This window comes from Solanum verrucosum, unplaced genomic scaffold (genome assembly GCF_900185275.1).
Source record: "Solanum verrucosum unplaced genomic scaffold, falcon-dt-bn FXZP01000207.1, whole genome shotgun sequence".
NCBI lineage: Eukaryota > Viridiplantae > Streptophyta > Magnoliopsida > Solanales > Solanaceae > Solanum > Solanum verrucosum.
In genome coordinates, this window is record NW_026019996.1 from 4,153,163 (window position 1) to 4,225,251 (window position 72,089).

Below are 72,089 nucleotides of genomic sequence, written 5' to 3' on the forward strand. Positions count from 1 at the left end.
TAAAATCGAATGATTTCTCTCAAAATCTTTTGGATTCTTAGACCCAACATAATTACAATTAAATCCACTCTAAATTACTCAAGAAAAGTACTCAAACACAAGATCCTCATCGCAGGAACTCAGTGAAACCTCATATTTAAATAATGAAACACAAGCTTCAAGAAACTCATCAAGAACTCAATATACCCAATCCTATGGAAGAAATTCGTAAAAGAAACTCATGATTGGCGTGTGGGTGAACGAACCTATCACTATGAAAACTTACATGCCTCGTTAGGATCGAATCCTTGGCGAAATCCCTCGACGATTGCAAGAAAATCTTGAACGCTTGAATCTTCTCCTTTCTTTCTCCCCTTGAATTTTTCTCTAAAACCCTAAGTGTATTTTAGAATTTTGAAAGCTGATATAAAACAGTTTAGACCCCTAAAATATTATTAAAAATGAATTAGTCTAGTGGGATAAGTAAAAGACCAAAATACCCCTCCTTAATTCGGATGAATTTCCTTAATCAGACAGGATGAACTCAAACGGGCATATCTCCCTCATCCAAACTTGGAATTTATCAAACTCAGTGGTTTTGGAAAGAGGATTCATAGATATTTCATTTGATACCTTATAGGCCACCTGACTCATCCTTTGCCGAAAGTTATGGTCGCTTGAAGTTCACCCAGAACTCACAATTTAAGGCTAACTTGCAAAATTTTCTATTTTAGCTCTTTCCAAATTTGTTCTTTCTAAAATTATCTCTTTCTTAATACCAAGGTGTTACATCCTCTTCTTCCCCAAAACTTCAAGAAGCAAGATCTAAGGTTAGGTCTCAAGATCCCTTTCTTAAGGTTTCGTTAAAAGGTATGTTTGAACACTCCCTACCTCACTCTAGTCATACAAGATTCATATTATATTTTATTTTTTTTAATTTTATAAATTATGAATTGAGTTATGGTTTGAGAGATGATTTCATGAAAATGTATTACAAACGTTCCTCTCTTGTTAATTGTGTTCAAATTACTATATAATGATTTCAAAATTTGGATCTTTGGTTTTGAATAGGTGAATTTCCTCATAAGATTTTGAAAGGGGCTTTTCCTATAAATAATGGATTTTGGAATCTATGAGTCTTTCAAAAGTTTTGGTTTAAATGATGAACATAGGGTAATTTTTTGTCCCGGTTAAATGTTACTCCCTCCGTTTCAAAAAGAATGACCTCCTTTTCTTTTTAGTTTGTTTAAAAAGAATGACCTCTTTCCTTTTTTGATAACATTTTACTTTTAACTTTTCACGTGGCATGTTTAAGACCACAAGATTAAAGGGCATTTTTGTACATTTGACATAACTTTAATTTAGGATCACAAGATTCAAAAGTCTTCTTTATTTTCTTAAACTCCGTGCCAAGTCAAACTAGGCCACTCTTTTTGAAATGGAGAGAGTAATAATTTTGTCTTTTATATGTTGTCTTATAACTTGGAAAGACATGGATATTCGCATTGAGCATAATGTTTTAACATAAATGATTCTTTGATTTTCAAAGTACAGGTTAAGAGTTTTAAATGGCTAACTATGAAATTGATATGGTTACAATGGCTTGCAAGTCTTGGTATGACGATATCAATGGGAATATGTCTTATTCGGATAACTCTTAATAAATAGAAACTTGTAAAGGTTTTAATTGGGGCCTTAAAGAGAGTTTGGTAGTATCATCGAGAAGGTGTAATGTCATTGTGACTCATCACTCAAAACCGCATTTGCCGACTTGGGAGGTCCCTATCCTGAAATATGGATTATCACTGTAGGTTGTTAATCGGAAAAACCTCTACAGTCTTTTATTTGGGAGAGTTTCGTTTGCCAGATTCTTATATTTCTCAAAACATGCGGCATACATGGATTGGGTCCCTCGGTCAGGCGGAGGCCAGACCCATATAGTTCGTGGGTCGCATTATGTCGGTGAACACCCCTTACTCAAGATTAGTGATTTTTAAAAGTTCTTTGTCTAAATGTTTTGGGTCTTCACTTATGATTTTGTCTTTTCTTTATCGTTATGTTATAGATACATATATTGTTTATCATTCCCCCTGGGTTGCATGTCAGTACTCACGTACTGACCATCCTCAAATGATATATCATTTCATGATGTAGGATCGGAGACACGTGTTCATAGTTCTAGGAAGTAGTAAATCATTCAGGGATAACAATCAGCATTGTGGTGAGCTTTCCATCTTTTGGAAAGCAGACTTTCCTTTGATTTTCATGGTATGTTGGGGGACATGTCCTGACGTAGACATTGTTATTTTGTTAGTAAAGATTTCATAGACCTATCGTTAGTTGGATATAGTTTTCTGATTAAGGGTCAAATTTCCTCTTTTGAATTTTCTTGAATGTTGATTAGAATGGGCCTTACTTTCCGCATTGGTATTTGTATTGGATTATTCGGGTTAAGCAGGTTGGTTGGTACTATTGGGACTATGGAGGTTTTGAGTGCCATTTCATGTCCATGGTGCGGTCTCAGGGCATGCCAAACTTGGAACCAGAGCCTAAGGTTAAAGTGTCCTAGGGTGTCTATGAAACTGTGTTGAGTAAAGTCCTTTTTATGAGTGTGAAGCGCGTCACACTTATAACAATGAGTCTATGAGACATTTAGGAAATTTTTCTCATTCTTTCATACTCTAGATCGTGCTATCGAGTCTTCAATAATAAATTCTTCCAAATTTTGTTCTTGACTCTATTTTTTTGGCTATGTCTTGATTTTTAAGATGCCTGACGTGTTCAAAGCTTATATTCCTAATGGTGCGATCCTTTCATATTTAGTCACCAAAAAGGTATGAGTTTTCCCCAAGGACTTAAGAGGATTCCATTAGTGCATCAAACTTTATTGATTCAAGTGTATACCCTTATTTTCATGAAACTTGCTTTTGAGCTAAGGAAGGACGGGTGTCCAGGTGCTCTCATAATTTTGTTTAGATTCCAACTCAAGAGAAAATATATATATATATATATGTGTGTGTGTGTGTGTGTGTGTGAGTGTGTGTGTGTGTTTGTGTGTGTGTCTCTGAATATAGAGGTAGTATTTCCACCCAGTATAGAGTATAAATTATGGTGTTGTGACCCATGAGTAGTGAGATGAACCTAGAGCTTGAAGTGTGGAGTCATAAGTTTAGAAGTCTAAGAGTGGGAGTAGGAATTGATTGGAGAAAATAGCGAGAGTATTGTACCCACTAATTGAGTGATGAATGTGGTACATCTGCATGGTGTTGGTTCTGGTCTAGCAAGATTAGAAAATTTTATGATTGTCCATAGGAAAAAAAAGTGGTTTGTTAGAATGCTTTTTTTTTATTTTATTTGAAAAGAGGAAGGAGATTTTGAAGCACCGGTGTAGGTGGTGAATGGAAACATAGGGTGGTTAGGAATTTACAAGTGTAAGTTTCAATTGGTGGTTTTGTAGAGGAACTCCTTGATGCTTAGAACTATAAGCGTGATTTACATGTATATATGGGTAGATAGATGTCATGTGGAAAGAGAAGAATTTGCTAAGAGATTATAATTAGATAGAGTGTAAGTGAAGTTTTACTACTTTATTATGGGGATTAGTGGACTGGTTAACCTCAATTTGCTTTCTAGTAGTTGCAAACCGGTCTAACAAGTGAGGAGGTGTGTAGTAATTTTTAAGGTGTAGTAGTAATGTTGCAAATAAGATGTGCATGTAGGCCATAGCTATGTGGAATTAGAAATTTAGGTTGATTTCCATATCAAAAATTTGATGGACTAGTATAGTATGTGGAGGTTCTATCGATAGTCCACGATTTGTACTAGACACTACGTTTGAACTATAGATATTGATTGTGGTGAAAAAGAAGTTGACATCTTGAGGATGGTAGAACAATTTTTATTGGAAATGGATCTATTAGGCTAGATGTGGTGTGAGGAATAGTTTAAGTTGGTTGTTCTTGAGAATCTTTAATATGTGCGTATGATTTATGTGAGGACTAGTGTTAAAGCAGTGAATTGTGACTAAGTCATTAGATTAACAACAACCTTTAGTTTGTAAGAATATATTGTACCCAAGTTATAGTACTAATAGATGAGATTTTAAGTTTATAAATGTTATGTGTACCTAGTAATATGCTGGATTTGCTTCGTATAGAGGAGGCTTGGCGATTAATATATAGTTCTCAATAGAGTTGAATTGAGGGAATTATATTAGACGATGTGAGACATTTTGTATAGTATTAAATCCCTTTGAATTGGAAGGATATGAGACTAGAAGTTTGATTAGTAGACTAAGATGTGGGAAACAAATTATTAAGTATCAAAGAATAGGGAATGTGTATCCCCATGAGAGTTAATCTTTAGGATGATGACAAACTTGGTATAGGTAAGGGTAGTGTCTCGAAAAGGGGTGGCCTAGAAAGAAGTTTGTACCTTTCAAATATGGTATTCATGTGTATAGAATTCTCTGTCACATCAAGTATTGTGCTTATAGGCCTGTTAATACAATAGGTCTACAAACCTAGAATGGTGACCTTGGAGCTTTGGGGAGATTATAAGTATAGGACAATGGTAGGCCTTGAATTTCATAGAGGGGTCTATGATGAGTTCCATAAGGATCCCTTCTTATTCTAATGTATCCCTCGTACTCCTATTTAAGAAGACACTCTGCCTTTCTTTTATTAACCCTAGCCATGATTATGTCTAAGATCCAAATTATGTATGTTGTTCATATCTAACTCATTGACCGAAAGCAATAATGGTTCTCAATTGATACAAGTTCCCTTCTAGACTTTCAGATATTCAAGTACGATGATGCGATGCTTATGATCCTTAAGATTGTGTCTTATGTTATGCTCAACTCTAAACAACCTTACTCTATAGTAGGTTACCAATATGTATCATGTTATGCCTAATCCCAAGATGACATGTAAGTCATGTCTTACGCACTTATTACATGCCTATGTCTAAGGCCCAAGAACTTTATGCAAATTCTAACTCATTCTTCACTCCTCGATCAAGGAGGAAAATATCTCATATGGTAGTTCTAGTTTTACCCAAATATTCTATTGATCCAAAACATGTGGTACCCTGCGCATGATCTATGAACTTATGTTATCTGATGTGCTTATTTTTCTTAGAACTCTTACCATGTTATATGTATGTTACAATGATCATCTATCCATTCTCTATGTGTTTTATAGATTAGGTTTTGTGTCTATTGTACCATATCTTACTCCTCCCTTTAGTAGTGTGATAAATATGAGTCATTGAGTAGTATTACTCCTATCTCTCGAAGCTCGTACTCTTGTACCTCAGTGACGTCCCTTATGATATGATAGTAGATAGTGGTGTTTTAAAGAAAGGGAGCAATGATATAGATAAAAGAGTAGATGATTCATCATTGGGAAGGTTGTGGTGTGACAATTCAAGCTAATATTATAGGTGAAAGGGGATATATGGTGTAGATCCATACGAAAATGATTAAAGTTGATGATTTATGGTTAGGAGATCCATAAAGTGGGTGTAGTAACATTAGGCTTGAATATTGTGATTGATAGATTCATAGACCATGATATTATGAGTCTAGTACTTCGGGATTAGAGCTTGAGTTCATTTGATTATAGTGATAAGATGGTGTAGTACTCTTGGCCGGGGGGGGGGGGGGGGGGGGGGGGGGTGACGAATGTGGAGCTTTATATAGTAGGCTAGAACATTTTGACTCTGAGTTAAACTTTCATGGGAGCACTATGTAGTAGACTCGGACTCTTATAATTATATATTTGCGACAGAGTTCTAAGTTGGAAATGATGAAGGGAAGTAGACATAGTAGAAAGCATGGTTGAAAAGTGCTTCTTAACTTATGGGTGTGGGTCATTGATTTTTGGGAGGTTGGGCGGACCACTTACCCCTAATTAAGTTCGCATATAACTATAGCTACCACTCTAGTATTCAAATGGCCCCATTCGAAAGTTTATAAGGAGGGAGGTGTTGTTCCCCTATTGGGTCCCTATTGAAACTCTAGATTATCGAGTTTAGAAATTGAGGATTAAGGAAATAGCTTCGGTGAAAGTATTATGGAGGTATCATAAGATATAACAAGCTACTTGGGAATCGGTACAGGGCATGAAGAATAGACATCCCTTTTTGTTCACTCCTTGGGATGCAGTTAATGAAGGTACCAATCCTACTCTTATCTTTATCTCACTGTGTATTCATATCTTCATGCCTATCCTTAGATGCAGCTCTAAAATAGTAGGGTTCATGGGTTGTATGTTGGGTCAGTGGTGTTAAAAGAAATGGTTTTTTGGTGATTAAGGTCTTAACATGGGTTCCTTTGGTAGTGTACGTCCCTCACATCGTGCTAAACGTGTCTTAACTTCTCATTCGAGGATGAATGATTCCAAGGGGATATTGTAATGCCCTAAAACATCAAACTATGACCTGAACTGTTCTTTAAATACATATAGACTCCAAAACCAATGATTTCTAATATTGGATAGGTATTTAAAATAATTTCTTTCTTTGGGGAGATCTTTGGATGTGAATTAAGGTCATAAGGGATTCCTAGAATATTAAGATTTTGTGGCCTTATACTAAGAAAAAGAAAGGTTGTGAAACCCTTGTTCCAACGCCTTCGACCATTTGTCAATCAAAGTTATGTGCTAACAGTTATGCTCATTTTACTGAGCACTACGGATTTCTGTGTGATCCACCACGCGAAGTGGACATCAACTACGTGGTCGTGCAGTCTTGTCTGTGTTACTGTAAGGGTTCACGAACTAGGCTCCAGTTGCGCGAACGCGCATGTGCTCCGAAATTATTTAAGTCTTCTCATTCTTTCACATTTTAGGAGGGGTGTTTTAGTCCTTTCCTCATCCCATAACCCTAACCCATGACTATTAACTTTCCCCAAAATTCATATTCTAGAAGATTTGATAAGTTACGACAAACACTTCTCCTCTTCTTCTCCAACACTTCAAGAAGCAAGATCTAAGGTTAATTCTCAAGGTCCCTTTCTTATGTTTTCATCAGAAGGTATGTTTCCATTCTTAGAATGCCTTACTGGAAGCATTTCATATTATCCTAAGTAATATGTAGGCATTTAAAATATTGCAGAACCATCTAGTGGTTGACCTAAACTATTGAGTATTTGAGTTGTAGATAAGGCAATCTTGCAACAAAATTGAGGCCACCTTATTGGGGCTTTTCGGTTGACTTGTGAGTTAAAACTGATAATCTACGTCTGTAGCTTAACTTCACTTGAGCACATGTAGATGTTGAGGAGCGACTGACTATAATTTGAACAAGGATCAAAACAATCAATTGTCGATGGACAAAAGGCAGAGCAAGAAAGCCTTAAATCTTTGCTTATTTAATGACTTGGATGGGACCAATGTTTTATGGATATTAAGAGCTTGATATACTTGATGATACAAAAGGAACTGAACCTTCATCAAAATGACACTTCTGATTTTCCAAGTTGCTGTAAAAATGGTTGGAGCAATGTAATACAAGACTCTAGGGAACACCTCCACTGCAAAGCATCTTGCATCTCAAGGAAAGTTAGCTTTTAAATACAAAAGGGGAAATTTTATTAATATCCTGGGAGGTCATTGGCATGTTTTTAGAGCACATCTTGTATTTATTTAGTCATGAGAACAAGCATTCGCAGACAGTAGTAACCAGAAAAAGGAGGCAGTATCTCATAAGTCCTAAAATAAATTTTCACATATATGGAATATTTCCAGCCAGACTGTTTCCAAAAGCCAAAAGATGCACCTGAGACAATGCTCCAAGAATATAGCACTCTAGAAGCTATCGGCCTAACCGTGGAGCTTTAGCAGCAGGTTAACTTGCATTAAATATCATTTCACTATGTCAATCTCTTTTTAGCAGTTACATTATGTAGCACTTGATATAGCTTCAAGCTTGCTCTTCCTGGTACATCATTCCACAGTTTGAAGCTCTTCCGGAAGCTGTTTGGTTCAAACTGCAGCCAAAAAAGTCCAAACAAGACAGATTTACATATCTAGACTGAAATTCAACTACTATTCTTTTAGAAGCATATTGGCGGACTACTCGTCCCTAATCAATGTCAGCTTGACTAATATCTACCTTCAGGTTCATCATCCCGTCTCATGAAATGAAATCCCATTATATATCGGTATTCACCCGTCCCAAGGCAACGAGAACAGTATCCAAGCCCACTTCCACCACAACTCTTGCACCTAGAAGTATGCATTAGATTATGGGATCCCCAGCAGCTCAAGTAATAATATCTACAATGTGGAAGAAATTGAATAACTTGATACCTCACCATTTTGGCCATTCTCCTCTTGGAAGCATTTCTAGGTCCACAAAGTTAGTCCTCCCTGCATCAAGTGAATTGTATAGGAAGTCAATTTAAGAAAAATTAACCAGATCATGGAGCATATACATAAATATAAATATGCGTATTTGTGAAACTATTTGGAGGGAAAATAGTTGACTTCAGAGAATAGGTAACTAAGGAGTTACAGTAGACTAATTACCAAAATCCAAAATAATTAGGGAACTAAAAATACTTCAAGCCCTATTGCGTAAAATGCCCCTCAACTATTTGAATAGGTACAAATTTACCCTTTATCCACCTTTCCACCTTCAAATATCCCTGACATTAACCTTTTGGCTAAAAACACCCTCAATGTAAACCTTTGGCTCATATTTGCCCTTATTTTAACAACTCCTCTAAAGTAAAATTATTAAATGTTTATTTATTATGTTGCCTAATCTAATTGGTCTAAACTTAATTCCTTCTCAAATAAATAATAAAAACTACATACAATTCATATGTTGACAAGATAAGATTGAAAATAATATTCAAAAAAATATTTATTTCATGATACCTTCCTTTTGGCATATTTTAAATCAACCCCCAATGTATTATAATCCAATTCATAACTGGAGATCTAACTAAAATCGATACTCGCCCTGTCTGATTGTCAATCTAAAAAAAGATTATTAATTTAATATAAAATTTTCTATCAATTATCCAATTATCTTGCTCATTCCTTCTTTTTATTCTCTTATTCTTAATTAGGATATCAAGGATTCAAACTTGAAATGAACTTGCATGTTCATATTCTTTTAATTTGAATTATTTTTATGGTGGATGGGGATACCAAAAAAGGTTATTTTCATTATTTTATTTTGAATTTTGAGTACACACAAAAGAAAAACTACAGTATACCTACATAGTTGCTTAATTAAACCATCTTCTATTGAACTAATTATTCATAAATGATTGTTGTTATTTTTCTCCTTTTTTCTCCCTTGTTTAATTTGTCATTAGTTAAAAAAAATTTAAAATTTAAAATGGTGCACAAGATCCAAAAAAAAGAAAAGTGGGGAGAGGAAGTGATTGGGTGGGGGTGTAGATAGTAGAGGATTTTTTTTTAACTTACTATGGAACCCAAAATCAAGCCAAAGATATGAGTCTATATATTAAGTAATTTCAAATTATTTTGATGGAGAAGGACCTAAAATGTCCTTAAACTATGGATTTGGTATAAATAAGGATATTTTAGAGCCAAAAGGTTGATGTTAGGGGTATTTGGAAGCCTAAAGGTGGATGGAGGCTAGTTTTGTACCAATTCAAATAGTTGAGAGACATTTTATGCCCTTCCCCACTATTCTTATCTTATTTTAATTTTTTCCTTTTCCTCTGGCACTCTTAAGTTAAATCAAGTCAGTTCAAGCCTAACCAAGACCACAAGCACCCAATGATGACAACACCATAGCTCAAAGGCAGCACTAATGCATTTCGTGTTTTCAAGTGTTTTGAAAAAAAATCTATACCATCCTTGACTGTGAGATTAAATAGCATCAGATGTATGTCCCAATGCAAACATAAGTTCTTGTAAGTAACTCCGTCTTTTGTGTGTGTGTGTGTGTGTGTGTGTGTGTGTGAGAGAGAGAGAGAGAGAGAGAGGAACCTCTGCCATGGCAATGGTAGCACTCAACTCTGCCATTCCCTTTACAGACAACACAAGGAGGATCTGGCTGCTTTCTTCTTTCTTTGCGAACATTCGACTGCAACAAAGTTTACATTCAAATAAGGATAAAAAAAGGTAGCTTACATTCAATAATTGTACAACAGGAAAGTTCCAAATGCATGTGAAATAAGTATAGATGCCTAGCTCATACTGCAGGATTAGAAGTCGATTGTCCTAATCCATGATACATATGACTGTTCAACCTAAGCCTAATTATTGAAGTATTAAACATTGCTTACTTTAAAGTAAGTGTTATTAAGCTGTCAATGTGTTGATCAATTAGCCCAAACAGAGAACAAAACTCTTTTTCCCGACGAACCAAATCACTAACTCAATGATACATATACTACAAAACAAATCTAAAAATGCTCGGTCAATCTTCTGATACTAGAATGGGATTCAAACCAACTTAAAACTAGACGATATGCAATTCTTAATCCGGCATACTGGATTACCATCTCAAATTTTGCAATTTTTACTGTAACGCTTCGGAAAAGGGATGTGGTAACTAATTTACCATGTAGACACAATTCACTATATCTCTCTATTTTACTATCATACCAAATTAACTCATTGCATGAGAGCGTTCTAGGAGAATACATGAAGCAATGTTGTAACCACCTAGAAGTTGGACCAATCTCCGGTATTACCATCCATGAAAATGATTATTAAAAGTCAGAGCAGCTATTACGAAAGAATCTGTTAAGAAATATACCATTAGGAGTCATATCCATGGAAACTTTTTCCTTATTTCCAATAACAAAAATTTCAAAACCAGCATTTGGTTATATATAGGACTGATTATTTTGAATTATTTTTTTTGGCAGATGAGTTTCAAGTTAAATGCATGTACACAACTTTGATTTCCAAATACAGTTTTTCAACTTAACTTCAAATACTACTTTTATTCAAATATCACATTTTTTATGTCCAAACGCCTACTTAAACTTTAGAACTAAATGTCTAACTACTCCAAACAGCAATACCAAACAAGGTTCCGAGACATTTTCACATTTCAACTTTTATTAAGATTCTTTATGTAGAATACAGCTTCAAAATAAGTATTACAATACTAAGAGGTGTCACCCAATCAATTTTCTGATGCAAAGAAAATATACAAACAGGTTTATCACGTTATCGACATTGGATCTTTTGAAGGCCAATCAGTGGTTCAATAAACTTTGTTCTTCTTCATTGTCCATCCAACAGTCACCCCAAAACCATAAATGGGTCAATCCTCAATAGCATAACTAATTTTTTCTACCAAGTCCAAACTTCAAACATTATCATTCCCGTACCTTAGCACCCGGGGATGTTGGCTTAGAGGTCAATAGAGTGGGTGCAAATCTCAGGGACTAGAGGTCAAATCTCTAGATATAAGAGAAAACTCGGTGACTTCTTCGTATCTCCCTAATCCTTGGTGAGTAGAGTTACCTGATACTTATGCTAGTGGAAGTAGTAGATACCTAGTGTTATAGTGAGCAAGCTAGTCCAGGCACCACCATAAAAAACAAATAGCGTTGAGGTTACTTCATTCCTTAAATATGATAGTTAGACCTTGTAATAAGTTTGTGGATGTTGCCTAATGATTACTGGTATAAATTATAAAATATTCTTTTCTTGCCCACTAGCAACACCCTGAATACAAATAACTTAGCAAAGTAAAAAAAAACAAAGCTTTCCTGATAAACACTAATGCAATATCTTCTCTTTGACTTAAATAAGCAAGTGACTCTCTTCTAAGAGTTATCGTTCCAATCAAATTTTCCAATACTCTATGACACTACAGCAAAGGGATGCAGTCTCTGATTCAGTATCACCATATAAATTCTCCACTAAATGAATAGACAAATTTACACTATACTTTCTGGTTAAATTTGAATCCGTTGGTATTCTTCTCCTATGATATTGTAAGGATCTGAGTTTCAATCAATTGAGTTAATTTCAGTAATTTGTTGCATGAAACAACGATGAGAGTAAAAATTGTTTAACACAGATGCACAAAGTCATGTTGTATTGTCTATATTGTGAAGAACCATATTTTTTTATGAGTAGGTTCTGATAAACTATATATAATATGGACCAAGTCCATGTCAACTATCAAGTGAAAAATAAATCTTGAAACTAAGAGCAGTAAGCAAAATCTGTTTAAGAGTATCCGAACCAAGTTTCAATATATTTCCACAACATTAAGTTCTATTAAACTATCTTCAATACAAAAATAACAACTATTATGTCTCAATCCCAACTAGTTGGGATTGGCTATATGAATGCTCAATATTCGCTCTTGCTTCATTTGGAACCATTAAGATTCTAATGCTCAATGTAGCTTCAAAATAAACTTTATCACCATATGTGAGCAGGGGAAGATCTAGAGGGTGAACCCCCTAACCCCATAAGCAACAAATTACACAATATATATAAGGTATTTTTTTTAATGTATATATATAGATTTTGAATCCTTGACCAAAAAAATAGAGGAGTTGTTTAAGGATTCAAACTTCACTGGTTTCAAGTTTAAATCTCAAGCACTACATTTTTATCTTTGAATTGTGGATGCACCAGCCATTCAATTTCTTAAAGAAAAGCAAGTATTCAACTAGGGTGGCAAAATCAAACCTAACCCGTTCAACCCGCCTAACCAGTTTAAGTTTGGGTGGGTCAGGTCAACTCATTTCAACCCAACCCAAATTGGGTTCATAGGTAACCGGATGGAGTATGGACTCGATCTTGTCAAAATATTTTTAATTTTTTTTTTAATTTGATATTTGAATATAGTCATAATAAAGAAAAAAAAACTTTATTAGGTACTAAAATAATTTAAAAGAACAAATAAAACAAGTAAAAATTGGATTGGGTTGGTCTTGACTCTGCAGCATAATGTAACCCATTATCTAACTCATTTTGAACCAAGCAAATTTGGGTTGGATTTTAACCCGATTGTTATCTCAACCCGTTATCCGTCCAAATTTGATTCAATCCGCATAATTGTTATCCCAATATTCAACGGTTGAATAACTGTTCTTATCAATTGTCCAACCCAAAGAGAATAAATTCAACGACAGAAATAAACAAAAACAGAAAGGGTTTAGCTTGCCTCAGTTCTGACGACCCAAAATGGCTTTGAAACGGAAAGGAGAGGAGACAGCTTTGGTTTTGAAGGAAGGCCATTACTTAAATTTGGGGCTTCCCCTCGAATGGAGTTAACGAAACAAGTCAATGTTATCGCTCCCATATTATTTTGTAATGTTCCACACTCTCTGTTCTTGTCGTTTAAATAAATTCAACAAATTCGATTCGTCGCTCTGAATTAATTATATAACTGACAATTAAGCTCTCGCTTCATGTCACTCCCACGAGAAAACCTAAAAATATATCTTAGCAATTAATGTTTGAAGGTAGATTATGCTACTTTAAATATTATTCTTCTTTAAAAAAATTCTCTGTTTAATTTGTTTGTCTATTTTCATTTTCAGTTACTTTCAAAAGTTTATCTCTTTATTTGCATAAAAAATGGAAGTTCTTTTCTCATCTTTTTACAAATATTAGTTTCACTGTGTATTATATATATATAGCCTACGATGTTATAAAATAGAACTAATATTACTAAATTAAATATTTTTAGTAAATAATTATAATTTAAAGAACATAGGACAAGTGCTTTAAAATGATTAATACAGATTGTTATAGAGTAACTTGTATTTTGAGATCAAAATGACCAGATATTATTGAAACATTTCTAAATACATTCAAAGTTTAAATATGGGGAGAAAGTGACATTTCTTTAGTAGTATTATTATTTACTTAACTCAATTTTTTAAACAAATCTAACCAACAAAATTTTTAAAAAAAATATCAATACAAAAGATCACCAATAGTCTTTCATCTTGAGGTTATGAACATAAATGATGGACACCATTTAAGTATAATTTTTCTCTTAAATATTCATACTTCAAATTTAGTATGTGCATGACACTAATAAGAATTACCATAAATATTTCAATATTTTATCTTTATACGTAATATATCTTTTACCAATTAATATTTGAGTAAGACTATCATAGAGAGGTAATTCTACAAAAAAAAAAAAAGGTATTTTATTGTTATAACAAATGATGGGTAAATTGATGTTTGAGTGTATGTCAAATATTTAGCTTGACCAATTCTTTCTTTTAGATATACATATATATATATTTAAGTAGCATAATTTAATTTTAATATATGAACATCATCACCTTTGGTGAAAAATATTTCATTTCTTTAAATTTCTACCTTATATTTGTAGACCATAGTCTTTTCCTTTTTCATGTTGCATGCATACCATATAATTGTTGTCTAATAAAAGTATCTAGTATCTTATCGAAATTGTATCGTGATATAAAATATTAAACTTTTTCAATAATAAAAATTAATAGATGAATAAAATTTAAAGTATTGTTTATAGAATCTTTAATTTGAATTAAGATTATTTTATGATCCATCACTATTTTCTTATCTATTTTTATATAGCTAACAAGGAGTGTATCTTGTGACATAAAATATTCTCAAATTTAAATGAACACAAAATAATAGGAAAACAATATATGGAACGATACATAGCTAATGAAGAATCATGACGAAAATATATGTTCATGCTATATTCACAATAGAGTTTCAATTGATTAAAATCTCTTGTCACCAACACTTTACTTGCTTGTTCATTTTTACTTACATATCTATTAAAAAATGACTATTATCATGTCTATATTATCATATTATAAGTAATAGTGAAAATTTATTTTTGAAATAGTGGATTTAACATCAAAACTAATGATTCAATAAACTACGTTGATGCTCATTGTTTTAGCCAAATCAGAAAGAAACTATTTCATTTGAGAGTAAAAAAATAAAAAATAAAAAATAAAAAATAAAAATATAAAAAATGAAAGAATAAATATATCTTACCCAAATCATGTGACTTTATTCATATTTGTTTATTATTATTATCTTTCCCACAACATTTCATCATTGTTAATCATGGAAATCGTAAGAAAAAATACGAGTATGAATTTATGAATGATTTGCTACAATTTGTTCACCAACTCTTTCCGATGTGGTACCTCGAATTTCATTGAATTTTGAACTTAATCAACTGTTACAAATAACCCTGAGATCTTTTAAGAAGAAGAAGAGTAGAAAACTTTAAAAAATTGTAGTTTAAAGTGAGAGGAAACCCTCTATTTATAGCTAACAAATAGTAGTATTAATAGGTGCTAATTGTTCCTTATCAGAAAAGTTATAACCTTTCGTAAAAGTCACTGATCATCGGAAAAATCAAAACCTTTTGCAAAAGTCACAACTCATTAGAAAAGGCACAACCCTTCGGAAAAGTCACAGCCCTTTGAAAAAATCACAACCTTTCGGAAAAGTCACAACTCATCAAAAATGTCAAACATAAAATTTTCTCAAATAAAAATAAACACAGAATAATAGAAAAAAAAAGATATAGAATGATACATAGCCAATGAAAAAGGAAGACGAAAATATATGCTCATGCTATATTCACAGTAGAGTTCCATTTGATTAAATCTCTTGTCACCAACACTTTACTTTCTTCGTTCATTTTTATTTGTGTATCTATTAAAAAATAATTATTATCATGTCTATATTATCATATTATAAGTAAAAGTGAAAATATATTTTTGAAATTGTGGATCAAAACTAATTATTCAATGGACTACGTTGATGCTCCTTGTTTTAGCAAAATCAGAAAGAAATTGTTTCATTTGAGGGTAAAAAAATAAAAAATCAAAGAAGAAATATCTTACCCAAATCATGTGACTTTATTCATATTTGTTTATTATTATTGTCTTTCCCACAACATTTCGTCATTGTTAACTCATGTAAATCGTAAGAAAAAATACGGTTGTGAATTTATGAATGATTTGCTACAATTTGTTCACTGACTCTTTCTTATGTGGTATCTCAAATTTCATTAAATTTTTAACTTAATCAATTGTTACAAATAACCCTAAGATTTTTTAAAAAGAAGAAGAAGAGTAGAAAATTTTCAAATATCGTAGTTTAAAAGTGAGAGGAAACCCTCTATTTAAAGCTAACAAATAGTAGTATTAATAGGTGCCAATTGTTCCTTATCAGAAAAGTTTCAACATTTTGTAAAAGTCACTGCTCATCGGAAAAATCACAACCTTTTGCAAAAATAACAACTCATCGAAAAAGGCACAACCCTTCGGAAAAGTCACAACTCATCGAAAATGTCAAACATAAAATTTTCTCAAATTAAAATGAACACAAAATAAAAGAAAAAAATATATGGAACAATACATAGCCAATGAAGAAGGAAGACGAAAATATATGTTCATGCTATATTCACTATAGAGTTCCATTTGATTAAAATCTCTTGTCACCAACACTTTACTTTCTTCGTTCATTTTTAGTTACATATCTATTAAAATATATTTATTATCATGTCTATATTATCATATTATAAGTAAAAGTGAAAATCTATTTTTGAAATAGTCGATTTAACATCAAAACTAATGATTCAATGGACTACGTTGATGCTTGTTTTTTTAGCAAAATCAGAAAGAAACTGCTTCATTTGTGAGTAAAAAAATAAAAAATAAAATACCAAAGAAGAAATATCTTACCCATTTCATGTAACTTTATTCATATTTGTTTATTATTATTCTCTTTACCACAACATTTCGTCACTGTTAACTCATGGAAATCGTAAGAAAAAATACGAGTATGAATTTATGAATGATTTGCTACAATTTATTCACCAACTCTTTCTTATGTGGTACCTCGAATTTCGTTGAATTTTGAACTTAATCAATTGTTACAAACAACCCTGAGATTTTTTAAGAAGAAGAAGAAGAGTAGAAAACTTTAAAAAACCGTAGTTTAAAAGTGAGAGGAAACCCTTTATTTATAGCTAACAAATAGTAGTATTAATAGGTGCTATTTTTTCCTTATCAGAAAAGTTACAACCTTTTGTAAAAGTCACTGCTCATCAGAAAAATCACAACCTTTTGCAAAAGTCGCAACTCATCGGAAAAGGCACAACTCTTTGGAAAAGTCACAACCCTTTGAAAAAAATCACAACCTCTCGGAAAAGTCACAACTCATCGAAAATGTCAAAACCCGTCAAAAAAGTCGCAACCCTTTGGAAAAGTCACATCTCTTTGAGAAAATCATAACCCTTTAATATGAAAGCTTATCTACATTTAATATAATACAAATAAATAAATTAATAAATAAAACAAATTGAGTATTTTTAATTGGGGGTATTATAGTAATTCAACATTCATTTTAGGAGTTCATGCTTTTAAGGTAGTATAGATAGATTTTTGGCAAAAAAAATATAAATTCCCAAAAATTAGATGATAAAAATAAATTTTTGGGCCAAATTAGGGGTGGGCGTTCGGTTCGATTTTATCGAACTTCGATTCAATTCTTCAATCTTAGAAAAGTGTGCATCGTATATCAAATCAAACTAATTTGGTTTGGTGTTTCAAATCGATTATTAGGTGCGAATGAAAAAAAAATGAGGACAAAATCAAAGTATAAGATGCTTATAAATTTAAAAGTATGTTAAAGAATGATGTTTCTTGTCATGGAACAATTATTGTGCTAACAACAAGACTATATTTATCTTTGTGTCAAGATCATTGTGCTTCCAACTACTTCTCGAGAAAAACTAGGACGAAGACGGGTTCCTTTACATAATATATATTAATAAAAATATGTTTTGGTTCCTCTTGGAATTAATATTTGAAGTTAACTATTAAATTGTACATTTGTTGCTACTTTAATTTGTTCATGAATGATTTAATTGTTAGTTGATTTTTTATTTTAGTTAAGAGAATGCTCATATATATAATTGTTTAAATTTTTTATCTTTTTTAATAAAAGTTTGATTCATCGGTGCACGAAAGTTTTGAGATCCTTACACCGAACCAAAAAATCAAACTTTTGAAAAAATAACACCAACACCAAACAAAAAAACTGAAGAACCAAATTAGCTCAATTCAGTTTTGTTTTTCAATTTTTCAATATTTATGTCCATCCCTAGGCCAAATACTTTTTTTTTTGGGGGAGGGGGGGGGGATTTTTTTCATATCCCTTGATTTTCTTTACTTTTTAACGCATCATTGATCACTTTTCACACTTTCTAGTTAGTTCTGATCTTTATTAGTTGTTATTAAATAAAGGGAAAAGGGTCAAATATGCCCCTAAACTATTTGAAAAGGTCTAGATATACCCTCCGTTTAAAGTTTGGCACACTCGTGCCCTTGCCGTCCAACTTTTCGTCTAGATATGCCCTTATGGGCATTAAATGTCAAATGGAATTGCCATGTCATTTTTACATTACCACGTGACATTTATATTAAAGGGAAAATGGTCAAATATACCCCTAAACTATTCAAAAAGGTCTAGATATATCCCCCCCCCCCCCCTTTTAAATAAACTACCCGACCCGTTTTCAACAATTTTTTTAAATTTTTTTTTTTTTGGGTAAATCCCGAAAATGAGTAATTGACTAATAAAAAAATATATAAAATTAATGCCAAAAATTCGCAAATAAATGTAGTAACCTTAAATTCAACAATTTCAACAATTTTTTTAAATATTTATTTTTTTTGATAAATCACGAAAATGAGTAATTGATTAATAAAAAATACGAAAAATATGAAAATGACTTTATGCTGAATTTTTAGGTTATATTTTTTATTAATCAATTACTCATTTTCAGGATTTATCGAGAAAAAATAAAAATTTAAAAAAAATATTGAAATTGTTGAATTTAAGGTTACTGTATTTATTTGTGAATTTTTGGCGTTAATTTTATTTATTTTTTTCATATTTTTCCTATTTTTTATTAGTCAATTACTCATTTTCGGGATTTACAGAAAAAAATTTGTTGAAAACAGGTCGGGTAGTTTATTTAAAAGGGGGTATATCTAGACCTTTTCGAATAGTTTAGGAGTATATTTGACCCTTTTCCCTTTAATAGAAATGTCACGTGGTAATGTAAAAGTAACGTGGCAATTCCATTTGGCATTTAACGCTCATAAGGGCATATCTAGACGAAAAGTTGGACGGTGAGGGCACGAATGAGCCAAACTTTAAACGGGGGTATATCTAGTCCTTTTCGAATAGTTTAGGGGCATATTTGACCCTTTTCCCTTAAATAAAAGATAAGATATTAAAAATTGTTTAGCTTTAACTTAATTAGTTAAAATTTCTAACTAGCTTAATTGCACTAGATATTATTCCCTATGAAAATCAAACCTAATTTGGTTAACTATACTTAATTCATTAAAAAACCTAAAACACTCTCTTTTCTCTAGGCGACAGGAATGGCAACTTAAGGCCTTCCATGGCTTTGTCGTCCTCTCCCCAACCTATGGCTGAGGGAGAGGCAGTACCAAAACCTACATATGCTGCACAAATCATATCTAAAACGCCTACACAATCTGTGCCAAAAACACAATTGAAATCGATCAAATATGTACATGAAGAGCCAACCCTACAATTCACGTTTAAGGAGTTAGACGAGTTTGCTATTGAACAGGGACTTCACCAAGCCATTGTGATGAAGTTCTCGTATGGCGCACCAGAAATCCAAGAGTTGCGAAGCATTCTTCCAAAACAATTTGCTATCAAAGGTCAATGTTTAATTGGGTTGCTTGCTACAAGACATATTTTAATTCATTGCGACCAATATGATGATTTTATATCAATTTTATCGCATCAATCTGGTTATATTCAATTTAATGGTGAACACTATGGTTATAGAACTTTTCCATGGACTCTTTCTTTCAATCCGAAGGAAGAAACTTCAAGAGCGTTAGCTTGGTTATCCATGCCAGGTTTGCCTATCAGTTTGTTTGCTAGGAAATCCTTTTTATCAATTGCATCGGCAGTGGGGCGCCTAATTGCAATCGATTAAGCAACTCAAGTTCGATCAAGACCTAGCATAACAAGAGTAAAAGTTGAACTTGATATATTGGACAAGCACCCTAAACGAATTAAACTCCAGTATTTGGATGAGGAATCTAGTAAGATTTTGGAGCACTTTCAGGAGATTGTTTATGATAATCTCCCTCTGTATTGTGCTAATTGCAAGCATCAAGGTCATGCTAAAACAAATTGTCGTCTAATCTTGAAAAAGAACATTGTCCATGATCAAGAAGTAGGCGTAAGAGAAGAAGAAATTGCGCATGAAATCCAAAAATATAAGGGTGACGCAAGGAGAATTTTGAATGAGAAGAGGGGACTAGAAGAAGTTATTCAAAGAGACAATGATAAAAATCCAAGTACGTGCACCAAAAACAATGTATTGGCGATAACTGAATCATCAAAACTCGATGATGTAATGCACAATAATTCCAGTCCTATTTTGGTTCAAAAAAATCCTCAAGCTCAAGCAGGCTTGAATTATGATTTGTTGGCGGAAAAAACATCAGATAATGAGACACAAGGTGTTGTTGAGGTCCAAAATAATCTAGTTAATATCAAAACAACGGTTGGAAATCAAGTTGTTCTTACAGACAACGTTCCAATAGGTATTGCTACTGTTGAATTTGATCCTAATGTCAAGGAGAAATCTTCAGTTTCTATAGGCATTGAACACGAATCTGATAAGGCTTTGGGGGGCGCCGGGGGGCGCGTCGAAAAACAGGGGCATGCCTCAACTTTGAAAACTATTGAGACATCACAATCGGTTGGCATTGAGGATAATCAAAATGTGACAAAAATTGGTTCGTCGACATCTGCAACTACTATATTGAATGTACATCATGGTGTATCTCAAAGATTGGAGAACACAAATTCAAGAGTTGTGGTTGATGCATCACTAGTTGATTCTCGACAACAACTAGGTGATGTTAATGCACATGAATCAGATGAAAATCATAGGCAACATTTAGTTGTTAGACAGGGTAAACATGCTAAAGAGACTAAACATGAGGCAACACAACGAGTTGAAAAATCCAGTGGTGAGGTCTCTGCTCAACATGGCAGTAAAGGTTGGAATGTGGTGCCATCAAAAAAAGCAGTAGCTACTTCAACAAATATTAGATGGGCGAATATGGTAGAAGAAGAGGAAGAGCATGTCACACCTCATAGTAAATTGATCCCTGGAGCACCAGCCTTTGTGCCTAAGGGTAGTAGCATTGCCTATATTTCATCTCCATTACATCGGGGGTGACAATTGATTTTAGCAGGTTCTAATGTTCAAAAAGTTTCTATTAGTGACAAGGAGCTTATTGATGCATTGGGGGGGGGGGGGGGGGGGGGGGTTCTGATGTTGAAAGGTTGGTTTCTCTTACACCTATTAACACTAACAAACAACTACAAGTTGGTGGTAGTAGTACTTTCTCCCCAAATCAGTTTGCTAACCTACAAGACGAGGAAAGTGATGAAGAGGATTGGTTGGATCAATGTTTTGAGAATGCAGCTAGGGATGCAGATATTTCTCCTTGGCAACAACGCAATAACAAAAAGAAGCATGGAAGAAAGAATAGTTAGGATGGCAAGGTGATTGAGGAGGTTGTTCCAAGGTATCTACCGATGTGACTGGCAAAGCAGAATCATATGACAGTGTCAACATATTCAACAAGATCCAATAATTCCAAGAAGTGATGAAATATCAAGTGTTATTGGATAGATTTGAAGAATACAAGAACAAAATACTTCAGGTTACTTTAGATGGACAATCAATTCTTTTTCATTCATGCATCTTTAAAAGGAAAGTTGAGGTCGATAACTCAACCTTCTTCTTGGTTGTTATATTTTTGCACTATTTAAGCATCCTCATTTGTAATATCATCATAGAGTGTATTACAAACTCTGTGGTGATCACAAAATACCTAGTTCTTTCTAGCTAGTATTTTCTTCATGCTTGTTAGTTAGTAGAGGCTTGTTACCACATTAGGATTGATAAGGTAAGGCCTAACCCCCCTTGCTTGTACTTATCCCTATTGAGATTTTTATTTCTAATAAAAGACCGCTAGACATTGTCGTAAATTTGCCAAAATAAAATAAAATAAGAATAATTAAAAAAAATTAGGTTAACTATATTGTTATGTCTGTGTTTGAGAAGTAAATTTGGACGTCATCACATAGAATAGAATGCTAAGTAGATATTTATTGATCACTTCAATGTTACAATATGTCTAGAGTATTTCCTGCAAAACAGATGGCAAAATGGGGAAGTCTTTTTCCTTGCGATACATGGTGTGGATCCTGCACAGAGCAGAACCAGCTACTTTCCAAGCAAAACCACATTTCTCTATGCTGTATGTGATCCTCGCATTATCATATGTTACATGATATATTGCAAGGGCCTCGTCGAAAATGTCTTCAGTCTTTCTTACAGTTTGTTCAAACTCCACAGCACCATATAGCAACTGCATTGCAACAAATCAACTGAATATTTGTTAATGACAATCTGTGTGACTGAAAATTGACATGAAGGAAAAACTAACCTTCTTGTACTTGTTTATAACTTCATTGCAAGAGGTGATTCTAAGTTCACAACCTAAGTTCATGGCCCGTGTCATATCCTTTTTGTACTCTTCATATCTTCCTCTCCACAATTCCATGCATGTTTGAGGGATTTCAACTTCAAAGCAAGGCAGTTTAGAGATCTCTACACACAACAAAGAAGCAACACAATCATCACTCAACTGCTATAATCTTCAATTGAATCATCAAATCTTATGCATGCAATAGGAAAGCATAAGCTCAAACACTATGCAACAATGGGGCTTCTTAAACTATAAAAGACGGTTGGAAACACCAGCCCAAATCTTATGCATGCAATAGGGGAGCTTTAACCTGTTATACACAAATCTTCATCTGGATATGTGTCGACATAATCATAAATCTGACCCAGAATAGAAGTTGAATGATAGCTGAGGGAGTTCCCTTTTGCCATATAGTGGGGGAACTTGTTTGCCTTCAGATCATGAGGGATGCTAACCTGTCTTGCCAGAATAACATGCAATGTGTTAGAAACTCTGCATTCAAGCTGAAAGGAAGGTTGGTGGTTGGTAAAACTTTCTTGGTTCAAACATAAGCAGTTTGAGGTATCATAATAGAAAAGTTAGAGAAATAGATAAAATAAATACAGCCACCAGACCGAGGGCAGAATTTAAGTTAAATTAACCTTCTTCCCGCTTTTAGGTGCATCTAATGCATCATAGTAGATGTCAATCAAGTGAAGCATCTTGCCTTTCAAGCTATGCATCTCATCCACATTATCATCTCGCAGCATCAGAAGACGATCCATAAATGCCAGCCAGCTATCAGCTGCCACAGACATATTGGCACTAAAACAGCAGAAAGGGACTACATTAGAAACAAGAAGGAAGAAAGGCTATAAAAAAATTTGAACAATTAATAAATGAACGTGTTAGCTATGGTTAGAAGTATCACAAAAACAAGATTGTTCAAAATACTCAGATTCAATCATGAACTTTGAATTAAATGATGAGCAATTGACGATAAGCGTTGCATATTCAGCAGGCCATCTAGGAGGTAGTATTGTACTTCTCTCAATTCCCATTATCGACCACCTAGATAGTTTCTCCAACCAAGAAAATATAACTAGAAAACATGCCAGCTCGCTGGATATCAGAAACCATTTCTTTGCCTGTTAAATCCCTCCGAAGCGGAAGACAAGTCAAAATATCTCTGGATACAATGATGGTGTTCAGATTACTGAACTTCTTAAATTAAACATCAGAATAAAATAGTAAGCATACCCTTTAGACTTTGCTTCCAGAAATTGCCTAAAAAGCTCATATTCCAATCCATCAGCTGAAAATTCACTTGGCTTTTTGCTAACTGCCTTAGGAGTTGAATGCATGCGACTCCATGGTCTACTTGTTGTATAAGAATCTACTACCTGAAATAGTAAAACCAAATGATGTACAACTGTATTCCTCCAAGACAGGTAGTCAGAAATTCTAGTAAACAATCAATACCCAGCATGAAACAGATGCAAGTGATGAGAAATGGATCTTGAGCCTAACTCAACCCCAAAAGCTAGTTCATGAGGGGAGGATTGCCCAAGATTGTATAAAGAGACCCATTTTTAAATCTCCAACCGATATAATCTTACACCCTCCAGCATACCCAGAACTGGACATCTAGAGCATGGGCATATAACATGGGGACCCAACATTGGATAAACCAAGAAATTGAGTAAACATTGGTTCTCATACCATGATAAGAAAATGGACCTTGGGCCTAACTCAACACCAAAACTAGCTCATGTGATGAAGATTGCCTAAGACCATACAAAGAGACCAAATTGCACCTCCCACACCAATGTGGGACTCAACACACACCACACACCCACGCCAAAGATTAGACATCTAGAGTGTAGACAATACAATATGGGAGCCCAACATCGAGTAAACATCGATACAACTGGGATGGGCCTGATTTTGATATCATCATGAGAAATGGACATTGGACATAACCTAACTGAAAAGCTACCTCATGATCGCCCAAGACCATATAAGAAAATCCATTTTAAATTCCAACCAATGTGGGATCTAACAATAAGTATGCTCTCTTCCTTCCAAAGAGTAACTTGGAGAAAAACCATCTGAAAACCAACCTTACGGTTTATGGAAACCCAATACATATCACCATCAAAGTCACCATTTGCAATCTCAGTAACAGCTGACCTTGGACCTTTAGTTGAAAAAAATATACCATATTTGGCATCACCAACAACATCTGCAAGCTCTTCCACATATCGCGCTTTCATCACATGTACATCTCCAAAGTGAAGACCAGGATTTCTATAGACCAAAACACGCCCAGATATTTGGCCATTATCTCTGCATATGTGATGCACAATTGAAAAAGGGATCAGAAGCTGAGATATTCCCCATAAAATGAGATTATTAAAATAAGCATACTAGATCAGAATCTAAACTAATTATCATGTTTCAAAGCTTAAATTCTCTTTGGAAGAAAACCTTAGCTCAATATAATTTCAAATAATTGTAAATGTCATTTTCAGCATCTCTCATCAATTATCAATTATCATTGTTAAAACTTACAAAACAAAGAATTTAAGCTGCTACACATTGTGGCAGAAAAATAGTGTCTAAAAGATGGAGGAAGACAGAAAAAGTCATGGATGGAAGTAGCAAACAAAAATACATTGGTGAAATAGGAATTCATTTGCTTGTAACCATCATGATTTCCTTAGGTCACTATTTATTGTCAAGGAACAGTTAAGCCACACCGCTAGAATGCAAAAAGGTAATGCATCCTGTTGAAAATATAGATCCTCTGAATAGGAGGGGGGTCAGATAGCAGGGTCAAACTATAAACATCCTTACAGTTGCCATTGGCAGGTACATTTCCTTATCTCTCAAACACAGAATATAAAAAACATATAAAAGCTCCAAAAGCTTGTACAGATAATGATTTTTCAGTCTACTTACAAAATAACACAGACTTCATTGCTTTCCAGTACACCAGTGGGGTCAGCTGTTCCCATAAGATAAAAACTGTCACTTATAGGAAGTTTTCCTCCTCTAAGCTTAGTTCTTTCAATCTTTGCAAGCCTAGACAAGCGAGCACGGAGATGAGGTTCATTGAGAGGTATCCCAGACGATATCATCCTTGCTGTTAGACAATCATCATCCATTTCTCTATAGTTGATAGCAACTATTTGAAGAGTTGAAGAAATGACTCAGCAAATAAGTTCTGACAGGTTTCACAAATTAAATGAGAGATAGTGACAGAAATAATTGGACACTTATTCCTCCCTACCTTTCTATGACTGAGGAGTAAACATATTACGACAAAAGAACACTAAAGAATATAAGATTGCAGTATGGGTGATTCCACGGTTATGTTACAAGACTTAACAGCATAAGAAGATAAATGCAATAGGAGTATCTGATTCTGCTATTACCTTTTAGAGCTGCACGTTTCCTCAAATATACTTGTTTCGTCTCTTCCAGTGCACTTCCCAAAAGCTCCATAAAGTATTCTTTCTGGACTCCTCCATAGCTCAGCAGAGAGATTAAAATCTTGGACAGATATGCCTTATTTGGTCTATGACTTCAAGAGAAAAAGCCTAAGAATTAGGGAGTGAAATGCACGTAGAATGTCAAAGTTTAGCAATGAGTAAAATGCCAACTAAGTTTGGCACACATCTCTCTTCCTGAAGCATCAAATATGAACAGCAAGAGATTGTCATTTTCCAACTTTGTTCCCATGAAAGGAATTTACTAATAAGCCTTGTAGCCTCTTGAAGGTAACATTGCTCATAACTTTTCATAAGACCGTGAACCTCTGATACCACTTCATCACAACCTAAATTTCCTAAATTGCACAACCATCGGTAAGTCTGTAACTGCTTAACCTCTTATCAACAAGGTATGGTGAAGGTTCAAGATTAAGCTCTTGACCCCTTGATTCTCGAGAAAATCGGTGATCTCGAAGTTTTTCAAAGCCTGGTTAGAATATGATTGGTTAGAGCACTTAAGGGGACATGTGTTTTGTAGATCTGGAATCAACACTTACATCTAGGAGAAGAAACAACATTTATGGTTCGTGAACACCCCCAGACTCACCTTTCCATCCCAAAAAAGCAAAACTTTACCAGATGTTAAACATGCTTAAGGGCTTCTGTTTTCTAGTGATATAATAGAAATTGGAATGTCCGCCATGCAGGATAGCGGTGTCAAATGGGCGAGTTAAGGTGATTTGTGCTTGTCAAGATGGGTTGAACCAATAAATGGGCAAGTAACTCGGCCAAAGGTTACTTGGTATGCATCAAAGAATGGGCTAAACAATAGGTCATATCCCAACCCAACTAGCCCAACTCTTACCAAGTTTTTATTTCTTTGTTTTTTCTTATAATTTGTGTAATTACTTAATAAAATTTCCATTTATTATGGCCATACAAAACATATAAAAAATATTTTTAAAAAGTTTATGACGAGATTTCTTGTGGTTCAGTTCTTTTGGGAGATCTATTCGCGGTTCGAGGTACGGGTCACGCACCCTCCGGCTCTAGACTCACTGTGACATGCTCTTAGTAGTTTTAGCTATTATGTGTATTTGTCAGGCTTATGGGGGCCGTTCAAGTTTTTACTTAAACTTGCACATGAGTGTACCTTCTGGATTAATAAGGAACTAGTTAGATTTAGTTAGTTGTACTTATTTCATTTTTGTCCTTAGTACACTCACGTTCATTTCTTTTAACTTTCGGTCTCTTGACCTTTGTTTGTGCTTTATTCTCGTTTTTCATATTGCTTTACTTCTCTTGCTCAGTCGGCCTATGATGCTTATTGAGTACTTGTTTTAATACTCAAGCTACACTCTGCATTTGTTTAGTGATGCAAGTCCAAGCACCAGTTACCAGCATTGATATTCGATCCTGCTGCAGCTTCAGTTCAGAGACGAGAGTGAGCACATGGCGTCTTGTACTTACCTGTCTATATTTGTATTTTGTTGGCTAGTCTTTTGCTTTCTGAGAAAAGCCTTGTATTTTTGGGTCCACTTTTGGGACTTGTACTCTTTTTGTACTAGGAGCTCTGTACTTCTGACTTCCAGGTTCTAGAGGGATCTTATTGTATATATATTTTGGTTTGCTTCCACCTGTTCTCTATTTCACTTGTTAAATTGTCGCTTCCGCATTCTTTCTACCCTTATGCTCATTACTTGTTGTTCTGGGTTACGGATTGGCTTACCTACTGGTGGGTTATAGTAGGTGCCATCATGACTCGAGGAATTAGGTCGTGACAAAGTTGTTGAGAAATCCTATGTGACAAATCGTGGTTTTCTCCTCCCTTGAGCAATGAGGTTTCCATGTAAACTCCCTTGTTCATTACTTTAGGTTTTTGTTCTTTACTGTTCTTAATATTGTCAAGGGACCTAGTTCTTGACTTGTGGTGGATTCATAAAAGCTAAAAGGAGGTTCATTGCATTTCTATAACATCAATTAGAGTTTTTTTTTTTTTGAGAATTAGTATTGTTGTATTCTTCAGCATTAGGAAATGCTGGCCACCTCCGAAAAGTTACAAGGTAGTAAGGTTAAACTTTCAAACTTTACAGAGCACCTAAGAAATCTATCATCTCATCTACTTCCTCTATACCATTTCCTCTACACCAAGAAAAAAAAAACACCAAACAGTTCCATTTCACATCATGAATGGACTTGATCTTGCCTTCAAAACATCTTCAATTCCTTTCCTTCCATACTGTCCACCGTATGCATGAGGGTATTATCCTCCACCATTTTTTCTGACTCTTGCTACCCCCTCTTCTCATCAAGCAGCTCATCAAATCTGCAGTATGTTCAGGCATTATCCATTCCGTCTTTGTAAGACTGAGGAACAGGTTCCACAGTTGTGTTGTGAACTTGTCTAGTGAAGAACAGATTCAGGATTTGTTTTACAAAAGCTTCATCCAGCCTAGTGTTTCACCTTCAAATGCATCAACGTTATTTGTGAAGAAGAAAGATAGTTATATGTGCATGTACAATGAATATAGGCAGTTGAACAAGGTGCAATGAAGGACAAGTACCTTTTGTCTCGCATTGATGACTTGTTTGACCAGTTACAAGGTTTGTTTTTCTAAGATTGACTTGAGGTGGGAATATCACATCACCAAGAGAATCAAGGAGAACATCTCAAAGGCTACATTTCGTACTAGATATGTCACTGGGAGTTTCTGGTTTGTCTTTTGGGATTACAAATGCCCATAGTTTTTTAATGGACGGGTCGCGAGTCGTATCTTGATACATTGGTGATCAAGTTCATTGATGAGATCTTAGTCTATCCCTGTAGCGAGATGGAACACGAGGAGCACCTGAGGATTGTCCTACAGACACTTGGGAAACGAAAGCTTTACACCAAGTTCTCCAAGTGTGAGTTTTGGCTTGACATGGCATCATTTTTGGGTAGTGTGGTAACTAGAGATAGGTTGGGGTAGATCCAAAGAAGATTGAGGCAGTTCAAACTGGCTTTAGACATACTACTCGTCTACTCCAACAGATATCTCTAATTTCTTAGGCCTGGCAAGTTACTACAAACAGTTTGTGAGAGAGTTTTCAGTTTTGGCAACACCATTGACTAGATCGACTCAAAGGGAGTTCAGTTTCAACAGTCAGATGATTGTGAGGCAAGCTTCCAAAAGCTTATCTTGACCACAACTCCAATTTTGACACTTCCTACCGGACCAATAAGTTACATGGCATATAATGTGATGCTTAATGCATTGGCCTTGAATGTGTCCTGATAGGAAGGTGTTCTATGTTTCACGACTGTAAAAAATCATGAGGGAACTATCTGACTCTTGATTAGTTGGTTGTGGTTGCTGCTTTGATGATATGGTGGCACTACCTATATGGTGAATCATGTAAATTTTACACCGACCATAAGAGTTTGCTGTGCAGATTCAACTAAATGGACTAGAATTTCAAGCAGCGCAAGTGGCTTGAGTTATTAAAACTTTATGACATCACTATCTTGTATCATCAAGGTAAAGCTAATGTGGTAGTTAATGCCTTAAATCGCAAATCTATGGGGAGTTTGGCTATATTGCGAGTTGATAGAAAGCCTATGGCTATTGAGGTTTAGAATTTGCTAACCCAAGGGTTAGGATTGATGATTCAGTACCAGGCAGAGTACTTGTGTGCATTATGACATGGTGTTCCTTAGTCACACAGATTAGGGAGAGACAAACAGGATGAGGCTTCTCATTTAGCTGAGCTTCAGGAGCGTGGTTTAGAAGGACGGTTCACTGATTATACCATTGATGATTAAGGGGTTCTTCATTGTGGTGGTCGACTTTGTGTTCCTGATTGTAATTGTTTGAGGTGCCTAGTTCAAGGTACTCAATACATTTGGTCTCTACAAAGATGTATCAGGACCCTCGGGAGTTGTATTGGTAGAAACGGATGAAAAAAGTGGTAGCAACATGTACCTTGTTGCTTGAACTATTAGCAGCTCAAGCACCAGCATCAGACATCCACTGGTTTGGCACATGCATTGCTCTTTCAACAGTAAAAGTGTGAACGGATCACTACGGACTTTGTTGTTCGCTTGCCACGAACTTTGCACAAGAATGATTCGGTTTGGGTGGTTAAGGATAAACTACTGTAGTGTTTAGAAGAAGAAATACTTCTTGTATTTTTGTATGTATTTGCATCCCATGAGAAGGGATATTACTACAAGTGAATCCTAACAAATTAAGGGAAGACAATCAATTACAATAAAAGAAGATATCTTTTTCCTAAATTACGCTAGGAAAAGGAAAAATAATATGTCCTAAAATGATGCTCTAATTAATTAACACAATCAACACTCCCCCTCAAGTTGGAACATAGTCGCATACATCTCGCAGTGTCCAACTTGCAAACCAAAGTATCAAAAGTCTTTCTGCTAAGCCCATTTGTATGCACATCTGCTAGCTATTTTTCTAACAGTACATGAAGCAAACTCAAGGTGTCACTACTCACTAGTAACTCTCTATTTGATGAAGTGACGATCACTTTCAATATGTTTTTTTCGGGACAATATTGAAATGGATTCTGAGCTTATATCGATTGCAGCTTAATTTTTGCAGTATAAGGAATTCCCTTTTTTGAACAATCTCAATGTTCCCGTAACTTTTGTAGCCTAAGAAGCTCACAAACACCTTGGGTCATAGATCTATATTCTACGTCTACACTTGATCTTGCAACTACACTTTACTATTTTACTTCTCCAAATAACTAGGTTCCCTTCTATTAATGTACAGTAATCGGATATAGATCATCTATCATCTAAACATACAGCCAATCCGCAACTATAAAAAGCTTCTATCTGGAGGTGACCATGTTTACAGAAAAGCAAACCTTTCCCTGGAGCAGACCTCCGACAATACAAAATGCAAGCAGCAGGTTACATATGAGGATCTTGAGGATCATGAATGAACCAACTTAGCGAGCTGATGAATAGGCAATGTCTGGTTTAGTGTGAGAGAGATGAATGAGTCTTCCAAACAACCTCTATTATCTCTCCTTATCAACTAACCCTTCCAATCCATGTTTGTAACTTGTGATTGTTTTCAATAGGAGATTTTGCTGGCTCATAACAGTTACTTTTTAGAGATTTAGAATATATTTTCTTTCAGAAACAAAGATTCCTCTTTTTGATCTAGCAACCCCAATCTGCATGAAATACTGCAACCTCCCTAGATCTTTGATCTCAAATTCTTGTGCTAATAACTTCATTCGCATCATCTCCTCTTTGTCATCTATTGTCATTACTATGTCATCAACATAAACAATGAAAAGAGTGAGTTTACACTTTTGATGTCTCATGAAAGGGTGTGATTGCTTTATTGGTAACCGAAACAAATCATCGCTCTGGAGAATCTATCAAATCAAGCTCTAGGGGAATACTTCAGTCCATACAAGGTTTTCTTCGATCTGAGCTGCAAAAGGTACTCTTTCCCAAATCCAGGGAAAATTGAAAAGAAATTATTCTTTTTCGGTAAGTAAAGAGAAGAAAGAATGAATTAGGGGTTCATGTTTTTATATTCTGAGAGAGAGCGGGAATCAGTGAGAAGGGGGGGAGAGATCAGGTGAAAGATTACAGGGTTTCACCCCCTTGAGCCACCTTTGTTGAATTATTTTAATATCTAAAACAAACAAACTGACATACAAACACACACAAAGAGAAGGCAAGAGAGAAGTATATTGGGAAAATTACTGAATGGGGAAGCATAATATTTTCAAAGATAATTTTAGGATTAACTTTCAGTAGTTTATTAATGAGGGAACTGAGTTTGAATCAAAATTTAAAGCAGGGAACTAATGAAGATTAATGCTGAATGGAGGATTAATAAATGGTTAAGGCAAAATTAAACTTCACACAGAAGAATATGCCAATCCACTCTTGTGCAAAATTTAACAGTAGTCAGCAACGTATCCAAAAGATTGTTAGCATGATTAGACAGATTCTAAATATCTATACATATCTATGTTTTAACTCTAAATATTTGTGTAATGATGATAGGAGATAGCATAGATTAATGTAGCATATTTTCAGAGATATTACAATTAGGAATAACATATATTTAGAGATATATAACAGATTTTTAGGCATGTAAATCAGAATTTTTTCTATTTAATGGAAGAACTCTCATTTGAGAGAACTCATTCAACAAAATTGACATGGTATCAGAGGCTTTTTCACTGCTTTGATTCTTAGTGTCTTTCAGAATTTTTTTTTGAAAGTTTTGGTTCTGCTTAATGTTTTTTAGTCAACAGGATAGATTCTAAATATTTGTACATATCTATGTTATAACTCTACATATGTATAATGATGATAGGAGATAGCATAGATTAATATAGCATATTTTCAGAGATATTACAATTAGGAATAGCATACAGTTAGGGATATATAGCAGATTCTTAGGCATCTTGGAATCCTAGTCTTGGTCATTCTGGTTATTTTGTATCATTGCATTTCTATCTTCCTTAGCTTGTCAAGAACATGGCATCATATCAGTTTGAGTTCTTCTATGTTCGTTTCACAGGAAATGGGAATTTCAATTCCAACTATTTGTCACCGAAAAAGAATTATGGGGACATATAGATGGAAGAGATCCTACTCCTACTGATCCTACAAAGCTCGGTCAGTGGAAGGTTAAAGATGCTCGGGTGATGACATGGATTTTAGGGTCAATTGACCCTCTTATTGTTCTTAATCTCAGGCCATACAAGACAGCAAAGGCCATGTGGGATTATTTACAAAAGGTTTACAACCAAGACCATAGTGCAAGGCGCTTTCAGTTTGAGCATGAAATTGCTATGTATTCTCAAGGAGGTCTCTCTGTTCAAGATTATTTCTCTGGATTTCAGAACTTATGGGCTAAATTTACCGATATCGTTTATGCTAAAATACCTTCTGAATCTCTCTCCATCATTCAAGGAGTTCATGAACAAAGCAAGCGAGATCAATTTTTGATGAAATTACGATCTAATTTTGAAAATGTTCGCTCCAACTTGATGAACCGTGATCCATCTCCCTCGTTGGATGTCTGTTTTAGGGAATTACTTCGTGAAGAGCAGCATCTCTTCACACAAATGCTTTTCATCAAGGAAATGTTGTCACTGTCGCATTTGCAGCTCAAGGGAAAGGAAAGGGCATGGATATGGCTAGAATTCAATGCTACAGTTGCAAGAAATATGGTTATATTGCTAGCAATTGTGGCAAAAAGTTCTGTAATTATTGTAAACAACAAGGACACATTATCAAAGAGTGTCCCACACATCCTCAAAACCGTAGGGCAAATGCTTTTCAAGTTGGGATAAATGGTTCAACTACAGATAACTCGTCTTCAGTAGGACAAGTTCTTACTCCTGAAATGGTACAACAAATGATCTTGTCAGCATTTTCAGCTTTAGGGTTGCAAGGTAATGAGGTAATATCTAAATTATGGCTTGTTGATTCTGGCGCTTCCAATCATATGACCAACTCAACTAATATACTCAAAAACATCCGTGAGTATAATGGTCCAACACAAATTCAGGTTGCCAATGGTAGTAATTTACCCATTACCAAGGTTGAGGATATTATTGAAACTTTCAAGAATGTTTTTGTATCACAAAAGCTCTCCACTAGTCTTATTTCAGTTGGCCAATTAGTAGATAACAATTGTGATGTGATTTTTTCTCGTAATGGTTGTTGATGTTTGTGTAATCAAGACACAACATCAAATGCAAGTGTCTACGATCGTACAATAGTAAAGTAACCCAGCCAAGGGTTGGGATCATTCCCAAAAAAGTGGTTTTGAGAATTAATAGTAAAATAAAATTTAGTTCTAACTAAAGACATTAAAGATTAAAAACATTGTAAATTAAAGGGGGACACAAGAGTGTCAATTAACAATGGGGTTTTATCACTCTAGTAAGTAAAAACAGTAAAATAAACAAGGATGTCTAAGTAATGAGAGGAGATCCTTGGGATGTGACGGGAATTTGGGTTAAGCTAGATTATTGGGTACATGTTTTCGATAGAAGATTCATAGAATAATTGTGACTAGGCTAAACTTTAATGGGGATAAGCTCTCTCTCGAGCAACTTACCCCGTTTCAAATGCGTTCTTCTCGGACACCCACTTGCTGCATGAAGATCAGTCTATGCGTTAACCCACTCACTCTCTCGAGCTGAGTGTGTGGGAATGAGACTATGATTCACTCTCCGAGAATTTGGCTTTAAAAGTCGAAGTAGCAGTATTGAGGAAGGACGTAGACTATCTTAAGTCTACTGACTTCACTTCACTGCTAGAGGCTATAGAGGACAGGGATACTCCTGAGATCTCGGGGATTTCTCCGACTACCACCGGAGATGTGCAGAGGGGTGGCACAACAGAGGAAGAGTCGGATGCAGAGACCGACGAAGAGCTGATAGCAATGCACGAAGAGGAAATGCAGGAGAGTTGCGATGAGAGCATATTCAGAGATTTGCCAAATCTTGTGGGATAAGTTGTGCAGCCAGTGATCCAGCCATCACTGACTGAGACATCCACAACAGCTCCTAGTGGATCTAGCACTTCCATTTCTCCTGAGGTGAGTCCGGGTACTGAGACCCGAGACCAGACAGATGCTTCAGGCATTGATGCCCTGATTCAGACAGAGACCCTGACAGAAGGAGTGACTGCATAGACAAGACTCTTCTTTACCTCCCTCTTTGTCTTACTTATTTTTATTTTTGGATACTTTTATTCGCATTTGAGGACAAATACTTTTATTTGTGGTGGGGTGAGGCCCACTTTACCTTTGTGCATATTTATTTTGATATTACATTTTGGGTTGTGAGCTATTATGGTGTTTTTACACTGTTTTTGTGGATGTTTGAGCTTATGGCTCCTTTTGTTTTAAATTGCAAAATGAATTTGGCCCGTTCGAAAATTTTTGCCACCTCTCGTATGTTGAAAGTGGTTATTCTTTTGCAATATTTAAGTCTCGGTTCCGATCAATATCAATGACTTGAATAGTGCTCTCAATCGAACGAACATGAATGCGCGGCTACGATGAGACCAAATGAAGTTGCATAGACAATATGTGAATTCTTTGCATCTCGTTATGACTAGCCTAGTATCGAATTGAGTCTCTTGTGATGATCATTGCACACTCGCAAAAGTGTGGAGTCTTGTTTGACTGTAGTGTCAATGCGTAATGTGATGAGCTTACTTTGAACCATGCATGATAGATCCTAGAATTTGCCCCGTTGGTCCGGTCAACTAAGTGATACTATCTCTTGATATGATCTTAGGCAACTTCTAAGAGTGTGAACCAATTTGACATATACCTCTTTTGTGACCCACCTTACGAGTGTGTGAACCGCTTTTGCACACCCCTTGAGCCTTACCTTTCTTTGGAAGAAATTTGATGAAATCTTGACCCTTCTTTATCCATTACCCATAATCCTCATGAAGTTGTGGTTAGTTGAACAGCCAACTTAGACCAAAAGCTTAAGTTAGAGGTGTGGTGAAAAGATAAGGGCAAGTCAAGAAGTGCAAAGAAAGTCTCCTCTTACCCATGGTTTTGAAGAAAAATGAAACCCCTCCATATAAAAAATAAAAAATAAAAGAGAGAAAGAAAAAGAAAAAGAATGAAAAAGAAAGTTGTGGAATAAAGTACAAAAGAATGGGGTTCCCAACTAGTCCATGGAAACTGAATAATAGGATGACTTATGAGAACTAAAGAGAATGATGAAGGAAAAGGAAAGAAAGGTTGTGAGCACCACAATTCATGAGAATGAAAGTCACTGAGCCTAAATGATCATACATGTGCACTCAGCCCCATTATAAGCCTTGAAAAGACTTTTTTGATCTTGAGTGAGATGAAACAAATGTTAATTGAAAAATACGAGCAAACCTATGGGTGAAAGCATGCATTGTGTTCATCTTTGTCAGTGTGAGCATTGTATCTGATTCTTGAACTTTAAATTGATTATACATTTGCGTGTGAGAATGGAATCATCATTTGTGTGAGGGGTTCGAACACTTTGGTTGAGCTTGAACTTGCATTTGAAACAAGTATTGTGAGCATGAGATTCTTTGATATTGGTGAGTCACAATTTGAATCTTTGGGTGCACGTTTGATCTTTGCATAAGTAAATTGAGTCTTGTTGTGTGCATTCATGATTGAGTCTTGTGTAGCACTGTTCGAGACACCCTTTTTTTTTTAACGACTGAACTTGAGTTTGCTTGAGGACAAGCAAAAGTTAAGTTGGAGGTGTTGATGATGCCAATTTTGCTGAATGAATTCTCTCAAATGAGAGTTCTTCCATTAAATAGAAAGAATTCTGATTTACATTCCTAAAAATCTGCTATATATCCCTAAATATATGTTATTCCTAATTGTAATATCTCTGAAAATATGCTACATGAATTTATGTTATCTCCTATCATCATTACACAAATATTTAGAGTTATAACATAGATATGTACAGATATTTAGAATCTGTCCAATCATGCTAACAGATGAGTCCACAAATTAGACTCATTTAGGGCTATATTTTGATAGAAATTGTGTCCTCAAATGCTTATTTTATCTCAATATCTGATGAAAACCCTTAAGTTTTAGAGTATTTGAAGTTTGAAGGAAAACATGGACACTACATCGCAAAAAGGAACGAAAAGGTTGAAAAGAACGAAGAAATGAAGGCTTGAGGATCACCGAGTCCACTTGGCGGATCGCTGAAGGGTCTTACTTCGCCTTTTATTCCAGTGTGTTGAGCCTTGAAGGAAAGAATCAAGTTGGGGGAAAAAAGGAGCAGTCGGCGCATCGCCGAAAAGTTCTGCGAAGCAGTACCATATCGCCCAATGAACCAGAGCACGACGATGCTGAAGACTGGTCCAAGACGGCGATTAACTACACCAAAAGGTGAATTGCCGAGACGCCGAATGATCCGCTGTAGCACAAATCTGTGAAAACTATAAATACTAGTTAGAGTTATAGTTTTAGGTGTGGAACAATTATTATAATTTTTATATAGAATAGTACTTTTTGATATTTTTGCTCTAAGTTTGAGAGGGTTTTGAAGACTTGAAGATCCAAAGGGTTTCATCTTCAAAATTTGAATTTAGGTCTCTTGGATTCTTCGATTTTGGCCTGTATTAAGACTTAAATCTTCATACCCAATTGAATGCGAGCTCAATTTGGTATATAAATTTCTATCTCTTATACATGTGTGGCTAAAACCCCAAATTTTTGGGGTGTGATTTAGCGAATATAGGTTAAGATAATTGTTGGGTCTTGCTTGCTGATAGTTTAATCATAGTTTAATTGTGGATGAATTTAATGAATTTGTAGTTGCAAATACAAGTTTATTTATGTTTTTTCGGCTTGCGAGAGAAAGAGAGGTCGTAAAACTAAAACTACTAATTTGATGGCCGGTGGGAATGGGTCGACATGAAGTTCAGCTCGAGAGAGTGAATCCTAGTCTCATTCCCACACACTTAACTCGAGAGAGTGAGTGGGTTAACACGTAGACTAGTCTTCATGCGACACGTGGGTGTCCGAGAAGAACGCATTTGAAACGGGGTAAATTGCTCGAATGAGAGCTTATCCCCCTTAAAGTTTAGCCTAGTCACAATTATTCTATGAATCTTCTATCGAAAGCATGTACCCAATAATCTAGCTTAACTTGTATTCCCGTCACATCCCAAGGATCTCCTCTCATTACTTAGACATCCTTGTTTATTTTGTTGTTTTTACTTACTAGTGACAAAACTCCATTGTTAATTAACACTCTTCTGTCCCCCTTTAATTTACAATGTTTTTAATCTTTAATGTCTTTAGTTAGAACTAAATTTTCTATTAATTCTCAAAACCACTCTCTTGGGAACGATCCCAATCCTTGGTTGGGTTACTTTACTATTGTATGATCGTAGACACTTGCATTGGAAGTTGTGTCTTGATTACGCAAACATCAAGCAGTTTAAGGATTCTTTTCATATGAAAGATCTTGGTATTCTTACATACTTTTTGGGGTTAGAAGTTCATTATAATTCTTTAGGTGTGTTCTTGAATCAACAGAAATATACTCAGGACTTGATTGGTTTGGCTGGTCTTCAAGAATCTTCCTTTGTAAATACTCCATTGGAATTGAATGTAAGATACTGTCATGCGGAAGGAGATCTTCTTCTTGATCCAACTTTGTATCGGCAATTAGTTGGGAGCCTAAATTATCTTACTATTACTCGGCCTGATATATCTTTTGCAGTTCAACAAGTGAGTCAATTTATGCATGCTCCACGCCATCTACATTTGGTGGTTGTCCGTCGCATCATTCGATATCTCTTGGGAACATCTACTAGTGGATTATTCTTTCCTAGTGGTTCTGAGATTCAGCTTAATGCATTTAGTAATTCTGATTGGGCTGGATGTCCTGATACTCGTCGCTCCATCACGAGTTGTTGCATGTTTCTTGGAGATTCCTTGATATCTTGGAAAAGCAAGAAGCAAGACCGTGTATTAAAATCTTCCACCGAATCTAAATATCGTGCAATGTCTACTGCTTGCTCTGAGATTGTTTGGCTTCGTGGTTTACTTGCAGAAATTGGATTTACTCAATCTAATCCCACTCCTCTCCATGTTGATAACACAAGTGCTATTCAGATTGCTACTAATCCAGTTTATCATGAAAGGACCAAACACATTGAAGTGGACTGTCATTATATCAGAGAAGTTGTAGATAAGAGAGTCATTACCCTTCCACATGTATCCAGTGATCATCAAATAGCTGATGTGTTTACAAAGTCTATGGCACGACAACGTCATCAGTTTCTGGTAGGCAAATTGATGTTTTTTGATCCACCGGCATCAATTTGAGGGGGGATGTTAGCATGATTGGACAGATTCTAAATATCTGTACATATCTATGTTATAACTCTAAATATTTGTGTAATGATGATAAGAGATACAATAGATTAATGTAGCATATTTTCAGAGATATTACAATTAGGAATAGCATATATTTAGGAATATATAGCAGATTTTAAGAAATGTAAATCAGAATTCTTTCTATTTAATGGAAGAACTCTCATATGAGAGGAACTCATTCAGCAAAATTGACAAAGATAACGACTTTTTTCAGTTTCCAAATACAAAACATATCATTTGTACTCAGAACAAGTATTTTACTCAATTTTCAACTGTGAATCAGTGCCCAGGAGATAAAGAGGATACCTGATTGCAACTATCTCCAATAAGTCAAAAGTTGGTATACTTGAAATTGTTGGGTCTATCTCAACCTTCACCATTGAGGGTCTAATATGAATTTTTCGTAATCCAATCTATGAGAATGATGAAAAAGTGAGGCAATTATTGAAGACTAAATAGCAACACATGAACCAACCAAATAAAGGGGGGATAAAGTTTCACATAACAACAGTCTGATTTTTTTATCAATACGAAAAACTATCAAAAAGGTACCTAGGATTTTTACTAGCTGGCAAGTTAAAGTTCAAACACAGAACACGATATATATTGTAATAACTGGTCAAAGATGGAATTGCAGTAGAAAATGTACAAGTCAAATTGTTTCTCCAATTAAAGAAGGTAAACTAAGAAAGCTTCTTTGAGGGATAAGCTTCTAGCTAGAGGACATTAGGGTAACTGGATGAAGAACTAATAGGGCTAGCGGTAGTATTATTTTAACTAGTGCTGTCAAAAGACTATCAAAAAACTTTATGCAAGTAGTTTTAAAATTACTCTTTTTGAAAGGACTACCTGAAAACTTCTAAACACAATGCCGACCTATTTTAAATTATCCAGCAAAATAGGTTATCCAAAAAAGAAAATAACAACAATAACCAGAAAATTGCTCCACAAAGAATCAACTACATGCATATACTACAGTAACTTAATAGAAAACGATGTTCCTTTGAGTATTTGATTTCTTATATGATGTCTAGTGATAAAAGTTGAATTGCAAAGAAGCATGCTAGCTTTATTCGCACTTCTACTTGAGTTATGTTCCTTCTATAATTGTTCCAATCTTCTCTAGCTATGATTTTGTTTTTATATCACTACCTCTTTGGTATATCCATGTCAATGCATGAAGATAATTGAGCAATTAGAAGATTCTCAATTTTGAGAAACAAAATATTTCTTTGAGTAATTCTTTATTGATAGATAAACAATTACATATGTTAATTGATTCTTCCATCATGTCAAATATTTCTTCAAGTGCTTTGAATTATTAGAAAAGTATGCAAGAAGATATACAGTCTCTCAAGTTGGACATGTTCTTTATGTGGTGTTTTTATACTCTTAGATAAGGGGTACACACGCAACGTGCGTGACGAGAGATTAGGATAAATGCAGAAAGTGCTCCGACAAATACATGGTCAAAGTATTTGAATGAAAATAGGTGCATCAAATAAAATACCATGAAAAACTTAACAGAAATCAAAACATATCACATAGTCCAACCAGGGATAGGACAGACATAAGCAGATGTACAAATGTGTGGCTAATTATAACTCATATTCATTTTTCAATAGTTTATCACTTCTTGTTTCAATAATAGATTTGTAATCTTCAATAATAAATTTCGAGTTTTTGATCATTAAGCAATAATAAAGAAAGGCATGCTACATTTTTTATCAAATACTACTCTTAACAGATCATGGCAAGTTTAAATTAAGGCAACCTCTTATTAAAACTTTCTTGGACATTTTTCATGAACAATTCCTTCCTTCTTTAAGATTGTTTTTTAGATGTTGGAATTAGTTTAAACTTGATGTGCTGTGGAAATAAGAGTAAAACGGAGAAGAGTTTGTGGTACATCAATCAGGTATTCTTCAGTATTGGTCAAATAAATGAAATGCTCAAAAGCATACATGGGAACATTTTTCATGAACAATTCCTTCCTTCTTTAAGATTGTTTTTTAGATGTTGGAATTAGTTTAAACTTGATGTGCTGAGGAAATAAGAGTAAAACGGAGAAGAGTTTGCGGTACATCAATAGGTATTCTTCAGTATTGGTCAAATAAATGAAATGCTCAGAAGCATACATGGGAACATTCATATATCAGACATCCTTTGTTTTTTTTGCTGCATGATCTAGGACTTATGTGATATGACAAAGCTAACAAAAAATAATCAGATAGAAGATTAAACATATAACATATCTTAATTGAAAGATGCAGAAATACCTTTCTATTGACAAGAAAAGTACCCTTCACAGCACAACCATTGAAGAACAAACGGCACTGCATCAACAAAGGCTTGGAGGAAGAACAATGAGATAATTAATGAAAGCTTATTTTGGAAAATCAAATATAATAAAGTATTCATAGATTAGTTACCGGTTCCCTATTCCAAGATACACTCTCTCTTCTTTCTGCATCAAGGTCCACGATATCAACAAAATTCTGAGAAAAATTATATGATTGATGGAGTTATACCAGCCCAAGAATAAATAAATATCAGCAGAGGCAAATGATGATGCACAATCCCAAAGAGTTTTGATAAGTTGATATTTTGCCATCTGATCCATATCTGTATCTTTATGTTTTGTAGTCTTAAATTGATCATTCTAGCCAAAACTTATGTAATATTGCTGTCTTTCAGACGTTGCAGTGTTAAAGAAGCAAAATAATGTACAAGGAACGGAAAAAGAACAAACTCTGCAAGATAGGAAGCTTTTGGACTCAATTGATCGAAAGTAAGAAATTTGAAAAAGAGCAAAGAAAAGTGTGTCAGCACTTTATTGTGTTGGCCACACTTTCTGGGAGAGAAATTGTGGAGGCCAAATCCAAGAAAATGTGGACGCACTAGAAAGTGCAGGGCAAACTTTTAGATGGTGAAAATTTGACTAGTATGGAGAAATGTAGAAGACAAGAAGGAGAAAAGTGTCTGCACACTTTTAAGTGCACTTCGCACTTCTTGGCAAAATATTTGAGAAGAAATTGGAACAAAAGGTGTTGGCACACTTGAAAGTGTGACCACACAAATTCACGGAAGAAAAATTCTGAAAAGTGTGATCCACATTTCATTTGGCGGGAACACTTGGCACCTAAAAAGGGAATTTTGGTCACGATTTTTAGACAACAGTAAATAGTCTTTAGGTCATTTTCTTATGGAGCTATTTGATCTTTTGAAGAAGAAGAGCAATCATAGCTACTTTTGCAAGGTTTAAAGGATTTCACCGTAGAGTATCAATTGATCTCCCAATTTATGTGACACACTTTCCTTTTTGTTTGTCCCAAAAAGAATGTTACCTTTCTATTATCAGATACACCTTAACTTTAAAATTCCCCTTTTACTCTTACAAAGTATTTATAGCCACACTTACCATTGGAAGGTTCTTTACTACCCCACGAAGAGAAAATGAAAAGGAGAAAAGAAGAGCCACTAGAGCAACTTCTTAAAACTCAGGCATCCTTCAAAGGATTTGAAGGTGAGAAAAGTTACAAAGGAAATGGACAATGGCGAGGCCGTGGAGGTTGTGGGGGCCGTGGAAGAGGAAGAAGTTATACTAATAAATTCAACAATAAAGATAAGAGTCACCAGTCATTCAGAGGTCGTGGCCGTGTCAACGAGGAGGAAGAGGACGTGGAGCCTATCAAGGTACAAATGAAATGAGGTATGACAAATCTAAAATTGAGTGTTATAACTGTCATAAAATTGGACATTACTCTTGGGAATGTCGTAGTAATGTTGAAGAGACAGTTAATCTTGTTGACAACAACAAAGACGAAGATGAGTCAACGTTGTTATTAGCACTCAAAGAAGATACAGATGATTGTAGTTCATGGTATCTTGACAATGGAGCAAGTAATCATATGTGTGGCCACAATGATAAGTTTGTGGAGATAAAGAAGACGGTGAAAGGTAATGTGTCTTTTGGAGATACCTCAAAGATCCAAATTGAAGGGATAGGTATGATTCTGATATCCTGTAAAGATGGTGGCCATAAATTGATTAACAATGTTTATTATGTGCCAAGATTGAAAAGTAAAATTTTGAGTTTGGGTCAACTTCTTGAAAAAGGATATCATATTCATATGAAAAATATGCATCTTTGGCTTAGAGATTCAAGTAACAACTTAATTGCTAAAGTGCATATGGCAAAGAATAGGTTGTTCCCTTTGAATCTTAAAACCATCAATGCAAAGTGTCTGAAGGCTAATATGCAAGATGACTCATGGTGTTGGCATATGCGATTTGGGCACTTGAACTTTGAAGCACTCAAATCAATGGGAGACAAGAACATGGTTGATGGGATTCCATCAATCAACCATCTAAATCAGTTGTGTGAAGCTTGTCTTCTTGGAAAACATGCAAGGAGGAGTTTTCCAAAGGAGACTATATCAAGAACAAGTAAGCCACTCCAACTTGTACACACCGATGTGTGTGGTTCAATCGATCCACCTTCTTTTGGTAAAAGAAAATACTTCTTGCTCTTTATTGATGATTTCAGTAGAAAGACTTGGGTATACTTCTTGAAGCAAAAATCTGAAGTTTTTGTTGCCAATTTTAAAGCACTTGTAGAAAAAGAAATTGGCAATGAAATAAAAGCATTAAGGTCTAATAGAGGAGGCGAATTCACTTCAAAAGAATTTAATGACTTTTGTCAATCTCATGGAATTCGTCGCCCTCTAACGGTACCTTACTCTCCCCAACAAATTGGAGTTGCAGAAAGAAAGAATAGAACAATTCTTAATATGGCTAGATGTATGCTGAAAGCTAAACATCTACCAAAAGAATTTTGGGCCGAGGCTATTTCTTGTGCAGCTTATTTGAGCAACAGGTCTCCAACAAAAAATGTACGAGATCAAACGCCTCAAGAAGCATGGAGTGGAAGAAAGCCAAGTGTCAAGCACTTGAGAATCTTTGGGAGCATAGCCTATGTTCATGTTCCACATCAAGGGAGAGCTAAACTTGACGATCGGAGTGTCAAGTATGTGTTTATTGGCTATGACGCGAGTTCAAAAGGCTACAAATTGTACAATCCAAGCAATAACAAGGTGGTGGTGAGTCGTGATGTTGAATTTGATGAAGAAGCATCATGGAATCGGGAGACTCCGAAATAAAGAACATATGATTTTCTTCCATACTTTGGAGATGAAGAAGAACATGAGACCATGGCACCTGCACAGGATGCAACCCCGCCTCCTTCACCAATAAATCTTGCATCTCCATCTTCTCAAGAGGGTTCAAGTGAAAGGCCACATAGGATGAGGAGTATCCAAGAACTCTATGATGACACCAGAAAAAAGTACTAATTTTGATTTTTTGTGACGTCTCTTTGCTGATAGTGAACCAATGAATTTTGATGAAGCTGTTACTAACAAAAGGTGGAGACAAGCCATGGAGGAAGAGATCGAGTCAATAGAGAAGAACAACACTTGGGAGTTAACAACTCTTCCCAAGGACCATCGAGCAATTGGAGTCAAATGGGTATACAAGATGAAGAAAAATGTCCATGGAGAGGTAGAGAGATACAAGGCAAGACTTGTGGCTAAAGGCTACAAACAAAGGCATGGCATCGACTACGAGGAAGTTTATGCACCTATAGCCCGCATGGAGACAATCCGTCTATTGATCTCTTTAGTGGCGCAAATGAAGTGGAAAATCCATCAACTAGATGTCAAATCGGCATTATTGAATGGATATCTTGAAGAAGTTTATGTTGAGCAACCATTGGGTTTTGTGGTTAAAAATCATGAAGATAAGGTGTTGAGGTTGAAGAAAGCCTTATATGGGTTGAAGCAAGCTCCACAAGTTTGGAATAGTCGTATTGACAAATACTTTCAAGATAATGGGTTTACTCGTTGTCTCCATGAATATGCTACATTAAAGTTCATACTAATGGAGATATTCTACTTGTTTGTCTTTATGTTGATGATCTCATTCTAACGGGCAACAACCCAGGTTTATTTGAAGCTTTCAAGAAAGCTATGTCCCTTGAGTTTGAGATGACGGACATAGGGCTCATGTCATATTACTTGGGCCTAGAAGTGAAGCAATTGGAGGAAGGCATCTTCATGTCTCAAGAAAGCTATACAAAGGAGATTTTGAAGAAGTTCAACATGTTTGATTGCAACCCTATGAACACCCCAATGGAAAGTGGAACAAAATTGTCAAAGTTTGAAGATGGAGAAAAAGTGGATTCCACTTTGTTCAAAAGTCTCGTAGGAAGTCTAAGGTACTTGACACTCTTTGCGTTTGGAGTAGTAAGTCGCTTCATGGAAGCTCCCACCTCCACTGACTTGAAGGTCGCTAGAAGAATTTTACGTTACCTAAAAGGTACGATCGACCTTGGACTATTTTATTCTTCTTCTAATGATTTTAATCTTGTGGGATATTGTGATAGTGATTATGCGGGAGATGTTGATGATAGAAAAAGCACATCGAGTTTTGTGTTTTTCTTGGGTGATTGTGTTATTTCTTGGAGTTCAAAGAAACAATCAATTGTTACTCTCTCGACTTGTGAAGCTGAATACGTGGCAGCAACATCATGTACGTGTCATGCTATTTGGTTGAGGAGATTGTTGAAGGAACTCAATTTGCCGCAAATTGAAGCCACAATTATTTGTGTTGATAACAAATCTGCGCAAGCACTTGCCAAGATTCCAGTGTATCATGATCGAAGCAAGCACATAGACACAAGGTATCACTTTATCCGAGAATGCATTGCCAAGAAAAAGGTAGAGCTCAAGTATGTGAAATCTCATGATCAAGTTGCGAATATCTTTACAAAGCCTCTCAAGTTTGAAGATTTTCAGAGATTGAGATCAAGCCTTGGAATAAAGAAGAAAAATCAAAATTAAGGGCGAGATTTGTGGGAATAAAACAATTAATTTGGCAGCCATATTTGTTGAAATTACTTACCACAAATGTGAAAATTGGCAAGCCACAAATGTGAAAGTTGGTAGCAACATTTGTGGAAGTTTGGTAAAGTTTTGGTAGTCAAAGTTTGGTAGAATTTTGGTAGAGTTTGGCAGCCAAACTTTGTGAAAATTGGCTACCACATTTATGTCAAAGTTGTTTACCTACAAGTTTGAATTGTTAGTTTCCATTGATGTCATTAGTGACATCAAATGGACAGAATTTTTCTTATAAATAGAGCACTTATGCTCATTTGTAAGGACACGCCAAAATAGAGAAGCAATAGAGAGTAGAGAGAGTAATCCACAAACTATTTCTTAGTTTGTGAGAAATAGTGTGGAAGTAATATAATTGTGAGTTGTAAGAAATAAAAGAGTGTTGAGTAGTAGCCGTTTGACACTACCAAGTTTTTCATCAATATTATTGTATTACTTATTTGGGTATCATATTTACCCCTTTTAAATATTTGGTGTCGTTGTTACTCTCTCCCTATTGTTATTTAGTTTGGACATTATCCTGGGTGTGATTATCATTTTGTCCAACAGATATTTGTGTGTCACCAAAGTTACAATTCATACAAAACAGCAAATTAAATAGGAAAACATGTATCTCCACCTCTCAATGATTACAAATTAGTCATTTAGTATAAAATCAACATACGCTCTTTAAACTCCTAAAAACAAAGGTTCCTTAACATTGTTTGTAGCTTATGAAAAATCTAGATTGTGCATAATTTAAACCTTCATTTCGTAATCTTTAACCCTACTTTTGGTTCAAGTGTAACTTTCAGTTTCCCATTTTCTTTAGAAGATGCTCAGGGAAGCTCTTTACACGGCATTGAAACTGTAACTCTGTACACTTCCTAATTTCACGGTTTCACTTCTATGAAAAAAGAAATTATGCATACCTCATAGTTTTCATCTTTTATATATTCTGCTTTGACAAAATCTTTGGGACAATGCATAGCTAAATCTTCTGATATGAAACCAGTTCCATCAGTATGTATACGAGGTTCGCCATCTTCATCTTTAATAATACAACCATTTTCATCCTACAATTAATTAAAATAACAGGATAAACAAATTTGTTAGACATATTTACCAGAAAATCACTACAGGAAGTCCAAATATATGAAACAGAAAGTCACTACCCGACAAAGTATATCTTCAATTCTTTCAATGGTGACAGAAGCAAGATTCACTTGAAGCTTAATCGTCTTTGATAGAATTAATGAAAGCCTGCATGTATGCATAATATTACTATCTGCCAAGCTCAATAAATATTAAATATGATTATCAAGGAGACCAACCTGGCTGCATATTTTGCCATATTAGAAACCATATGCACATGCATGAATTGACACCTTGCTTGACTGATTTTTTTGGTAGAAAATACATAGGATCCTCCATCATTACAAGTTTCAATGGACTCAAACCTAACAAAGTAGCACTTCAAAGAAGCTGTTTTTGTCTTCATCATAGCTGGACTTTTCTTCTTCTCTTTATCATCTTTATACACTGCACAAGAACCATATTGTCAGAAAAGAATTAAAATCCAACCAAAGGTTGTGATTATCAGGTGTAACAGCAATTATGATAATAATAACATTGACAATACCAACAAGAATAATAATGAAAGTGTGGCATGATGGGGACTATTGAAAGTCAGGAGAAGCATTAAAACTTGAACTGAAGTAATATTATTTTTTAAAATGAATCAAGAGAACCATTAAAATATTCTGAGGAATATATTTAATGATTATGCCACAATAATTTGGAATATCAAGAATTACACCATTTTCCCTATTTCATAAACTCAAAGGAGTCCTCTTTTATGCGGCTAAGAAACATTTTAGACCGCAGTTCTTTTTTCATCTTTTCAAGATTAAAAGCTCAAGTGGAAGTCAAGAGAATCATTTGGAATATTGTGTAGAATACTCATTCCAAGAATCAGAAAACTTCCTTATATCATATTCTCGAAATTCCTACATAAGTAATCTTTCTTTTACGTTTTTAACAATGAATTTCAAGTTTACAACAAGCTGCTTTTTTCTCTTCTTACAGAATTGCAACAATTAAATAAGTATCAAGTTTCTAAGTCACTGTATGAAAGTTTGGGAGAGGGTGGTGGATACGAGGATGAGGAGTGGACTGCCCATCACCGAGAACCAATTTGGATTCATGTCGTGCATTCAACTACAAAAGTCATACATCTCATAAGGAGATTGATGGGGCAGTATAGAAAGAGGAAGAGGGACTAACATGTGGTGTTCATTGACCTAGAAAACAACTTGCAATAAAGTACCAAAGGGGATTCTTATGGCGTTGTTTGGAGGCTAAAAGTGTACATGAAGCTTACATTATGGCAATTAAGGATATGTACAATGGAGCGAAGACCCGAGTGAGGACAGTGAAAGGAGATTCAGATCACTTCCCCGTCGTGATGGGGTTGCACAAGGGCTCAGCTCTTAGAACGTTTCTATTTGCCTTAATAATGGACGATCTAACGCGACATATACAACGAGAGGTGCCATAGTGTATGTTGTTTGCAGATGACATAGTTTTGATTGACAAGTCGCGCGATAGTATTAAGAGATATGTTGAAGGTTTGGAAACAGACCCTGAATCTAAAGGGTTCAGGTTGAGGAGGACTAAGACAAAATACTTAAAGTGCAAGTTCACTAACGTAACCCACATGGCAAATGTGGAAGTTAGGATTGACACTTAATTCATCCCCAAGAAGGAAAGTTTCAAGAACATGGGATGAATAATCCAATGGGACGGGGAGATAGATGATGATGTTACACATTGTATTGGAACAGGGTGGATAAAAATGGATGCTTGCATCTAGTGTCTTGTGTGATAAGAATGTGCAACCAAACCTTAAAAGATAAACTTTTATTAGGTGATGGTTAGACCAAATATGTTGTATGGAGAGTGTTAGCCAGTCAAGAACTCACACGTCCAAAAGATGAGAGTAGCAAATAAGGATGTTGAGATGGATGTGTGGGCATACCAAGAGAGTATTAGGAATGAAGCAATTCGGGGCAAGGTAGGAGTGGCTCCCGAGGTAGACAAGATGAGGGAGGCAAGGCTGAGATGGTTTAGGTGTGTGAAGAGAATATGAGCAGATTCCCCAGTTAGGAGGTGTGAGAGGTTGGCTACTATAGGTACAAGGAGAGGCAGAGGTAGGTCAAAGGAGTCTTGGGGAAAGATGATAAGACAAGACATGGCTCACCTGTAGATGACCTAGGAAATAACCATAGATAGGAAGATATGCAGGTCGAGGATCATGGTAGAAGGTTAGTAGATAGTCAAGCATTGTCTAGTTCACTTATCAGTATATGTTGTTTCCTTTGCTTCAGTTATCATATTATTTGGTGTTGCTACTTGTTCTCTTCTTAGTTGTTTTCAACTTGACTTCTTCGTTATTGTATATACTTTACATATTTGATTTGTGACATAATTACTCGAGTCGAGGATCTATCTAAAACAACTTTTTTACCTTCACAAGGTAAGGGTAAGGTTGCGTACACTCCACCCTCTTCAAACCTTAATTGTGGGATTACACAGGTATGTTGTTTGATTATTTGTTTTTTCTCTTTCATTTGTTATTTTTAAAAGAGAACGAACATGAAATTTCAAACAAAACATACCAATAACACGTTGAAGTACAATATACAAAAAAAAAAAAAAAAAAAAGAGAAATTCATAAATCAAGGAAAAGAATACAGTGTTACCAAAAAAACGGTAACGTCTCAAGCCGACAAGAATGCCTTCCTCTACAATTATATTGGCACAACTTGTATCTTCAACAAATTTGACAATCAGTACATTGTCATCTCCCAGGGCTCTCTGTAAGTGAGTCCTTGCTGTGTTCAAGTATGGACCCTTGATAATTCAAAGCCAAATAATTAGAATAATGTCAAACCAAGAACTAGAAAATATAATTCTCAAGAGTACAAAGACACACAAATTAAAAACTATCATATTTTATGCTACACAGAAATCCTAATGCCAAAATTGATGGTCATTGAATGTGCTAAAATCTCTTAAAAACTGAAAGCAAATAAGATAAAGGTCTTTTTTCACAAGTAAAAATAAGAAAACATTCTAACTAGAGAACAATACATAAAGAAACGAAATACTGCTAGAGAAACATTTCTCTTTTTTATTTCTATGCTCAGTATGCAAAAGTTCTTCAATGGCTGGTAATACTCCCTCTAACACTATATTGTAAAAGAGGATTCAGATGTAAGGAGGTAAGGCTTGCAATGTAAATGATCCAGGAAAAGAGTGACCACAGATTAACAATACGAACCTTGAAGGTACAGTGTCCATTCTGCTTAATGTGGCAATAATAGATATGTGTCTTTCTGCAATTCCAGTCTAAGTACTGCAATGATGAAGAAGATCTGTAAAACAAGGTGCTCAGCATCACCTGAGACATATTTAGGCTAAGGATACTCCACAAAATAGATGAAAGAATAAGCAGATACAGTACATATATTTCCGCACTACCTTCACCACAAGTACAACTTATGTGTGTTGTCTCTACCAATTTGCAATTGCGAAACAGAAAAAGAAAAGAGAGAGGAAGACAGAAACCCATTGTTATTAACTGAAGGTGATAAGGTAAATAAAAGAAGTCGAGGGAGTGAACAGTAATAACAGGATTTAAAATAAAGGGCCAGGATCTATTATATAGTTTAATGAGGCTCAATGGTTGAGATGAGTTTGATGGTTATAAATAACAGAATTGGAAGAGGAGAGAGGCATCCAGAAATCCGGTAACAATTTCCTTCTCTCCTTCACTCTTCTCTTCTCTTCTCTTCTCTTCTCTTCTATCTTCGTCCTTATTCTTCTTCTAAATTCTCTTCATCTTTCCTTCTATCTGCAGGTTTGAACTATCAATGGAGAACCAGGTGTTCGTTTCTATGTTTTTCAATTTCATTTAGTTGTAATCGTATTTTCCATTCTTATATATCAGAAAATTGCCCCACAAAACTCTTGTTATTACTATTTTTCTTCCTTTTCCTAACTGTTTCAAGTATTCTAGTCATAACAATTGGTATCAGAGCCTCGAATCTGCGACCTATGTTTTGTCCATGGCAGTAGGAACACGAATGAAAACCATGGATGAAAAGTTACAGCAACATATGATCAATTACTGGATGAGATAGTTGAACAACAAAGGGGTATGTGTGCAACTCAAACTGGCATTCAAGGTACCCTTGAGTTGATTCTGGATAGGTTGACGAATCTGGAAACAAGACCACCGCGAGGTCAAGAGGGTGCTTTTCCGGGAGGTGATGGGCTCTTGCCAGTACCTGGTTTTGATGGTAGGGCTGTTAGACCACAAGTGGTTGTCCCCCCCCTCTAAATGGGAATTGCCATCTTTTGAAGGTCAGGATCCCAAAGTTTGGATTCGAAAGTGTGAGAGGTATTTTCACCTTTATAGAGTGCAATGAAGGTGGAGGGTGCTGCACTATACCTAAATAGTGATGCTGAAACCTGGTACAACTTGTTGGTGTTGAGTAGAGGTGCGGTTAATTGGCCCGAGCTTAAGGAGGAGTTATGTGTGCAGTTTGGGGATGTGTGGATGGAAGATGTAGTAGAAGAATTTAACAAGCTCGAACAAACTGGAAGTGTTGGAGAATTCCTGGTTAAGTTTGAAGATCTGAAGGCTCAAATGATAATTCAAAATCCTGCTCTCAATGAGGCTCACTTCTCGTCCAGTTTCATGGGAGCTCTCAAAAAATTAGGTTCGCAGTCAAGATGCTTAAGCCTACCACCTTGAGTTATGCCATTCAACAGGCTAGGATGCAGGAGAAAGCCATTGAGGCTGCACAAAGGAAAGCTCAAACTGTAGTTCATCATGGTGTGGCCACTGGCTCTTCTGCCAGCCGTGGGGTCCAGAAAGTTGGAGGATTAATCACTTCAAGGCCTATCCCACTACGGAGTCATCCGGAAGTTTATGAACACAGAAAGGCCAATCACCTATGTTTAAGGTGTGGTGAAAAGTATCAAGTAGGTCACCGGTGTAAGATGAAACAACTACATTGCATAGTTGGCACCAAGGAAGAGTTGCCTCACGACCCACAAGATTTGATAGCTATTGACGCAGAGGTACCTACGCACTCAGAGAGCTTAGCACAAACAGTAGAAATTGAGATAGCTGAAGGAGTGGATATCCAAGAAGTTGTGTGTTTGAGTGCATTATCAGGAAATTGTAATGGGGTTAACACTATCCTAGTTAGTGGGGTTGTTAAGAAGAGATCCTTATCAGTGCTTGTTGATTCTGGCAGCACTCACAACTTTATTAATGAAGTGACTGTACAAGAAACTCACTACCAAGCTGTTTACTCCACTCCCATCAGAGTCAATGTAGCTGATGGCAATTACAGGTATTGCAGCACCAGTTGCCCCAGTTTTACTTGGAAGATGGGGGGGTAAGACCTTTAGAGAAGATCTCAAGATCCTCAAGCTAGGGGGTGTGATATTGTACTAGGCAATGATTGGATGAAAAAGTTCAATCCTACTAAATTTGATCTTGAGAAGAGGTGTGTCACCATTGGAAGGAAGGGTAACAAGGTTGTCTTGCATGCTATTCCTGAGAATGGTCAACTCAGCCTAATCAGTGGTAGTACCATGGGTAAACTACTAAAAAAGGGGTAAACGATAATGGCTCACTTATTTTTAATAGAGGCTAGTAGTGGTTGTGAGCAGGAGCCGGTTGACATTGCTATTCTAGAATTGATATCTGGTTATAAGGAGGTGTTTGCAGAGCCCAAATCCTTACCCCCACCAAGAGAATTTGACCACAGGATTCCATCAAACCAAGGACATCACATGTAAGTCTAAGGCCCTATAGATACAATTTTTACCAAAAGGAAGAACTCGAGAAACAAGTCACTGAACTGCTGACAAATGGGATCATTCAGCATAGTCAGTCCCCATTCTCTTCCCCTGCGTTGTTGGTGAAAAAGAAGGATGGTACATGGAGGTTTTGTGTGGATTACAGGGGCCTTAATGAGATAACAATCAAACATAAATATCCTATTCCCATCATAGATGATTTACCTGATGACTTGCAAGGGTCTGTGATTTTTTTCCAAGGTGGATCTGAGAGCTGGTCCCACCAAACTGAAGCTAGAAGATGTTTACAAGACTGCATTTAGAACTCACATGGGGCACTATGAATTCAAGGTTATGCCCTTTGGCCTAACTAATGCGCCAGCTACATTTCAAGCTTTGATGAATCAGGTATTCCAATCCTTGCTTCGGAAGTTTGTTTTGGTTTTTTTTAATGATATATTAGTTTATAGCAAGACTTTTGATGAACATCTGCTACATTTAAAAAAAGTGTTTGATATCCTGAGGGAGCATTCCTTGTTTGCCAAAAGGTTCAAGTGTTCCTTTGGACAATCAAAGATAGAATATCTAGGTCATGTAATTTGTGCTCATGGGGTGTCCACTGATCCTAGCAAAATTCAGGTTATGGTTGACTGGCCAAAGCCTACCACAACCAAGGCCTTGAGGGGGTTTCTTGGCTTAACGGGCTATTATAGGAAATATGTATTGAATTATGGTGGTATATGTAGACCTCTTAGGGGTCGTTTGGTAGAGTGTATTAGCAAAAATAATGCATGCATTAATTATATGTATAAGTAATCCCTTGTTTGGTGCATTTTTTCATGCTATGTATAACTAATGCTTGCATCAAGCATTAGTTATACACTCTATTGTGTATTGAGGAGTGTATTACTAATACCACGGATTTCTAGGTATTAGTAATGCAAAGGATTTAATACATGCATTAATATGGTTAAAGACTCAATACCCTCAAAAGTACTTTTACATCTTTTCCACCATAATTGTGAAGAATACTTTTGTAAATAAATATTTTATACTATGCATACTATTTTTAATACACAAAACCAAACAATGCATAAGAAATAATCTATGCATAACTAATACAAGTATAACTAATACATGCATTACTAATGCTTGCATCACCAATACACTCTATTTGGTATTAATCACTACAAGAAAAGTGTGAATTACATGGAAATTTTCCTGGAGATTAGTATGAAAATTTGCAGGAAAATAAGTTTCCTACGGATTTTCATACTAATGCCCAGAAAAATCCTCATGTAATTCACACTTTTCTTGTAGTAAATTTTATACACTCTACCAAACGACCCCTTAATGAGTTACTCAAAAAGGATTCTTTCAGATAGAATGAGGAGTCTGGCCTAACTTTTGAGACATTGAAGTTAGCTATGATCAACACTCATGTACTAGCCTTACCAAATTACACTAAAGAGTTTGTTGTCGAAATAGATGCTAGTCGGTATGGGATTGGTGCAGTGTTAATGAAAGGAGATAGATCTATTGCTTATTTTAGTAAGGTGTTGGCTCCTAGGCATAGAGGTAGATCTATCTATGAGAAGGAGTATAGGGGCCTTTTAAATGCCATTGATAAATGGAGACACTATCTTCAGTATAAACACTTTATTGTTAGGACAAACCATCATAGCTTAAAGTACCTTTTCGAACAAAAGGTTACCACAGCTATACAACAAAAGGGACTCACAAAGATGTTGGGTTTGGACTATGCAGTACAATACAAAAAAGGGACGGAGAATAGAGTGGCTGATGCATTGTCTAGGCAGTTTGAGAATGGTGATACTCTGGGTTCCAACCAGCCAGTTGAGGGACAATTGTTAGCTCTCAGTGTTGTAGAACCTAAATGGATGTTGGAGATCAGTAGTAGCTATGAAGGGGATGCACAGGCTAAGGCTATGATTGCTGAAGTTACCACTGATCAACTGAGACCCCACCTTTATCAGTACTCATCTGGAGTCTTAAGGAAGAAGGGAAAACTATTCATTGGAGGTACTGGGGAATTCAGCTATCAGCTGATATCCATCTTTCATGACTCCCCAGTTGGTGGACATTCAGGCCAACTTGACACCTTTAGAAAGTGAACCCATGTCTTCTATTGGCCAGGTATGAGACAAATGGTTAATACGTATGTAGCTGCTTGTGAAGTTTGTCAAAGGAACAAAGGGGAACATGTTCATTACCCTGGACTACTGCAACCACTTCCATCCCTGATCAAGCCTGGAGGCACATTAGCATGGATTTCATTAGCGGTCTGCCCAAGTCCAAGGGCAAGGAGACTATTTTGGTAGTGGTGGACAGGAGAACTAAGTTTGCTCACTTTATGACTCTGGCTCATCCTTTAATAGCAATCACTGTGGCTCACAAGTTCCTTAAACATGTGCACACACGACATGGCTTACCTGAGTCTATTGTGACTGACAGGGACAGGTTGTTCCTCAGTAATTTTTGGCAAGCATTATTCAGGTTACTAGGTACTCAGTTGCATTACAGTACTGCATACCATCCTCAGAGTGATGGCCTGATGGCCAGACAGAGAGAGTTAATCAGTGCATTGAGAACTACCTCAGATGCATGACATCCAGCAAGCCAATTCAGTGGAAGCAGTGGTTACCACTAGCAGAGTGGTGGTACAACACCAATTTTAACACTGGACTGCAGTTTACTCCATTTGAGGTTCTCTATGGTTATTGCCCTCCTCACTTGTCACTTGGGCCTACTACAGAGACCACAGTTCCCGCTACTGAAGATGCTATTATGAGGAGACAACAAATGCAACAATTGCTTCAAGACAATCTCATCAAAGCTCAGGAGAGGATGAAACTCTATTCTGATCTTACATAGGACTGAGAGAGTGTTTCAGGAAGGGGATTTGGTGTTTCTGAAGCTGCAGCCCTATAGACAGACGTCCTTGGCTCTACGGAAGAACTTGAAGTTAAGCTCTAAGAATTATGGTCCTTTTAAGGTTTTGCAGAGAATTGGAAATGTTGCTTACAAATTGCCACCTACTTCCAAGATCCATCATGTATTCCATGTGTCCTTACTTAAGAAGACAGTGGGAAATAGAATATTGGTTCAGACTTGTTTACCCTCTACTGGTGATGATGGTCAATTCCTAGTTACTCCAGTTAACATTTTGCAAAGACAAATGGTGCATAATGGAAATGTTGTTGCTGTCAAGATCCTGGTTCAATGGTCCAACCTTCCACCAGAAGATGCAACATGGGAGGATTACGACTATTAAGGCTCAATTTCCTGATTTTAATCCTTGAGGACAAGGATGTTTTCAATGCCAAGGGTATGTTATGAACTGAAGGTGATAGGGTAAATAAAAGAAGTCGAGGGAGTGAACAGTAATAACAGGATTTAAAATAAAGGGCGATTTAATGAGGCTCAATGGCGAGATGAGTTTGATGGTTATAAATAACAGAATTGGCAGAGGAGAGAGGCATCCAGAAATCCGGTAACAATTTCCTTCTCTCCTTCACTCTTCTCTTCTCTTTTTCTATCTTCGTCCTTATTCTTCTTCTAAATTCTCTTCATCTTTCCTTCTATCTGTAGGTTTGAACTATCAATTGAGAACCAGCTGTTCACTTCTATGTTTTTCAATTTCATTTAGTTGTAATCGTATTTTCCATTCTTATAAATCAGAAAATTGTCCCACAAAACTCTTGTTATTACTATTCTGCTTCCTTTTCCTAACTGTTTCAAGTATTCTAGTCATAACACCCATGTTTGAATATTTAAGTATTACTTGTGGGACATGTTTTCTCTAATAAAGCCATGCAGATTTACAATTCCATTAGATGTGCATTTTGGCTCTAACTAGATTGACCTGGAATATAGGTCATTAAACAACACACTCCTCCTTCCATTTATTGACCTACCTTTTAATTTTTTGGTCTGTCCCAAATACTATGACCTACCTGGAGTGTCAAGAAGGGTACTGCAAAAATAACATCAAGGGATTACTAAGATGCATACGCAATTACCAATACCAGAGAATCAAAACACTTAAAAAGACAGAAATATGTTTTCATCATTCTGTTCCTGCACCAAAAGCATAAATTTTGTAAGCATCTATTTTTCACAAATGATATACTCCCTCCATTGCAATTTGTTTGCCTGGTATTGACTTAACACAAAGTTTAAGAAAGTGAAGAAGACATTTGAATATTGTGGTCTTAAAAGGAATATGTAGAATTTACCAAAATGCCCTTCAATCTTATGGTCTTAAAAATGCTATGTGGAAAGTTAAAATTAAATAGTTGTCATAAAAGGAAAGAGGTCTTAAAAATGCTATGTCAAAGCCACACTTTCACACTTCTTTATATGATTATATTACTTATACTCATACAAGTACTGTAGTTTCGTGCCAAAGGATCTTCATGATCCAGACACCCATTGGCATGTAAATGTCAAGGGAAGTGGTGAAGGACCCAAGTAACATACCTTATTCTACACTTCTACAATTAAAAAAAATATGGCCCCACATGTTCCTTGACAAATATGAACAATTAATATCATCTGCATATTAAGGTTGTCAAATTGTTTTGATCCGTCATTTTTCAAAAACAAACTTTTGTATGTACTCTTTATTGTACTCTTCAAAACACAAAAATCGGAGTATGGCTCCCCGCATCCTTCAGCATATGCTAGACAACTTCTATCTTTTAGCTTTCTTTTAATAATCGTGTCAGATTATAGGAAGGCAACCAAATTAGGATAAAATAAGTTGATAACAGAGTAGTTATCAAATATATAAAACCATGAAAAATAAATCCATACCAAAAAGATGCACTTGAGCAATGACATAAAAGAAAAGATTGAAGGTGAGAAACACTTTATGCTTGAGTTAATTAGAAAAATGAATTGCCTTTGAGGGGAGGTGATGTACCTTTGATCTATCCGACTCAGCATAATATGCTTTTCCAAAAGCATTCCAAATTTCTGATTCAAAATCAGTCATGGAAAGATTTTTCTTTCTTACAATATCATCAGCAATTTGAGGGGATACAATATCTTCCAACTTCTTGCTGCCAACAGCAGAGATTCAAGTCACATACAATTAGTAAGCTATTCCAGTAAGGTAGTAGGGGACTAACCATCCAATGTAGCTCAGTACCAAAACCAATTTTCTGAATTCAAGTTCATTGAGAATCATCAACTGTTGGCTGACATTAGGTGAGGTTCTTCTACAATTAGATTCAGGCTCCTCGCGAAATGATAACTGGCGAGCAACTTTCTGAGGGCTTGCACAGGCCAAGAAACCCATCTCAAGCTTTGATTTAGAAGAACTTTCACCTTGTACACGTTTACCTTCTAAGCATAGAAAGTACAAACATATAGTAAGAGGGGGTTTGGTAAGCTTATAAGATGGTCAAACAGACTTGTTAGCTTACTACGCGTTTGGTAAACACCAAGTGTTTATAAGCCAAGTGATTATAAACCAAAATCAACTTAAAGTCATTAGTTGGTCATTCTCAACTTATGATTTTTCACCTTCTAAGTAATTTTCGTTTGACCAAGTATTTTACGATTTCAACCTTGATACCTTTTCTATTTCTCAAGATATCTTTTTCAAAATAAAACTTGTTACTTTCTCTTCCCATTATACACTTTTAAATTTATAATTTTTTTCAAATACTCTAAGAATATTTTAGTCATTCTAACAACAAAACAAGCTATTTTTAGAGTTTTTGGCCAAAATCATCCTTAAACTATACCTCAAACATAAACTACATCTTTAAAGTATCATTCTTAGCAAATGAAATCCTACAGGTATTTAAAAGTGAACAATTTTCATCCTTCTACTTGAATTTATCAGAAAACTAACAGATCCCACAAAAATCAAGTCATCATTTCGTAATTATTATTTTTAGATACGCCAAAAATTCTATTGTGAATTTTTTCAGTAATTGAGTTTAACATTATGCAAAATCTTTTAATTTGATGGTTTTCTTTCATTTATTTTTCATGTAATTTGATATTAAAAATATTATTAGTTGAAATATATTTCTTCTCAATTGAATATGCTAGAAGCGGCGTTTGTTGGAGACTTCCGCTTCTAATAATGTAGAAAAAAACTCAAACACAAGACATAATCAATATTTTGATCACTTCAATATCAGATTAGCCCAAAAAGTTATTGATCTAAATATAGTTTGGTTATGTAAAAGGTAAAGATAATTAACCTCTAGCTTCTTTCCGTTACTAAATGAGAAAAAGAGCAAATCATGTATCTTCACACCTTTCAAACATTTTTTGTTTCCGTAAGCAATAATAGTGCCTAAGATTTTTAATATTTTTTCAGGAACTTCTTATAACAACTAATGAAATTATGTAGGAAAATTTTTGTTGATAGTAGGTGAACTGCTCAATTTTTGCAGAATCCCTTAGTTTTTTTGAGAATATCTAACAGAAGAATGAAAATTGTTTCTTTTAAATACTTGAAGAATGGATGATGTTTTTTTGCCAAAGACTTTCAGCACTTGTACACAAACATTATAAGAAAAAGAATACCTGGAGATGGAAAGAGAAGAGGGGAAGAAGAGCGTTTGAGTGGACTATTGAAGGGGCTAGAGGAGAGACAATCCGGGTAGCGATCAATCAAGTAAACAAGAAAAGCAGAGAGACTCTTCTTGATAGGATGAGACGATATTATTTTGAGCATTTCTAATGACCCTTTTTCGCCAATAGAGCTTAGCCTCCTTCTAATGCCAGTGCCCAGTGGTTTTTGGCCCTGCTCGTTGCAAATTTTCTCGAGCATCGTCTCTACAGAGTATGGTAAAGGTGCATCCAGTATACACGAAGGAACATCAATTTCTTCATCAAATGGGTCACCCATTTTCCTAAACTTGAAAAACAAAAAAAGGTGAGTGATCACACTTTTAAACAAAAGATTACATTTACTTTCCCGCTTTTAAGACATTGGTAAAGGAAGTGGAAAAGAGAGTAAAGTCTTCTACTTTTTCTCTTTATCTTTTGTCTTGTCATGAAGCACAAAACTAGTACTGTAGCAACTACACTCTTGCAAGTTAAATGCCGTACAAGTGAAGTCATACTATTTGACCAAAATACTGTGATGCTAGTTCGTGTCAAAAACATATTTAAATTATCTTTTTATATTTTATATTTAAATTTCACAAAATTTTGTATGTAAAATATTCTCTTTTTTAATTGTAAAAATCTTGTTACATGAAATTCAATATAGATAAAATATTTTATTTTGATAAAAATTAAATAAAATGTTAATATTAGCTAAAAGGTAAAGATAAAGTATTTTTATCCTATATATATATATATATATATATATATATATTATATTATCTTTGATTAATGAGTAATTTTTGAATTAAAAAATTTAATGATATATATATATATATATATATATATGAAATTCAATATAGATAAAATATTTTATTTTGATAAAAATTAAATAAAATGTTAATATTAGCTAAAAGGTAAAGATAAAGTATTTTTATCCTATATATATATATATATTATATTATCTTTGATTAATGAGTAATTTTTGAATTAAAAAATTTAATGATATATATATATATATATATATATATATATATATTGATTCAGTATCAATTAAGTGAAATTATCAATCTTAAATGATATCAATACAATATAAGATACTGATTTAGTATCAGTTAAGCGAAATTATCAATCTTATTGATACCAAGACAATATATGATATTATTTAGTATCAATTAAGCGAAATTAGTTAGGAATATATAATTTAATTATTTAGTGAGGTATGAATGTAAAGGAATATATGTTTGTAAATAAAATTTTAATGGGGTATTTGTTTAGTTTCCCCAAATATGTTATGTAAATATGGACCTCACAATAAACAAAATTTTAAAAGATCTCCTTCTTAATTTATAATAAATTTGACATGACTAATAAATTATTTTATTTGCCATATAAATATGAATCTCACAAATTAAAATTTTATATTTTTAAACCGTTTCGCCCGTATAAATTCGACTTATACCCACGTTGCTTCAATTTTTAATTTCTACCCTATGAGCCACTGCTCGTAAAAGATTTTTTATTTATTTATTGGTCACTTTAGTTAGATACTCCAATCTCCATATTCATATCTGTAGATATAAGTAAACGAGTAATAATAATAATATATACACCAAAACAAAATACAAGTAATAATGTGCAATTTCTCTTTTCAATTCCCTAATGTGATTTATAGAATTTCATTAGATATATGTTGCTAGCTAGTTGTACTGTGATATGTCTGGATCTCTTATGAATTTGGATTTCATACCCAAAATTTGATATATTTTTTTCATTTGTCATTGGAAAAAAAGAACGAGATTACTGATAATCGGGATAAAATGATTTTAAAAAAAATAAATATTTATATGATCCATGTAATTTATATGGCATAAAAAATAATTTATTCTATATTAAATTTATTTTAATGATAAATGTAGTTGGGTGATTTTTGTAGATAAATATCTTAAGTTGATATAAAACAAAGTTAAATGACTTTGCTAGATCATTTCTTATAGTTTAATGACTTCTTAAGATATAAACTCATTAACTTTGTGTATTAGTAATATCTTGTTTTGCGATCGTTTGATAGAATATATAAGAATAATATTAAATATAGGGTCGTTTGGTAGTGTGTAAAAAAATATAAAGTGTATTAGTAATGTTTGTATTAATTATGTTTGCACTAATTATACATATATTATTTTTTATGCATTGTTTGATTTGTGATTATGGCGGCAAGTAAGAGGACCTATGCTTCTGCTAGTACTTCACCTACAATCCCTGCCATTGTTCTTTGTGATGATGATCTTGTTAGTTGTGGGGTTAGACGTGGCAAGCATATAACTTCACAATCTTCAAGCTCTAAGTCAAAGACCTCCACAATAGCCAAGAAGTCTTCATTTCCTAAGCTCTCTCCCAAACCTGCATCCAAAGTCCAATCCTTTAAAAAATTCAAAAAGAAACAGGTTCCTTCCCCTGTTTCCTCATCCAGTTTTTTGTAAGGATCCGATGCTGAGAATCTAATTCAGTCCAATCCCCCATGTCATTCACTTCCCTCAGCAATCCGTTCTTAAGGGAGAAGTGGTCACTGGATTTGGAGGCCCTGAGATGGCTGTGTTACTGACTAAATTGGAGGCCTAAGGGTGGTCAACTCTTTTTCTTCAAGGAGATACCCAACAAAAGTTGGCAAAGAAGGAGGTAACTGTATTTTACATAAATGGCAAGAGTGGTGGGCTATCCTTTACTTCTACTATGAGAAACACTCCTATTCATTTGGTACATGCTGATGTTGCTCAGATATTGGCATGGGGATTCCTTCCGAAGGATGGGGTCATTATGTGAAGCTTGAGTGGCCCCCTTTGCCCAACCAGTCATCTACTCTAAGTATCTCTCGAAAATTCTCCTCCCAGCCTAATCTGACTCATCATCGTTGTGTTGAGCAGAATGAGATGCCTCTATTGTATCTACTATACTTTGATGTGGTTCATAATATTATTCTACATAGGAAGCAAAGACGGACGTAGGCTAATTTTCTTGATCTCACTCTTATTGAGCTACTGGACACAGAGGTCCCTATTGACTTACCATCTCTGATCATCAAACATATGCACAGGGTTCTCAATCAGGATAAAAATGGGCATGTCCTTCCTTATGGGTTTTGGATGGCTTCCATCTTTGAAGCCTTTGACGTGCCAATTCAGGTATGGGATTCTCAATCAGTTAAGGATGTGGTGGGAAGGGTGAATCGTATGGCTCTACATGTTTCTATGAGGCGTCTTGACACACCTCTTCAGCGATTGCAACATCAGCTTGCTGAGAAGGAAAATGAACTCGCTTCTATGATGACTACTCATCAAATAGAGAAGGAAACTTGGGAAGCTCGAGTAGTGGCTCTACAACATGAACTTGCTCAGAAGAGGACTGCTAATATCGTCATTGTGCGCCACCTGACTCAGCTGGTGACTACTCCAAATCCCTCTTCAGCCTCTTGACACCTTAATTACTTCTTTTCAATTCCCTGTTCCACTATATTGTTTTTGTGAATCTTGCCTTGTGTGCTCTCTCTTTAAGACATTTACGACTTTTTGGTTGTATTCTATGGTGTGTTTTGTTTCTTCGTACACTAATTCAGCTTTTTATGATATTGTCTGTGTTAATCACTGTTATTTATTGATTTGGTTAAAATCGTGTTGATCATATTTTGGTGCAGATTGGATATTATTCCATTATACTTACATCATTATTATTTCACTTGTAAACCATTTTTGATGATGTCAAAATGGGGAAATCCAGGGAGTGCACTAGTTATAACCCAAACTAACCTGTTTTACCCAAGTGGTCCTTGCTTAAATGTTAATAGGTCAAAATAGTAAGCTGAGAAGTAAGTATACAATGGACATGGGTTTGTCATCATCAAAAAAGGAGAATTTGTTGGGATCAATCTTGGGGAAAAGGGTCAAATGCCCCCTCAAGCTTTAGTCATATTTCCAACTACACACTTAACCTTTGCAGGGGTCTTATTACCCCCCTGAACCTTTTTTTTTTAATATTAGTTCACCCTCAGACGCTGATGTGTCCACATACGTGAACTCACCTCCGTGAGGCGCGTAAGAACGTAATAAAATGTCCATCTGGAGTCCAAATAAGCCTCCCAACAGTAACTTTACTCTTTATTTAACCATACATTTATTTTTTATTCTTTTCCCAATTCATTTATCTCCATCTCTTTTGTTCTTGAACAAAAGCTCTCTTCTTTGTTCTTCATCCACCATTTTCAAAGCTTGAATTTAGTAGTTGTATCTTCTCCAACTCAAATTGAATTTAGGGTTTGCAATTTTCTCGAATTTCATATTGAACAATCGAAATCTTCCCAATTCGACAACTTGATTTTTTTTTTCACTTTGTGTTATTAGGATTAGTAAGTAAAAGATCTAACCTTTTCTTAGAAGAAATAATAAGTAAGCTTTCCGAGCATTGTCAGTAATGGAAGATCGTAGAGAAAAGGAAGAAGAACTAGAGATTAGATTAGAAAGAAGATTGTAGAGATTAGATTATGAAGAAGAATGAGGGTCAATTAGGTTCATAAAAGGTAAAGGTAAAGTTTTGTGACACGTGTCAATTTGTGAGTCGTGTAAATTCATGAGGTCCACTAATATATACGTGGACAACGCGTGTTTACAAACATTTTTTATAAATCTGGTTTATGTGGACACATCAGCGTCTGAGGGTGAGCTAATATTAAAAAAAAAGGTTCAGGGGGGTAATAGGACCCCCGCAAAGGTTAAGTGTGTAGTTGAAAATATGGCTAAAGCTTGGGGGGGCATTTGACCCTTTATCTTGTTTTGATGAATGATGAAATGCAAGAAACACATAGACAAAAGTGGTCTCATGAGAAACTATTTCAAGAAGGACTTTTATATCACAAAGGAGTTTTATTGCAAGAAGAACTCTAATTAAATAGAGTTGTGAATTGAAGAAGTGTCCTTCATGAATGCAAGAAAGGAAGCAAGTTTAGCGAACATAGAGATGGATTTTTCCCAGCTATTGTCAGATCAATTCTCATTGAGTAGAAGAGATGCGAAAGCAAAAGCATAAATAGAAGGAAAATCGTCCAGATCAATTACGCACTTACAAAGCAATAAGCAATTGAGTAATTGACTTTCAAGGTGCAGTTGAACGGGGGACATTGACGTACAGGCTCTAGGAAATTTCTTAGTGTTTGTGATTTTATTGTATTGATAGTTCAGTGATTTATAAACTGAATCTAGGATCTTAGTCTTCAAGTTGAGGGCAACTCGAAGACATTGGGAACGCACACCTTGGAGGTTTGTGCTAGAATAGAGATTAGTTGATTAATCTTTAGGTTATATGTACTTTTGTAATCTCGTTGAGGAACAAGTCGGGGTAAATCTTGTTGAGGAATAGGTCATGATTTTTACACCTTTTGAGCCGGGTGTTTCCACGTAAAATATTGTGCTTTTATTTTACTGTCATTACATTGTCATTTAAACACGTTAGGCAACTTGATTCACTTAGGTAAAATCTAAAGAAAGTAGGGAAAATCTAGGTCGCGTAGACTAACAATTAATATATTACATGTGCCAACATTTCTAATTGTTGCTTTTCTCTACTCTTATGTGGATTTTTTTCTTCTTGTGAGGATATTGGTTTATTCGATGGAGAAGAAGACACAAAAAAAATGTCAACTTTTGATTTTGTCAAATAAACTTTATGGCTTATTAATTTATTGTGATTGATTTGAAAACTTACACTGATGATTTGCTTGGCTTTGTATGGATGCATAATAATACATATAATAACCATTCTTAATATATTTCTACCAAGCTTGACAATGTTCCTACCAATATTATTCAAATGATAGTTTTCGTCAATAAATGACGAAAGCTATGCCTTTTAAATTATGATTATTCAGATGTATTTATTATTATTTCAGATCTCAACCATATTTTAAAGATAGATTTAAACAAATAAAATTATATCAGAATTTTAAATGTTGAGTTTGTATAAGTACGAACAAAAACCCTCTAGTACAAATAAAAATAAAATCATTGATGAAATACAATTAAATAAATAGTACAATTTAATTTTAATGTACACCATTCACCATTTTATTGAATTTTTGTTGTTATATTATTTCAAGTACATTGTGTTATTTATTAACAATATATTATATTATATTTGCACTTTTCATTTTTGTGATAAGTATATTTTATTTATACAATTATAATTTATAAGAAAATTAACTTATATTTTATAGAAAAATAATATATATTAAAATTAATTTTGTAAAAATTACACACCAAAATTAAGATTTAAAATTAATATTATACATATATATACATAAAAAATAATTAGATATGTTAAAGACTTAATTAAAAACATACCAGTTATAGTAAATTAATTTTTTATATTATAAAATAATGAAAAAATGATTTTGTATTGGTGTGACACTATTTATATACAGTAATAATTTAAAATATAACATTAAATTGAAGTTTAAAAGCACTAAATTTTTAGATTTAAAATATAATGTTTGGGTTGAAGATGATCTTATAAAAAAATTATAAGATCATGTTCTTGCTATCTAATAAGACAATTTCCGTATCTAGAAAATTTAAACTTGACCTCTTATTAAGGATTTTACTCCCTAATAAGACAATTTTGTATCTAAAAGACTCGAACTCGACCTCGAATAAATGATGTAGGAGTTATTGTCATTCCTAGGGGTATCAAATGAGTGGATTAGGTTGAAATTGAAAATATTAAAATAGGTTGAAAGAGTAAATTTTAGGTTTAGCAAACATAAAAATCATATTTGTATGTTATGACTATAGTTTGCATAATTGCGCTCCATAACAAATTTCATGGTTGCTATGGAGCATCAGATTTGTATAAATAGCAGGCAGATATTCGTTTGTATAAAAGCGCAACGATTGTATATGTATATTGATTAGATAATTGTATATATGTAACTACTATGTATATGTATCAATGATTTTGTTTGTATACCTGCATAAAATTTGAATTTGTATACAATTGAATCGAAATAAAACATTTGTATATCAAATCTCTCTCCCGTTTTATATTACACAAATTATACAAATAAATTATACATTGTAATTTGTATAATTTGTGTTTTTATAAAGCGAGAAAGACAAAAGAGAACTGGTAGGGGATGATCTATATTTGTATAATTATAAGTCTATAGACGAAAATATATGTATTTGTATATACAGTTTTCTCTCGCTTTATACAAATACAAACACAATTTATACATTTGTGTTTGCACTACTAAAAAAACAGTGAATACCGACCTAAAAATTTCCGACCTCAAATGGAGGTCGGTAATTTCCGACCTCCGGAGGTCGGTATTTACAAGTAGTCGGTTTTTATTCAAAATAAAGAGGGAAAACCAAATTCCGACCTCCGGAGGTCGGAATTTTTCCCGGAAAAAATGAATTACAATAAAAATACCGACCTCATGAGGTCGGTATATTTTATATTTAATTGAGAAAATAATACCGACATCAAGAGGTCGGTTTTTATTGTAATTCATTAAAAATTCCGACATCAGGAGGTCGGAATTTTTTCTCAATTAAATATTTTATAATTCCGACTTCCGAATGTCGGTAGTATGTAATTAAAATACCGACCTCATGAGGTCGGTATTTTTATTTCATCTAATTACTATTAATTAAAGCGACATCCGGAGGTCGGTATTTTTATTTCATCTAATTACTTTTAAAAGCGACATCCGGAGGTCGATTTTTATCCTATATATTTTTAACCAATCTGTTTTAGTCTGTAATTCTCTATATAAGTACCAATAATATAACCTTAGTTGGTTAGCAAAATATATTATATTGGTATCAGAGCGAGAAGATTTTTGGGAACACTATTTAGGATAATATATGAAAAGACACCCTTTTGCTAACCAACTAAGGTTAATTGGTCTATCGGACATAAAATACAGCATGTAATGGAAATATTACAAGAAAAGTGTACAAATATACAGATACAAAAACAATTAAAGCAAAATGAGACTGGTTTTTGTAAAAATATATATACAACACAAAGCTATGATCAAGGTACACCAAATAAGAAATATAGAAGAAAATATCAAAATAACCAAGACTACAGACCAAGGAAAAAATATTATCTACGAAAATCTACGGCAAAAAAGCCTTATCTAAATAAAGATAGACATGTAAGAAAACATAATAATAATAGAATCTATAAAAATAGACTATCTTGTTTTACATGCGGAAGTGAAGAACATCTTGCTAATACTTGTCCGGGAAGAAATAATAGTAGAACAAGAAACTCCCAACTCATAGAGGATTTCCAAGAAACCCTGATAAATGTAGATGAATACATGTCAGACAACGAAAGTATATATTCAGTAATAAGTATAGATGCTTTAGAAGGAAGACAACACGACTCGTCTGATTCAGAAGAAGAAACTTTAATAAATGAGATAGGATTAGAAAAATTAGACAAGGATTTTACATTTGTCAATATACATTGCGATCACCAATTTTCAAAAGGAAAAGATTTAGATAGCCAAAAATGTTTTAATTGTACAGGATATCCCAGTAAAGATAGAAGAGCTAAATGTACAAATTGCTATATAGAAGGATGCCTCATGTGCATCGATAAAATATTTAACATTAAAGTTATAGATCAGACCATAAACATAAAAGAAAAAACATTAATGTCCCTAGAAAAAAGGATTGATAGTTTAGAAGACAGAATAAACAAATTAGAAAAAGGAAAAGAAAAAGTAGAAGAAAAGGAAGAAATTGAGCTCTTAAATGAAAAAGAGGAATACAAATCGTTTGAAGGATTAATTTGTAATGAAGACAAAAAGATCAATACTATCAAAATATTAACAAGAATAAGAATTCAAAACTATGAAATAGAAACTTTAGCTCTAGTAGACTCGGGATGTACAAAGAGTATAATAAATAGAAATATCCTGCCTATAGAAATAATAAAGGAATTTTCCGAACCACAAAGCGCCATGCAAATGGACGGATCTTCAAATATATACAAACATTATGTTAGTAATGCTCAAATAAGTTTTTTAAACACATGTGCAGACTTCTATAAACCTACTTATAAATTAGAAAAAATATGGGTTAGAGATTTAAATATTAGGATAGACTTTGTTTTAGGCTTGGATTTCTTATTACATAATAACGGAAGTTGTCTCCTCACTAGAGATGGAGTAATATTTTCTAAAAATATGACTCAAACCTCCATAACAACAGAACCAGTTCCTACAAAATCAAGGTATGTTAAGAATACTGATAATACAAATACTTTAAAATGTAATAAAGGGAAAGATTGTAATTGTACTAAATTACAGGTTAGCACAGAAGGGGAAGACATTAAAGAAATTGAATTATTAGAACTAAGTTTATCTGATATACAAATAGAAAAAAACTATAATTTAATAGAAATAAATACTGAACTTTATAATTTTAAGAAAGGATTACAACATATAGGAGTTATAAAGAACCAGAAGGACCTAGACGAAGTAATTTCTATCTTAGATAAACTAGAAATAATTGGAGAAAGACCCCTGAAGCACTGGGAAGCCAATCATATAACCTGCAGACTTGATATAATTAACCTAGAATATACGGTTAAAACTGCTTCAATAGAATCCACGAATGAAGACCTGAGGGAATTTGAAGATCAAATAAAAGAATTATTAAATCTAGGAGTAATAAGAAGGTCAACTTCAAAGCATAGGTCAGCCGCATTTATGGTACGAAATCACAATGAAATACTAAGAGGAAAAGCTAGGATGGTAATAAACTATAAAAGACTTAATGACAACACTAGAATGGATGGATATAAATTGCCAGACAAATCAGAACTAATAAATCGAATACAAGGAAGAAAATTTTTTAGTAAGTTTGACTGTAAGTCCGGATATTGGCAAGTCAAAATGCATGAAGATAGCATAGAGTGGACAGCTTTTACCTGCCCAGAAGGACATTTCGAATGGTTGGTAATGCCTTTCGGTTTAAAAACAGCTCCTCCAATCTTTCAAAGAAAGATGGATAATATATTTAGAGACTATAAAAACTTTATTTTAGTTTACGTAGACGATATTTTAGTTTTTAGTAATAATACCAATGAACATCTAGGACATTTACAAACAGTATTCAAACTATTCGTAGACAATGGAATTATAATTAGCAAGAAGAAAATGGAATTATGTAAGACTCTTATAAAATTCTTAGGAGTAGAAATTGGAAATGGAAAGATAAAATTACAACCCCATATAGCAAAAAAGGTTCTAGACATGCCTGATAAATTAGACAATACTAAAGACCTACAAAAATTTCTAGGAATACTAAATTATGCACGAAGTTTCATCAAAGATCTAGGAAAGGTAGCAGGACCCCTATACTCTAAAATAGGAAGTCGTGGACAAAAGACCTTTAATATAGAAGACATAAAACTAGTGCAAAAACTCAAACAAATGGTTAAAGATATACCAGATTTAGCCCTCCCACTGGAAACAGATTACCCAATAGTAGAAACAGATGGAAGCCTCGAAGGGTGGGGGGCAGTTTTGAAAACAAAAAACAATAAATATGGCGATAAAAAAGACGAAAAAATTTGCGCTTATCACAGTGGAAAATACAAAGAAAAAGGAAATATGAGTAGTATAGATGCAGAAATTTTAGCAGTTATATATGGATTAAATAGTTTTAAACTATACATTATTAATAAACAAGAAATTTTGGTAAGAACAGATTGTGAAGCTATTGTAAAATTCCACCAAAAAATATAAGGAAAAAAATAGTAGTAAAAGAAGATGGTTAAATTTTTTAGACGCTACGTCAATATACAATATATCTTTAGAACATATAAAGGGAAAAGATAATTCTTTAGCAGATCAACTAAGCAGACTTATGAAAACTAACTATTTGTTTTCAGCATGAGTACAGATAAAGACAGAGCATCCAGTTCAAGCTCAAGTGGACAAAAAGACAAAGACTTGTTGCAGACTCTCTTAGGAAATACTTTATTTCAGCCACAAACAAGACAAAATACGAGCATGGAAAGAATATATTTTGGAAAACAAAATTTAATTTTCTATCCTCCATCTAATCTAAGTTTCAGGGTAAAACCAGAAACGAAGATAGATAGACCTCAAAGATGCTTAATAGACAACCTATGGATAGCATATAACAAGATTCCTCGAGACAACAGTTATTTCATGTCAGTAGTAAACTCATTAAGCCATTACTTTACGGACAAAAATGAAGACAAGAAATTCAGATTTTATGTAGTAGTCCAAGGAAAATTACAAGGAGTATTTCAGACATGGATAGAAGTAGTAGATTCAATTAAAGACTTTCCGACCCCACTTTTTAAGGGATTCACTAATTTGAATGAAGCACTAGACTATGCCAGAGGAACACTTGGACCTAACTATTTCATAAGCCCAGCTTTGAGACAAATTTCAAGACCATCTTTGCAATACAATATTCAGAAAGACACGGACAGAATTATTTTCTGCGATCATTGTTCCTCCAATGACGGAAGGATTCAAAAGACTAAATCAGACGATCGAAAGATTAGAAACAGAAAAAGGAAAAATGACACAACATATCCACTCATTACAAGAGAGGATAAGATTTTTACTTGGAAATACCGATCAAGATAAGAGTTCTCCATCTCACTACAAAATGGATAAGACGGGTGTACATTCCCCAACGAATGTAGAAAAAGCTATTGTACCAGCTAAGGGTACAGCTAGTCCCGTTCAAACGGTAGCGGGTAAAGACTCATCAAATCCGTTAATGGTTGACACTTTACCAAAAAGTGTAAGAATTCTGCCGGCAAGTTTCAATACAATGGCAGAAACAAGTAAAAGAACAAAAGGATTCCCCCTCCAAAAAAGAAAAAAATAATAATAATAAAAAGATAGAAAAAATAATAAAAAGTTCCCTTTACAAATTACTCACGGAAAAGACTAAAGAGGTACAAGAAAAAATTATACGAGAAAATCCAAAGCCAGATCCAGCAATTTCAAACCATGAAGACATAGAAAGTAGCAGTGACGAAAATAATCTATCAGACCAATTTAATCAGCATTACGACCCAAATGAAGACAATGATTCGGGGATGAGTTTTGATTCCGTAACACTACACAACCTGGATACATAGAAAATACATAAGCAATGACATCATCACAAGAAGACAAACAAAATAAGTAAGCAGTGACATCACGAGCCATTATAATAAAGAAGACTCCACCCACCGCTCCACTACATATCCACTACTAATAAAGACAACTCCACTATCGCAAGAAGACAAAAGAAGGACACTCAATTTCAAAAAGGTTTCACAAAGCCATGTGACGATGGGGCCCAAAGAGCACCCGGCAGGTGAAGAAAGCTTTAAAGAATTGAAATCCAAATTTCAAATCCGGAGGGACTCCTACTATAAATAAGAGTCATGTTGCAAGAAGAAAGACAGAGCGAAGTGTAAGAAGAGCATAGTAAAGAAGTTTGAAGTTTGTAATAGTTTACATATTCCCTTTTCCTTTTCAAGTTTACAAGTGTTCGTGTACAAAGTGTGTGTTTTAATTTTCAAGTAGCTGCAAGGTCACTCGGGGACTCCCGAAAGGGAAACCTCATTCCGACCATTATCATGTAAGTAGTTATCTGTTTTCTAGATCCTAGTAATT

At 34.7% G+C, this 72,089-nt stretch overlaps 2 protein-coding genes across 3 annotated transcripts; both read right to left on the reverse strand.

The window, feature by feature from the left end:
• Positions 1-7,552: 7,552 nt before the first annotated feature.
• LOC125819270 (uncharacterized) lies at positions 7,553-13,278 on the reverse strand. 2 transcript variants are annotated; one of them, XM_049498738.1, is made up of 5 exons: positions 13,114-13,278; positions 9,957-10,053; positions 8,300-8,354; positions 8,098-8,210; positions 7,553-7,972 (listed from the first exon to the last, which is right to left on the reverse strand). In XM_049498738.1, the coding sequence occupies exons 1-5, from the start codon at positions 13,249-13,251 to the stop codon at positions 7,968-7,970; spliced, it is 408 nt and encodes a 135-aa protein (XP_049354695.1). In that variant the 5' UTR covers positions 13,252-13,278; the 3' UTR covers positions 7,553-7,967. The 2 variants fall into 2 exon arrangements, with proteins under 2 accessions (XP_049354695.1, XP_049354694.1); XM_049498737.1 differs by lacking the exon at positions 7,553-7,972 and having other exon boundaries at positions 8,010-8,210.
• An 8,870-nt stretch (positions 13,279-22,148) lies between these two features.
• Positions 22,149-59,669, reverse strand: LOC125819273 (probable RNA-dependent RNA polymerase 3). The gene is made up of 19 exons (XM_049498741.1): positions 59,345-59,669; positions 57,928-58,144; positions 57,720-57,858; positions 50,235-50,309; positions 49,654-49,804; positions 47,224-47,431; positions 47,065-47,152; positions 46,822-46,965; positions 41,387-41,452; positions 41,234-41,305; positions 39,261-39,367; positions 25,975-26,123; positions 25,499-25,724; positions 24,658-24,883; positions 23,795-23,937; positions 23,197-23,359; positions 22,866-23,010; positions 22,514-22,677; positions 22,149-22,435 (listed from the first exon to the last, which is right to left on the reverse strand). The coding sequence occupies exons 1-19, from the start codon at positions 59,667-59,669 to the stop codon at positions 22,202-22,204; spliced, it is 3,042 nt and encodes a 1,013-aa protein (XP_049354698.1). The 3' UTR covers positions 22,149-22,201.
• Positions 59,670-72,089: the final 12,420 nt, after the last annotated feature.

Coding starts and splice junctions, on each gene's coding strand:
- LOC125819270 (XM_049498737.1), bottom strand. CDS start 13,251: ATGGGAGCGATAACATTGACTTGTTTCGTTAACTCCATTCGAGGGGAA. Junction 10,054..13,113: donor TTTGGGTCGTCAGAACTGAG/GCAAGCTAAACC, acceptor ACTTTGTTGCAG/TCGAATGTTCGCAAAGAAAG. Junction 8,211..8,299: donor AGAGGAGAATGGCCAAAATG/GTGAGGTATCAA, acceptor GCATACTTCTAG/GTGCAAGAGTTGTGGTGGAA.
- LOC125819273 (XM_049498741.1), bottom strand. CDS start 59,669: ATGGGTGACCCATTTGATGAAGAAATTGATGTTCCTTCGTGTATACTG. Junction 47,153..47,223: donor ATGGCAAAATATGCAGCCAG/GTTGGTCTCCTT, acceptor GCATACATGCAG/GCTTTCATTAATTCTATCAA. Junction 41,453..46,821: donor TAAAAGATGAAAACTATGAG/GTATGCATAATT, acceptor AATTTTTCTCAG/AATTTTGTTGATATCGTGGA.